Below are 72089 nucleotides of genomic sequence, written 5' to 3'. Positions count from 1 at the left end.
GTTATCGAATCGACTTAAAGCCAGATCGTCACATTGGCCCCTCTTCTCTCTGAAACGGTTGTACGTATCGTCTGCAAAGCTATGTAGCGTGCTGTAGTATGCGGAGACACTAAAAGCACCATAGTATAACACAGATTAAGCTTCTAAGTTGATGTAATAGCCAGTAAGAAGTAGTACAATTCAAGTTTTAGGTATCGATTATTGACTGTTTAGCTGGCTTTGGTGCCTTGGATATGAGCTAGGACCTTAAGATTCCGCATGAAAGGAGGACTAGCAGCCGCGTTGCACGGGAGTATGTGAAAAGTGTTCATATGTAGTAAAAACCTGAGAACTCCGTCCATTTTCGTCATTTTTTTTTGAATCGACTTAAAGCCAGATCGTCACATTGGCCGCTCTACTCTCTGAAACGGTTGTACTTATCGTCTGCACAGCTATGTCGCCTGCTGCGGTATGCGGAGACACTAAAAGCACCATAGTAGAACACAGATTAAGCTTCTAAGTTGATGTAATAGCAAGTAAGAAGTAGTACAATTCAAGTTTTAGGTATCGATTATTGACTTTTTCGCTGGCTTTGTTGCATTGGACATGAGCTAGGACCTTAAGATTCTGCATGAAAGGAGGACTAGCAGCCGAGTTGCACGGGAGGATGCGAAAAGTGTACATATGTAGTAAAAACGTGAGGAATCCGTCCGTTTTCGTAATTTATTATCGAATCGACTTCAAGCAGTGCGTCACATTTTCCGCTCTTCTCTCTGAAACGGTTGTACTTATCGTCTGCAAAGCTATGTCGCGTGCAGCAGTATGCGGAGACACTAAAAGCACCATAGTAGAACACAGATGAAGCTTCTAAGTTGATGTGATAGCCAGTAAGGAGTAGTACAATTCAAGTTTTAGGTGTCGAATATTGACTTTTTAGCTGGCTTTGGTGCCTTGGACATGAGCTAGGACCGTAAGATTCTGCATGAAAGGAGGACTAGCAGCTGAGTTGCACGGGAGGATGCGAAAAGTGTTCATATGTAGTAAGAACCTGAGAAATCCGTCCGTTTTCGTAATTTATTATCGAATCGACTTAAACCAGTGCGTCACATTGGCCGCTCTTCTCTCTGAAACGGTTGTACTTATTGTCTGCAAAGCTATGTCGCGTGCTGCGGTATGCGGAGACACTAAAAGCACCATAGTAGAACACAGATTAAGCTTCTAAGTTGATGTAATACCCAGTAAGAAGTAGTACAATTCAAGTTTTAGGTATCGATTATTGACTTTTTAGCTGGCTTTGGTGCCTTGGACATGAGCTAGGACCTAATGATTCTGCATGAAAGGAGGACTAGCAGCCGAGTTGCATGGGAGAATGTGAAAAGTGTTCATATGTAGTAATAACCTGAGAAATCCGTCCGTTTTCGTCATTTGTTATCAATCGACTTAAAGCCAGATCGTCACATTGGCCGCTCTTCTCTGTGAAACGGTTGTACTTATCGTTTGCAAAGCTATGACGCGTGCTGCGGGATGCGGAGACACTGAAAGCACCATAGTAGAACACAGATGAAGTTTCAAAGTTGATGTAATAGCCAGTAAGAAGTAGTACAATTCAAGATTTAGGTATCGATTATTGACTTTTTAGCTGGCTTTGGTGCCTTGGATATGAGCTAGGACCTTAAGATTCGGCATGAAAGGAGGACTAGCAGCCGAGTTGCACGGGAGGATGCGAAAAGTGTTCATATGTAGTAAAAACCTGAGAAATCCGTCCGTTTTCGTAATTAATTATCGAATCGACATAAAGCAGTGCGTCACATTGGCCGCTCTTCTCTCTGAAACGGTTGTACTTATCGTCTGCAAAGCTATGTCGCGTGCTGCGGTATGCGGAGACACTAAAAGCACCATAGTAGAACACAGATGAAGCTTCTAAGTTGATGTAATAGCCAGTAAGGAGTAGTACAATTCAAGTTTTAGGTATCGAATAAAGAATTTTTAGCTGGCTTTGGTGCCTTGGACATGAGCTAGGACCTTACGATTCTGCATGAAAGGAGGACTAGCAGCCGAGTTGCACGGGAGAATGCGAAAAGTTTTCATATGTAGTAAAAACCTGAGAAATCCGTCCGTTTTCGTAATTTATTATCGAATCGACTTAAAGCAGTGCGTCACATTGGCCGCTCTTCTCTCTGAAACGGTTGTACTTATCGTCTGCAAAGCTATGTCGCGTGCTGCGGTATGCGGAGACACTAAAAGCACCATAGTAGAACACAGATTAAGCTTCTAAGTTGTAATAGCCAGTAAGAAGTAGTACAATTCAAGTTTTAGGTATCGATTATTGACTTTTTAGCTGGCTTTGGTGAATTGGCTATGAGCTAGGACTTTACGATTCTGCATGAAAGGAGGACTAGCAGCCGGGTTGCATGGGAGAATGTGAAAAGTGTTCATATGTAGTAAAAACATGAGAAATCCGTCCGTTTTCGTCATTTGTTATCGAATCGACTTAAAGCCAGATCGTCACATTGGCCCCTCTTCTCTCTGAAACGGTTGTACGTATCGTCTGCAAAGCTATGTAGCGTGCTGTAGTATGCGGAGACACTAAAAGCACCATAGTATAACACAGATTAAGCTTCTAAGTTGATGTAATAGCCAGTAAGAAGTAGTACAATTCAAGTTTTAGGTATCGATTATTGACTGTTTAGCTGGCTTTGGTGCCTTGGATATGAGCTAGGACCTTAAGATTCCGCATGAAAGGAGGACTAGCAGCCGCGTTGCACGGGAGTATGTGAAAAGTGTTCATATGTAGTAAAAACCTGAGAACTCCGTCCATTTTCGTCATTTTTTTTTGAATCGACTTAAAGCCAGATCGTCACATTGGCCGCTCTACTCTCTGAAACGGTTGTACTTATCGTCTGCACAGCTATGTCGCCTGCTGCGGTATGCGGAGACACTAAAAGCACCATAGTAGAACACAGATTAAGCTTCTAAGTTGATGTAATAGCAAGTAAGAAGTAGTACAATTCAAGTTTTAGGTATCGATTATTGACTTTTTCGCTGGCTTTGTTGCATTGGACATGAGCTAGGACCTTAAGATTCTGCATGAAAGGAGGACTAGCAGCCGAGTTGCACGGGAGGATGCGAAAAGTGTACATATGTAGTAAAAACGTGAGGAATCCGTCCGTTTTCGTAATTTATTATCGAATCGACTTCAAGCAGTGCGTCACATTTTCCGCTCTTCTCTCTGAAACGGTTGTACTTATCGTCTGCAAAGCTATGTCGCGTGCAGCAGTATGCGGAGACACTAAAAGCACCATAGTAGAACACAGATGAAGCTTCTAAGTTGATGTGATAGCCAGTAAGGAGTAGTACAATTCAAGTTTTAGGTGTCGAATATTGACTTTTTAGCTGGCTTTGGTGCCTTGGACATGAGCTAGGACCGTAAGATTCTGCATGAAAGGAGGACTAGCAGCTGAGTTGCACGGGAGGATGCGAAAAGTGTTCATATGTAGTAAGAACCTGAGAAATCCGTCCGTTTTCGTAATTTATTATCGAATCGACTTAAACCAGTGCGTCACATTGGCCGCTCTTCTCTCTGAAACGGTTGTACTTATTGTCTGCAAAGCTATGTCGCGTGCTGCGGTATGCGGAGACACTAAAAGCACCATAGTAGAACACAGATTAAGCTTCTAAGTTGATGTAATACCCAGTAAGAAGTAGTACAATTCAAGTTTTAGGTATCGATTATTGACTTTTTAGCTGGCTTTGGTGCCTTGGACATGAGCTAGGACCTAATGATTCTGCATGAAAGGAGGACTAGCAGCCGAGTTGCATGGGAGAATGTGAAAAGTGTTCATATGTAGTAATAACCTGAGAAATCCGTCCGTTTTCGTCATTTGTTATCAATCGACTTAAAGCCAGATCGTCACATTGGCCGCTCTTCTCTGTGAAACGGTTGTACTTATCGTTTGCAAAGCTATGACGCGTGCTGCGGGATGCGGAGACACTGAAAGCACCATAGTAGAACACAGATGAAGCTTCAAAGTTGATGTAATAGCCAGTAAGAAGTAGTACAATTCAAGATTTAGGTATCGATTATTGACTTTTTAGCTGGCTTTGGTGCCTTGGATATGAGCTAGGACCTTAAGATTCGGCATGAAAGGAGGACTAGCAGCCGAGTTGCACGGGAGGATGCGAAAAGTGTTCATATGTAGTAAAAACCTGAGAAATCCGTCCGTTTTCGTAATTAATTATCGAATCGACATAAAGCAGTGCGTCACATTGGCCGCTCTTCTCTCTGAAACGGTTGTACTTATCGTCTGCAAAGCTATGTCGCGTGCTGCGGTATGCGGAGACACTAAAAGCACCATAGTAGAACAAAGATTAAGCTTCTACGTTGATGTAATAGCCAGTAAGAAGTAGTACAACTCAAGTTTTAGGTATCGATTATTGACTTTGTAGCTGGCTTTGGTGCCTTGGACATGAGCTAGGACCTTAAGATTCCGCATGAAAGGAGGACTAGCAGCCGCGTTGCACGGGAGTATGTGAAAAGTGTTCATATGTAGTAAAAACCTGAGAAATCCGTCCATTTTCGTCATTTGTTATCGAATCAACTTAAAGCCAGATCGTCACATTGGCCGCTCTTCTCTCTGAAACGGTTGTACTTATCGTCTGCACAGCTATGTCGCGTGCTGCGGTATGCGGAGACACTAAAAGCACCATAGTAGAACACAGATGAAGCTTCTATGTTGATGTAATAGCCAGTAAGAAGCAGTACAATTCAAGTTTTAGGTATCGATTGTTGACTTTTTAGCTGGCTTTGGTGCCTTTGGCATGAGCTAGGTCCTTATGATTCTGCATGAAAGGAGGACTAGCAGCCGAGTTGCATGGGAGAATGTGAAAAGTGTTCATATGTAGTAAAAACCTGAGAAATCCATCCGTTTTCGTCATTTGTTATCGAATCGACTTAAAGCCAGATCGTCACATTGGCCGCTCTTCTCTCTGAAACGGTTGTACTTATCGTCTGCAAAGCTATGTCGCGTGCTGCGGTATGCGGAGACACTAAAAGCACCATAGTGGAACACAGATTAAGCTTCTAAGTTGATGTAATAGCCAGTAAGAAGTAGTACAATTCAAGTTTTTGGTATCGATTATGGACTTTTTGCTGGCTTTGGTGCCTTGGACATGAGCTAGGACCTTAAGATTCTGCATGAAAGGAGGACTAGCAGCTGCGTTGGACGGGAGTATGTGAAAAGTGTTCATATGTAGTAAAAACCTGAGAAATCCGTCCATTTTAGTCATTTGTTATCGAATCGACTTAAAGCCAGATCGTCACATTGGCCCCTCTTCTCTCTGAAACGGTTGTACTTATCGTCTGCAAAGCTATGTCGCGTGCTGCGGTATGCGGAGACACTAAAATCACCATAAATGAACACAGATGAAGCTTCTAAATTGATGTAATAGCCAGTAAGAAGTAGTACAATTCAAGTTTTAGGTAACGATTATTGACTTTGTAGCTGGCTTTGGTGCCTTGGACATGAGCTAGGTCCTTAAGATTCTGCATGAAAGGAGGACTAGCAGCCGAGTTGAACGGGAGAATGCGAAAAGTGTTCATGTGTAGTAAAAACCTGAGAAATCATTCCGTTTTCGCAATTTATTATCGAATCGACTTAAAGCCAGATCGTCACATTGGCCGCTCTTCTCTCTGAAACGGTTGTACTTATCGTCTGCAAAGCTATGTCGCGTGCTGCGGTATGCGGAGACACTAAAATCACCATAGTGGAACACAGATGAAGCTTCTAAGTTGATGTAATAGCCAGTAAGAAGTAGTACAATTCAAGTTTTAGGTATCGATTATTGACTTTTTAGCTGGCCTTGGTGCCTTGGACATGAGCTAGGACCTTAAGATTCTGCATAAAAGGAGGACTAGCAGCTGCGCTGTACGGGAGTATGTGAAAAGTGTTCATATGTAGTAAAAACCTGAGAAATCCGTCCATTTTCGTCATTTGTTATCGAATCGACTTAAAGCCAGATCGTCACATTGGCCGCTCTTCTCTCTGAAACGGTTGTACTTATCGTCTGCAAAGCTATGTCGCGTGCTGCGGAATGCGGAGACACTAAAATCACCATAGTGGAACACAGATGAAGCTTCTAAGTTGATGTAATAGCCAGTAAGAAGTAGTACAATTCAAGTTTAAGTATCGATTATTTACTTTTTAGCTGGCTTTGGTGCCTTGGACATGAGCTATATCCTTAAGATTCTCCATGAAAGGAGGCCTAGCAGCCGAGTTGCATGGGAGAATGTGAAAAGTGTTCATATGTAGTAAAAACCTGAGAAATCCGTCCGTTTTCGTAATTTATTATCGAATCGCCTTAAAGCAGTGCGTCACATTGGCCGCTCATCTCTCTGAAACGGTTGTACTTATCGTCTGCAAAGCTATGTCGTGTGCTGCGGTATGCGGAGACACTAAAAGCACCATAGTAGAACACAGATAAAGCTTCTAAGTTGATGTAATAGCCAGTAAGGAGTAGTACAATTCAAGTTTTAGGTATCGATTATTGACTTTTTAGCTGGCTTTGGTGCCTTGGACATGAACTATGTCCTTAAGATTCTGCATGAAAGGAGGACTAGCAGCCGAGTTGCATGGGAGAATTTGAAAAGTGTTCATATGTAGTAAAAATCTGAGAAGTCCGTCCGTTATCGTCATTTGTTATCGAATCAACTTGAAACCAGATCGTCACATTGCACGCTCTTCTCTCTGAAACGGATGTACGTATCGTCTGCAAAGCTATGTCGCGTGCTGCGGTATGCGGACACACTAAAAGCACCATAGTAGAACACAGATGAAGCTTCTAAGTTGATGTAATAGCCAGTAAGGAGTAGTACAATTCAAGTTTTAGGTATCGATTGTTGACTTTGTAGCTGGCTTTTGTGCCTTGGACATGAGCTAGGACCTTAAGATTCCGCATGAAAGGAGGACTAGCAGCCGCGTTGCACGGGAGTATGTGAAAAGTGTTCATATGTAGTAAAAACCTGAGAAATCCGTCCATTTTCGTCATTTGTTATCGAATCGACTTAAAGCCAGATCGTCACATTGGCCGCTCTTCTCTCTGAAACGGTTGTACTTATCGTCTGCAAAGCTATGTCGTGTGCTGCGGTATGCGGAGACACTAAAAGCACCATAGTAGAACACAGATAAAGCTTCTAAGTTGATGTAATAGCCAGTAAGGTGTAGTACAATTCAAGTTTTAGGTATCGATTATTGACTTTTTAGCTGGCTTTGGTGCCTTGGACATGAACTATGTCCTTAAGATTCTGCATGAAAGGAGGACTAGCAGCCGAGTTGCATAGGAGAATTTGGAAAGTGTTCATATGTAGTAAAAATCTGAGAAGTCCGTCCGTTATCGTCATTTGTTATCGAATCAACTTGAAACCAGATCGTCACATTGCAAGCTCTTCTCTCTGAAACGGATGTACGTATCGTCTGCAAAGCTATGTCGCGTGCTGCGGTATGCGGAGACACTAAAAGCACCATAGTAGAACACAGATGAAGCTTCTAAGTTGATGTAATAGCCAGTAAGGAGTAGTACAATTCAAGTTTTAGGTATCGAATAAAGAATTTTTAGCTGGCTTTGGTGCCTTGGACATGAGCTAGGACCTTACGATTCTGCATGAAAGGAGGACTAGCAGCCGAGTTGCACGGGAGAATGCGAAAAGTTTTCATATGTAGTAAAAACCTGAGAAATCCGTCCGTTTTCGTAATTTATTATCGAATCGACTTAAAGCAGTGCGTCACATTGGCCGCTCTTCTCTCTGAAACGGTTGTACTTATCGTCTGCAAAGCTATGTCGCGTGCTGCGGTATGCGGAGACACTAAAAGCACCATAGTAGAACACAGATTAAGCTTCTAAGTTGTAATAGCCAGTAAGAAGTAGTACAATTCAAGTTTTAGGTATCGATTATTGACTTTTTAGCTGGCTTTTGTGCCTTGGACATGAGCTAGGACCTTATGATTCCGCATGGAAGGAGGACTAGCAGCCGAGTTGCATGGGAGAATGTGAAAAGAGTTCATATGTAGTAAAAACCTGAGAAATCCGTCCGTTTTCGTCATTTGTTATCGAATCGACTTAAAGCCAGGTCGTTACATTGGCCGCTCTTCTCTCTGAAACGGTTGTACTTATCGTCTGCAAAGCTATGTCGCGTGCTGCGGTATGCGGAGACACTAAAATCACCATAGTAGAACACAGATGAAGCTTCTATGTTGATGTAATAGCCAGTAAGAAGTAGTACAATTCAAGATTTAGGTATCGATTATTGACTTTTTTGCTGGCTTTGGTGCCTTGGACATGAGCTAGGACCTTACGATTCTGCATGAAAGAAGGACTAGCAGCCGAGTTGCACGGGAGAAAGTAAAAATTGTTCATATGTAGTAGAAAACTGAGAAATCCGTCCGTTTTCGTCATTTGTTATCGAATCGACTTAAAGCCAGATTGTTACATTGGCCGCTCTTCTCTCTGAAACGGTTGTACTTATCGTCTGCAAAGCTATGTCGTGTGCTGCGGTATGCGGAGATACATAAAGCACCATAGTAGAACACAGATGAAGCTTCTAAGTTGATGTAATAGCCAGTAAGAAGTAGTACAATTCAAGATTTAGGTATCGATTATTGACTTTTTACCCTTCTTTGGTGAATTGGACATGAGCTGGGGCCTTAAGATTCTGCATGAAACGAGGACTAGCAGCCGAGTTGCACGGGAGAATGTGAAAAGTGTTCATATGTATTAAAAACCTGAGAAATCCGTTCGTTTTCGTCATTTGTTATCGAATCGACTCAAAGCCAAATCGTCACATTGGTCGCTCTCCCCTCTGAAACGGTTGTACTTATCGTCTGCAAAGCTATGTCGCGTGCTGCGGTATGCGGAGACACTAAAATCACCATAGTGGAACACAGATGAAGCTTCTAAGTTGATGTAATAGCCAGTAAGAAGTAGTACAATTCAAGTTTTAGGTATCGATTATTGACTTTTTAGCTGGCTTTGGTGCCTTGGTCATGAGCTATGTCCTTAAGATTCAGCATGAAAGGAGGACTAGCAGCCGAGTTGCATGGGAGAATGTGAAAAGTGTTCACATGTAGTAAAAACCTGAGAAATCCGTCCGTTTTCGTCATTTGTTATCGAATCAACTTGAAGCCAGATCGTCACATTGGCCGCTCTTCTCTCTGAAACGGTTGTACTTATCGTCTGCAAAGCTATGTCGCGTGCTGCGGTATGCGGAGACACTAAAAGCACCATAGTAGAACACAGATGAAGCTTCAAAGTTAATGTAATAGCCAGTAAGAAGTAGTACAATTCAAGATTTAGGTATCGATTAATAACTTTTTTGCTAGCTTTGGTGCCTTGGACATGAGCTAGGACATTACGATTCTGCATAAAAGGAGGACTAGCAGCCGAGTTGCACGGGAGAATGTAAATAGTGTTCATATGTAGTAAAAACCTGAGAAATCCGTCCGTTTTCGTCATTTGTTATCGAATCGACTTAAAGCCAGATCATCACATTGGCCCCTCTCCTCTCTGAAACGGTTGTACTTATCGTCTGCAAAGCTATGTCGCGTGCTGCAGTATGCGGAGACACTAAAATCACCATAGTAGAACACAGATGAAGCTTCTATGTTGATGTGATAGCCAGTGAGAAGTAGTACAATTCAAGTTTTGGTATCGATTATTGACTTTGTAGCTGGCTTTGGTGCCTTGGACATGAGCTAGGACCTTTAGATTCTGCATGAAAGGAGGACTAGCAGCCGAGTTGCAGGGGAGAATGTGAAAAGTGTTCATATGTAGTAAAAACCTGAGAAATCCGTCCGTTTTCGTCATTTGTTATCGAATCGACTTAAAGCCAGATCGTTACATTGGCCGCTCTTCTCTCTGAAACGGTTGTACTTATCGTCTGCAAAGCTATGTCGTGTGCTGCGGTATGCGGAGATACATAAAGCACCATAGTAGAACACAGATGAAGCTTCTAAGTTGATGTAATAGCCAGTAAGAAGTAGTACAATTCAAGATTTAGGTATCGATTATTGACTTTTTACACTTCTTTGGTGCCTTGGACATGAGCTGGGGCCTTAAGATTCTGCATGAAACGAGGACTAGCAGCCGAGTTGCACGGGAGAATGTGAAAAGTGTTCATATGTATTAAAAACCTGAGAAATCCGTTCGTTTTCGTCATTTGTTATCGAATCGACTCAAAGCCAAATCGTCACATTGGTCGCTCTCCTCTCTGAAACGGTTGTACTTATCGTCTGCAAAGCTATGTCGCGTGCTGCGGTATGCGGAGACACTAAACGCACCATAGTAGAACACAGATGAAGCTTCTAAGTTGATGTAATAGCCAGTAAGGAGTAGTACAATTCAAGATTTAGGTATCGAATATTGACCTTTTAGCTGGCTTTCGTGCCCTGGACATGAGCTAGGACATTAAGATTCTGCATGAAAGGAGGACTAGCAGCCGAGTTGCACTGGAGGATGCGAAAAGTGTTCATATGTAGTAAAAACCTGAGAAATCCTTACGTTTTCTTAATTTCTTATCGAATCGACTTAAAGCAGTGCTCCACATTGGCAGCTCTTCTCTCTGAAACGGTTGTACTTATCGTCTGCAAAGCTATGTCGCGTGCTGCGGTATGCGGAGACACTAAAAGCACCGTAGTAGAACACAGATGAAGCTTCTAAGTTGATGTAATAGCCAGTAAGAAGTAGTACAATTCAAGTTTTAGGTATCGATTATTACTTTTCAGCTTGCATTTTTGCCTTGGACATGAGCTATCACCTAATGATTCTGCATGAAAGGAGGACTAGCTGCCGAGTTGCATGTGAGAATGTGAAAAGTGTTCATATATAGTAAAAACCTGAGAAATCCGTCCGTTTTAGTCATTTGTTATCGAATCGACTTAAAGCCAGATCGTCACATTGGCCGCTCTTCACTCTGAAACGGTTGTACTTATCGTCTGCAAAGCTATGTCGCGTGCTGCGGTATGCGGAGACACTAAAAGCACCATAGTAGAACACAGATGAAGCTTCAAAGTTGATGTAATAGCCAGTAAGAAGTAGTAAAATTCAAGATTTAGGTATCGATTATTGACTTTTTAGCTGGCTTTGGTGCCTTGGACATGAGCTAGGACCTTATGATTCTGCATGAAAGGAGGACTAGCAGCCGAGTTGCACTCGAGGATGCGAAAAGTGTTCATATGTAGTAAAAACCTGAGAAATCCGTCCGTTTTCGTAATTTATTATCGAATCGACTTAAAGCAGTGCGTCACATTGGCCGCTCTTCTCTCTGAAACGGTTGTACTTATCGTCTGCAAAGCTATGTCGCGTGCTGCGGTATGCGGAGACACTAAAAGCACCATAGTAGAAAACAGATGAAGCTTCAAAGTTGATGTAATAGCCAGTAAGAAGTAGTACAATTCAAGATTTAGGTATCGATTATTGACTTTTTTGCTGGATTTGGTGCCTTGGTCAAGAGCTAGGACCTTACGATTCTGCATGAAAGGACGACTAGCAGCCGAGTTGCACGGGAGAATGTAAAAAGTGTTCGTATGTAGTAAAAACCTGAGAAATCCGTCCGTTTTCGTCATTTGTTATCGAATCGACTTAAAGCCAGATCGTCACATTGGCCCCTCTCCTCGCTGAAACGGTTGTACTTATCGTCTGCAAAGCTATATAGCGTGCTGCAGTATGCGGAGACACTAAAAGCACCATAGTAGAACACAGATGAAGCTTCTAAGTTGATGTGATAGCCAGTGAGAAGTAGTACAACTCAAGTTTTAGGTATCGAATATTGACTTTTTATCTGGCTTTTGTGCCTTGGACATGAGCTAGGCCCTTAAGATTCCGCATGAAAGGAGGAGTAGCAGCCGCGTTGCACGGGAGTATGTGAAAAGTGTTCATATGTAGTAAAAACCTGAGAAATCTGTCCATTTTCGTCATTTGTTATCGAATCGACTTAAAGCAGTGCGTCACATTGGCCGCTCTTCTCTCTGAAACGGTTGTACTTATCGTCTGCAAAGCTATGTCGCGTGCTGCGGTATGCGGAGACACTAAAAGCACCATAGTAGAACACAGATGAAGCTTCTAAGTTGATGTAATAGCCAGTAAGAAGAAGTACAATTCAAGTTTTAGGTATCGATTATTGACTTTTTAGCTGGCTTTGGTGCCTTTGGCATGAGGTAGGTCCTTATGATTCTGCATGAAAGGAGGACTAGCAGCCGAGTTGCATGGGAGAATGTGAAAAGTGTTCATATGTAGTAAAAACCTGAGAAATCCATCCGTTTTCGTCATTTGTTATCGAATCGACTTAAAGCCAGATCGTCACATTGGCCGCTCTTCTCTCTGAAACGGTTGTACTTATCGTCTGCAAAGCTATGTCGCGTGCTGCGGTATGCGGAGACACTAAAAGCACCATAGTAGAACACAGATTAAGCTTCTAAGTTGATGTAATAGCCAGTAAGAAGTAGTACAATTCAAGTTTTCGGTATCGATTATGGACTTTTTGCTGGCTTTGGTGCCTTGGACATGAGCTAGGACCTCAAGATTCTGCATGAAAGGAGGACTAGCAGCTGCGTTGGACGGGAGTATGTGAAAAGTGTTCATATGTAGTAAAAACCTGAGAAATCCGTCCATTTTAGTCATTTGTTATCGAATCGACTTAAAGCCAGATCGTCACATTGGCCGCTCTTCTCTCTGAAACGGTTGTACTTATCGTCTGCAAAGCTATGTCGCGTGCTGCGGTATGCGCAGACACTAAAAGCACCATAGTAGAACACAGATTAAGCTTCTAAGTTGATGTAATAGCCAGTAAGAAGTAGTATAATTCAAGTTTTAGGTATCGATTATTGACTTTTTGCTGGCTTTGGTGCCTTGGACATGAGGTAGGACCTTAAGATTCTGCATGAAAGGAGGGCTAGCTGCCGAGTTGTAAGGGAGAATGTTAAAAGTGTTCATCTGTAGTAAAAACCTGAGAAATCCGTTCGTTTTCGTCATTTGTTATCGAATCGACTTAAAGCCAGATCGTCACATTGGACGCTCTTCTCTCTGAAACGGTTGTACTTATCGTCTGCAAAGCTATGTCGCGTGCTTCGGTATGCGGAGACACTAAAAGCACTATAGTAGAACACAGATGAAGCTTCTAAGTTGACGTAATGGCCAATAAGGAGTAGTACAATTCAAGTTTTAGGTATCGATTATTGACATTTTAGCTGGCATTGGTACATTGGACATGAGCTAGGACCTTAAGATTCTGCATGAAAGGAGGACTAGCAGCCGCGTTGCACGGGAGTATGTGATAAGTGTTTATATGTAGTAAAAACCTGAGAAATCCGTCCATTTTCGTCATTTGTTATCGAATCGACTTAGAGCCAGATCGTGACATTGGGCGCTCCTCTATCTGAAACGGTTGTACTTATCGTCTGCAAAGCTATGTCGCGTGATGCGGTATGCGGAGACACTAAAAGCACCATAGTAGATCACAGATGAAGCACCTAAGTTGATAGGATAGCCAGTAAGGAGTAGTACAATTCAAGTTTTAGTTATCGAATATTGACTTTTTAGCTGGCTTTGGAGCCTTGGACATGAGCTAGGACCTTAAGATTCTGCATGAAAGGAGGACTAGCAGCCGAGTTGAACGGGAGAATGCGAAAGTGTTCATGTGTAGTAAAATCCTGAGAAATCTGTCCGTTTACGTAATTTATTACCGAATCGACTTCAAGCCAGATCGTCACATTGGCCGCTCTTCTCTCTGAAACGGTTGTACTTATCGTCTGCAAAGCTATGTCGCGTGCTGCGGTATGCGGAGACACTAAAAGCACCATAGTAGAACACAGATGAAGCTTCTAAGTTGATGTAATAGCCAGTAAGAAGTAGTACAGTTCAAGTTTTAGGTATCGATTATTGACTATTTTGCTGGCTTTTGTGCCTTGGACATGAGCTAGGAGCTTAAGATTATGCATGAAAGGAGGACTAGCAGCCGAGTTGCACGGGAGGATGCGAAAAGTGTTCATATGTAGTAAAAACCTGAGAAATCCGTCCGTTTTCGTAATTTATTATCGAATCGACTTAAAGCAGTGCGTCACATTGGCCGCTCTTCTCTCTGAAACGGTTGTACTTATCGTCTGCAAAGCTATGTCGCTTGCTGTGGTATGCGTAGACACTAAAAGCACCATAGTAGAACACAGATTAAGCTTCTAAGTTGATGTAATAGCCAGTAAGAAGTAGTATAATTCAAGTTTTAGGTATCGATTATTGACTTTTTGCTGGCTTTGGTGTCTTGGACATGAGGTAGGACCTTAAGACTCTGCATGAAAGCAGGGCTAGCAGCCGAGGTGCAAGGGAGAATGTTAAAAGTGTTCATATGTAGTAAAAACCTGAGAAATCCGTTCGTTTTCGTCATTTGTTATCGAATCGACTTAAAGCCAGATCGTCACATTGGCCAGTCTTCTCTCTGAAACGGTTGTACTTATCGTCTGCAAAGCTATGTCGCGTGCTGCGGTATGCGGAGACACTAAAAGCACCATAGTAGAACATAGATGAAGCTTCTAAATTGATGTAATAGCCAGTCAGAAGTAGTACAATTCAAGTTTTAGGTATCGATTATTGACTTTTTAGCTGGCTTTGGTGCCCTGGACCTGAGCTAGGACCTTAAGATTCTGCATGAAAGGACTAGCAGCCGAGTTGATCGGGAGTATGTGAAAAGTGTTCATATGTAGTAAAAACCTGAGAAATCCGTCCGTTTTCGTAATTTATTATAGAATCGACTTAAAGCAGTGCGTCACATTGGCCGCTCTTCTCTCTGAAACGGTTGTACTTATCGTCTGCAAAGCTATGTCGCGTGCTGTGGTATGCGGAGACACTAAAGGCACCATAGTAGAACACAGATTAAGCTTCTAAGTTGATGTAATAGATAGTAAGAAGTAGTACAATTCAGGTTTTAGGTATCGATTATGGACTTTTTGCTGGCTTTGGTGCCTTGGACATGAGCTAGGACCTTAGGATTCAGTATGAAAGGAGGACTAGCAGCCGAGTTGCAAGGGACAATGTTAAAAGTGTTCATATGTAGTAAAAACCTGAGAAATCCGTTCGTTTTTGTCATTTGTTATCGAATCGACTTAAAGCCAGATCGTCACATTTGCCCCTCTTCTCTCTGAAACGGTTGTACTTATCGTCTGCAAAGCTATGTCGCGTGCTGGGTTATGCGGAGGCACTAAAATCACCATAGCGGAACACAGATGAAGCTTCTAAGTTGATGTAATAGCCAGTAAGAAGTAGTACAATTCAAGTTTTAGGTATCGATAATTGACTTTTTAGCTGGCTTTGGTGCCCTGGTCATGATCTATGTCTTTAAGATTCTGCATGAAAGGAGGACTAGCAGCCGAATTGCATGGGAAAATGTGAAAAGTGTTCATATGTAGTAAAAACCTGAGAAATCCGTCCGATTTCGTCATTTGTTATCGAATCAACTTGAAGCCAGATCGTCACATTGGCCGCTCTTCTCTCTGAAACGGTTGTACTTATCGTCTGCAAACCTATGTCGCGTGATGCGGTATGCGGAGACACTAAAAGCACCATAGTAGAACACAGATGAAGCTTCTAAGTTGATGGAATAGCCTGTAAGGAGTAGTACAATTCAAGTTTTATGTATCGAATATTGACTTTTTAGCTGGCTTTGGTGCCTTGGACATGAGCTAGGACCTTAAGATTCCGCATGAAAGGAGGACTAGCAGCCGAGTTGCACGGGAGGATGCGAAAAGTGTTCATATGTAGTAAAAACCTGAGAAATCCGTCCGTTTTCGTAATTTATTATCGAATCGACTTAAAGCAGTGCGTCACATTGGCCGCTTTTCTCTCTGAAACGGTTGTACTTATCGTCTGCAAAGCTATGTCGCGTGCTGCGGTATGCGGAGACACTAAAAGCACCATAGTAGAACACAGATGAAGCTTCTAAGTTGATGTAATACCCAGTAAGAAGTAGTACAATTCAAGTTTTAGGTATCAATTATTTACTTTTTAGCTGGCTTTTCTGCCTTGGATATGAGCTAGGACTTTATGATTCTGCATGAAAGGAGGACTAGCAGCCGAGTTGCATGGGAGAATGTGAAAAGTGTTCATATGTAGTAAAAACCTGAGAAATCCGTCCGTTTTCGTCATTTGTTATCGAATCGACTTAAAGCCAGATCGTCACATTGGCCGCTCTTATCTCTGAAACGGTTGTACTTATCGTCTGCAAAGCTATGTCGCATGCTGCGGTATGCGGAGACACTTAAAGCACCATAGTAGAACACAGATGAAGCTTCTAAGTTGATGTAATAGCCAGTCAGAAATAGTACAATTCAAGTTTTAGGTATCGATTATTGACTTTTTAGCTGGCTTTTGTGCCTTGGACCTGAGCTAGGACCTTAAGATTCTGCATGAAAGGAGGACTAGCAGCCGAGTTGATCGGGAGTTTGTGAAAAGTGTTCATATGTAGTAAAAACCTGAGAAATCCGTCCGTTTTCGTCATTTGTTATCGAATCAACTTGAAGCCAGATCGTCACATTGGCCGCTCTTCTCTCTGAAACGGTTGTACTTATCGTCTGCAAAGCTATGTCGCGTGCTGCGATATGCGGAGACATTAAAAGCACCATAGTAGAACACAGAAGAAGCTTCTAAGTTGATGTAATAGCCAGTAAGGAGTAGTACAATTCAAGTTTTAGGTATCGAATATTGACTTTTTAGCTGGCTTTGGTGCCTTGGACATGAGCTAGGACCTTAAGATTCTGCATGAAAGGAGGACTAGCAGCCGAGTTGCACGGGAGGATACGAAAAGTGTTCATATGTAGTAAAAACCTGAGAAATCGGTCCGTTTTCGTAATTTATTATCGAATCGACTTAAAGCAGTGCGTCACATTGGCCGCTCTTCTCACTGAAACGGTTGTACTTATCGTCTGCAAAGCTATGTCGCGTGCTGCGGTATGCGGAGACACTAAAAGCACCATAGTAGAACACAGATGAAGCTTCTAAGATGATGTGATAGCCAGTGAGAAGTAGTACAACTCAAGTTTTAGGTATCGATTATTGACTTTTTAGCTAGCTTTGGTGTCTTGGACATGAGCTAGGACCTTAAGATTTCGCATGAAAGGAGGACTAGCAGCCGCGTAGCACGGGAGTATGTGAAAAGTGTTCATATGTAGTAAAACCCTGAGAAATCCGTCCATTTTCGTCATTTGTTATCGAATCGACTGAAAGCCAGATCGTCACATTGGCCGCTCTTCTCTCTGAAACGGTTGTACTTATCGTCTGCAAAGCTATGTCGCGTGCTGCGGTATGCGGAGACACTAAAAGCACTATAGTAGAACACAGATTAAGCTTCTAAGTTGATGTAATAGCCAGTAAGAAGTAGTACAATTCAAGTTTTAGGTATCGATTATTGACTTTTTAGCTGGCTTTGGTGCCTTGGACATGAGCTAGGTCTTTAAGATTCTGCATGAAAGGAGGACTAGCAGCCGAGTTGCATGGGAGAATGTGAAAAGTGTTCATATGTAGTAAAAACCTGAGAAATCCGTTCGTTTTCGTCATTTGTTATCGAATCAACTTGAAGCCAGATCGTCACATTGGCCGCTCCTCTATATGAAACGGTTGTACTTATCGTCTGCAAAACTATGTCACGTGCTCCGGTATGCGGAGGCACTAAAATAACCATAGTGGAACACAGATGAAGCTTCTAAGTTGATGTAATAGCAAGTTTGAAGTAGTACAATTCAAGTTTTAGGTATCGATTATTGACTTTTTAGCTGGCTTTGGTGCCTTGGACACGAGCTATTTCCTTAAGATTCTGCATGAAAGGAGGACTAGCAGCCGAGTTGCACGGTAGGATGTGAAAAGTGTTCATATGTAGTAAAAACCTGAGAAATCCGACCGTTTTCGTAATTTATTATCGAATCGACTTAAAGCAGTGCGTCACATTGGAAGCTCTTCTCTCTGAAACGGTTGTACTTATCGTCTGCAAAGCTATGTCGCGTGCTGCGGTATGCGGAGACACTAAAAGCACTATAGTAGAACACAGATTAAGCTTTTAAGTTGATGAAATAGCCAGTAAGAAGTAGTACAATTCAAATTTTAGGTATCGATTATGGACTTTTTGCTGGCTTTGGTGCCTCTGACACAGGCTAGGACCTTAAGATTCTGCATGCATGGAGGACTAGCAGCCGAGTTGCAAGGGAGAATGTGAAAAGTGTTCATATGTAGTAAAAACGTGAGGAATCCGTCCGTTTTCGTAATTTATTATCGAATCGACTTCAAGCAGCGCGTCACATTGGCCGCTCTTCTCTCTGAAACGGTTGTACTTATCGTCTGCAAAGCTATGTCGCGTGCTGCGGTATGCGGAGACACTTAAAGCACCATAGTAGAACACAGATTAAGCTTCTAAGTTGATGTAATAGCCAGTCAGAAATAGTACAATTCAAGTTTTAGGTATCGATTATTGACTTTTTAGCTGGCTTTGGTGCCTTGGACCTGAGCTAGGACCTTAAGATTCTGCATGAAAGGAGGACTAGCAGCCGAGTTGATCGGGAGTATGTGAAAAGTGTTCATATGTAGTAAAAACCTGAGAAATCCGTCCGTTTTCGTCATTTGTTATCGAATCAACTTGAAGCCAGATCGTCACATTGGCCGCTCTTCTCTCTGAAACGGTTGTACTTATCGTCTGCAAAGCTATATCGCGTGCTGCGATATGCGGAGACACTAAAAGCACCATAGTAGAACACAGAAGAAGCTTCTAAGTTGATTTAATAGCCAGTAAGGAGTAGTACAATTCAAGTTTTAGGTATCGAATATTGACTTTTTAGCTGGCTTTGGTGCCTTGGACATGAGCTAGGACCTTAAGATTCTGCATGAAAGGAGGACTAGCAGCCGAGTTGCACGGGAGGATACGAAAAGTGTTCATATGTAGTAAAAACCTGAGAAATCCGTCCGTTTTCGTAATTTATTATAGAATCGACTTAAAGCAGTGCGTCACATTGGCCGCTCTTCTCTCTGAAACGGTTGTACTTATCGTCTGCAAAGCTAAGTCGCGTGCTGCAGTATTCAGAGACACTGAAAGCACCATAGTAGAACACAGATGAAGCTTCAGAGTTGATGTAATAGCCAGTAAGAAGTAGTACAATTCAAGTTTTAGATATCGATTATTGACTTTTTAGCTGGCTTTGGTGCCTTGGACATGAGCTATGTCCTTAAGATTCTGCATGAAAGGAGGACTAGCAGCCGAGTTGCATGGGAGAATGTGAAAAGTGTTCATATGTAGTAAAAACCTGAGAAATCCGTCCGTTTTCGTCATTTGTTATCGAATCAACTTGAAGCCAGATCGTCACATAGCCCGCTCTTCTCTCTGAAACGGTTGTACTTATCGTCTGCAAAGCTATGTCGCGTGCTGCGGTATGCGGAGACACTAAAAGCACCATAGTAGAACACAGATGAAGCTTCTAAGTTGATGTGATAGCCAGTGAGAAGTAGTACAACTCAAGTTTTAGGTATCGATTATTGACTTTTTAGCTGGCTTTGGTGCCTTGGACATGAGCTAGGACCTTAAGATTTCGCATGAAAGGAGGACTAGCAGCCGCGTTGCACGGGAGTATGTGAAAAGTGTTCATATGTAGTAAAAACCTGAGAAATCCGTCCGTTTTCGTCATTTGTTATCGAATCGACTTAAAGCCAGATCGTCACATTGGCCGCTCTTCTCTCTGAAACGGTTGTACTTATCGTCTGCAAAGCTATGTCGCGTGCTGCGGTATGCGGAGACACTAAAAGCACCATAGTAGAACGCAGATTAAGCTTCTAAGTTGATGTAATAGCAAGTAAGAAGTAGTACAATTCAAGTTTTAGGTATCGATTATGTACTTTTTGCTGGCTTTGGTGCCTTGGACATGAGCTAGGACCTTAAGATTCTGCATGAAAGGAGGACTAGCAGCCGAGTTGCACGGGAGGATGTGAAAAGTGTTCATATGTAGTAAAAACCTGAGAAATCCGACCATTTTCGTAATTTATTATCGAATCGACTTAAAGCAGTGCGTCACATTGGCCGCTCTTCTCTCTGAAACGGTTGTACTTATCGTCTGCAAAGCTATGTCGCGTGCTGCGGTATGCGGAGACACTAAAGGCACTATAGTAGAACACAGATTAAGCTTTTAAGTTGATGAAATAAACAGTAAGAAGTAGTACAATTCAAGTTTTAGGTATCGATTATGGACTTTTTGCTGGCTTTGGTGCCTTGGACACAGGCTAGGACCTTAAGATTCTGCATGAAAGGAGGACTAGCAGCCGAGTTGCAAGGGAGAATGTGAAAAGTGATCATATGTAGTAAAAACGTGAGGAATCCGTCCGTTTTCGTAATTTATTATCGAATCGACTTCAAGCAGCGCGTCACATTGGCCGCTCTTCTCTCTGAAACGGTTGTACTTATCGTCTGCAAAGCTATGTCGCGTGCTGCGGTTTGTGGAGACACTAAAAGCACCATAGTAGAACAAAGATGAAGCTTCTAAGATGATGTAATAGCCAGTAAGAAGAAGTACAATTCAAGTTTTAAGTGTCGATTATTGACTTTTTAGCTGGCTTTGGTGCCTTGGACATGAGCTAGGACCTTAAGATTCTGCATGAAAGGAGGACTAGCAGCCGAGTTGCACGGGAGGATGTGAAAAGTGTTCATATGTAGTAAAAACCTGAGAAATCCGTCCGTTTTCGTCATTTGTTATCGAATCGACTTAAAACCAGATCGTCACATTGGCCGCTCTTCGCTCTGAAACGGTTGTACTTATCGTCTGCAAAGCTATGTCGCGTGCTGCGGTATGCGGAGACACTAATAGCACCATAGTAGAACAGAGATGAAGCTTTTAAGTTGATGTAATAGCCAGTAAGAAGTAGTAGAATTCAAGTTTTAGGTATCGATTATTGACTTTTTAGCTGGCTTTGGTGCATTGGACGTGAGCTAGGACCTTAAGATTCTGCATGAAAGGAGGACTAGCAGCCGAGTAGTAAGGGAGAATGTGAAAGGTGTTCATATGTAGTAAAAACCTGAGAAATCCGTCCGTTTTCGTCATTTGTTATCGAATCGACTTAAAGCCAGATCGTCACATTGGCCGCTCTTCTCTCTGAAACGGTTGTACTTATCGTCTGCAAAGCTATGTCGCGTGCTGCGGTATGCGGAGACACTAAAAGCACCATAGTAGAACGCAGATTAAGCTTCTAAGTTGATGTAATAGCAAGTAAGAAGTAGTACAATTCAAGTTTTAGGTATCGATTATGTACTTTTTGCTGGCTTTGGTGCCTTGGACATGAGCTAGGACCTTAAGATTCTGCATGAAAGGAGGACTAGCAGCCGAGTTGCACGGGAGGATGTGAAAAGTGTTCATATGTAGTAAAAACCTGAGAAATCCGACCATTTTCGTAATTTATTATCGAATCGACTTAAAGCAGTGCGTCACATTGGCCGCTCTTCTCTCTGAAACGGTTGTACTTATCGTCTGCAAAGCTATGTCGCGTGCTGCGGTATGCGGAGACACTAAAAGCACTATAGTAGAACACAGATTAAGCTTTTAAGTTGATGAAATAGCCAGTAAGAAGTAGTACAATTCAAGTTTTAGGTATTGATTATGGACTTTTTGCTGGCTTTGGTGCCTTGGACACAGGCTAGGACCTTAAGATTCTGCATGAAAGGAGGACTAGCAGCCGAGTTGCAAGGGAGAATGTGAAAAGTGTTCATATGTAGTAAAAACGTGAGGAATCCGTCCGTTTTCGTAATTTATTATCGAATCGACTTAAAGCAGCGTGTCACATTGGCCGCTCTTCTCTCTGAAACGGTTGTACTTATCGTCTGCAAAGCTATGTCGCGTGCTGCGGTTTGTGGAGATACTAAAAGCACCATAGTAGAACACATATGAAGCTTCTAAGTTGATGTAATAGCCAGTAAGAAGAAGTACAATTCAAGTTTTAAGTGTCGATTATTGACTTTTTAGCTGGCTTTGGTGCCTTGGACATGAGCTAGGACCTTAAGATTCTGCATGAAAGGAGGACTAGCAGCCGAGTTGTATGTGAGAATGTGAAAAGTGTTCATATGTAGTAAAAACCTGAGAAATCCGTCCGTTTTCGTCATTTGTTATCGAATCGACTTAAAACCAGATCGTCACATTGGCCGCTCTTCGCTCTGAAACGGTTGTACTTATCGTCTGCAAAGCTATGTCGCGTGCTGCGGTATGCGGAGACAGTAATAGCACCATAGTAGAACAGAGATGAAGCTTTTAAGTTGATGTAATAGCCAGTAAGAAGTAGTACAATTCAAGTTTTAGGTATCGATTATTTACTTTTTAGCTGGCTTTGTTGCATTGGACGTGAGCTAGGACCTTAAGATTCTGCATGAAAGGAGGACTAGCAGCCGAGTAGTAAGGGAGAATGTGAAAAGTGTTCATATGTAGTAAAAACCTGAGAAATCCGTCCGTTTTCGTCAATTGTTATCGAATCGACTGAAAGCCAGATCGTCACATTAGCCGCTCTTCTCTCTGAAACGGTTGTACTTATCGTCTGAAAGCTATGTCGCGTGCTGCGGTATGCGGAGACACTAGAAGCACCATAGTAGAACACAGATGAAGCTTCTAAGATGATGTAATAGCCAGTAAGAATTAGTACAATACCAGTTTTAGGTATCGATTATTGACTTTTTAGCTGGCTTTGGTGCCTTGGAAATAGCTAGGACCATAAGATTCTGCATGAAAGGAGGACTAGCATCCGAGTTGCACGGGAGAATGTGAAAAGGGTTCATATGTAGTAAAAACCTGAGAAATCCGTCCGTTTCCGTCATTTGTTATCGAATCGACTTAAAGCCAGATCGTCACATTGGCCGCTCTCCTCTCTGAAACGGTTGTACTTATCGTCTGAAAGCTATGTCGCGTGCTGCGGTATGCGGAGACACTAAAAGCACCATAGTAGGACACAGATGAAGCTTCTAAGATGATGAAATAGCCAGTAAGATGTAGTACAATTCTAGTTTTAAGTATCGATTATTGACTTTTTAGTTGGCTTTGGTGCCTTGGACATGAGCTAGGACCTTAAGATTCTGCATGAAAGGAGGACTAGCAGCCGATTTGCAAGGGAGGATGTGAAAAGTGTTCATATGTAGTAAAAACCTAAGAAATCCGTCCATTTTCGTCATTTGTTACCGAATCGACTTAAAGCCGGATCGTCACGCTGACCGCTCTTCTCTCTGAAACGGTTGTACTTATCTTCTGCAAAGCTATGTCGCGTGCTGCGGTATGTGGAGACACTAAAAGCACCATAGTAGAACACAGATGAAGCTTCTAAGTTGATGTAATAGCCAGTAAGAAGTAGTACAACTCAAGTTTTAGGTATCGATTATTGACTTTTTAGCTGGCTTTGGTGCCTTGGACATAGCTAGGACCATAAGATTCTGCATGAAAGGAGGACTAGCAGCCGAGTTGCACGGGAGAATGTGAAAAGTGTTCATATGTAGTAAAAACCTGAGAAATCCGTCCGTTTTCGTCATTTGTTATCGAATCGACTTAAAGCCAGATCGTCACATTGGCCACTCTTCTCTCTGAAACGGTTGTACTTATCGTCTGAAAGCTATGTCGCGTGCTGCGGTATGCGGAGACACTAAAAGCACCATAGTAGGACACAGATGAAGCTTCTAAGATGATGAAATAGCCAGTAAGAATTAGTACAATACCAGTTTTAAGTATCGATTATTGACTTTTTAGCAGGCTTTGGTGCCTTGGACATGAGGTAGGACCTTAAGATTCTGCATGAAAGGAGGACTAGCAGCCGAGTTACACGGGAGGATGTGAAAAGTGTTCATATGTAGTAAAAACCTTCGAAATCCGTCCGTTTTCGTCGTTTGTTATCGAATCGACTTAAAGCCAGGTCGTCACATTGGCCGCTCTTCTCTCTGAAACGGTTGTACATATCGTCTGCAAAGCTATGTCGCGTGTTTGCGGTATGTGGAGACTCTAAAAGCACCATAGTAGAACACAGATGATGCTTGTAAGTTGATGTAATAGCCAGTAAGAAGTAGTACAACTCAAGTTCTAGGTATCGATTATTGACTTTTTAGCTGGCTTTGGTGCCATGGACATGAGCTAGGACCATAAGATTCTGCATGAAAGGAGGACTAGCAGCCGAGTTGATCGGGAGAATGAGAAAAGTGTTCATATGTAGTAAAAACCTGAGTAATCCGTCCGTTTTCGTCATTTGTTACGGAATCGACTTCAAGCCAGGACGTCACATTGGTCGCTCTTCTCTCTGAAACGGTTGTACTTATCGTCTGCAAAGCTATGTCGCGTGCTGCGGTATGCGGAGACACTAAAAGCACTATAGTAGAACACAGATGAAGATTCTAAGATGATGTAATAGCCAGTAAGATGTAGTACAATTCAAGTTTTAAGTATCGATTATTGACTTTTTAGCTGGCTTTGGTGCCTTGGACATGAGCTAGGACCTTAAGATACTGCATGAAAGGAGGACTAGCAGCCGAGTTGCCCGGGAGGATGTGAAAGGTGATCATATGTAGTAAAAACCTGAGAAATCCGCCCATTTTCGTCATTTGTTATCGAATCGACTTAAAGCCGGATCGTCACATTGGCAACTCAACTCTCTGAAACGGTTGTACTTATCGTCTGCAAAGCTATGTCGCGTGCTGCGGTATGTGGAGACACTAAAAGCACTATAGTAGAACACAGATGAAGCTTCCAAGTTGATGTAATAGCCAGTAAGAAGTAGTACAACTCAAGTTTTAGGTATCGATTATTGACTTTTTAGCTGGCTTTGGTGCCTTGGACATAGCTAGGACCATAAGATTCTGCATGAAAGGAGGACTAGCAGCCGAGTTGCATGGGAGAATGTGAAAAGTGTTCATATGTAGTAAAAACCTGAGAAATCCGTCCGTTTTCGTCATTTGTTATCGAATCGACTTAAAGCCAGATCGTCACGTTGGCCGCTCTCCTCTCTGAAACGGTTGTACTTATCGTCTGAAAGCTATGTCGCGTGCTGCGGTATGCGGAGACACTAAAAGCACCATAGTAGGACACAGATGAAGCTTCTAAGATGATGATATAGCCAGTAAAAATTAGTACAATACCAGTTTTAGGTATCGATTATTGACTTTTTAGCAGGCTTTGGTGCCTTGGACATGAGCTAGGACATTAAGATTCTGCATGAAAGGAGGACTAGCAGCCGAATTGCACGCGAGATTGTGAAAAGTGTTCATATGTAGTAAAAACCTGAGAAATCCGTCTGTATTCGTCATTTGGTATGGAATCGACTTAAAGCCAGATCGTCACATTGGCCGCTCTTCTCTCTGAAACGGTTGTACTTATCGTCTGCAAAGCTATGTCGCGTGCTGCGGTTTATGGAGACACTAAAAGCACCATAGTAGAACACAGATGAAGCTTCTAAGTTGATGTAATAGCCAGTAAGAAGTAGTACAATTCAAGTTTTAGGTATCGATTATTGACTTTTTAGCTGGCCTTGATGCATTGGACGTGAGCTAGGACCTTAAGATTCTGCATGAAAGGAGGACTAGCAGCCGAGTTGCATGGGAGAATGTGAAACGTGTTCATATGTATTAAAAACCTGAGAAATCCGTCCGTTTTCGTCATTTGTTATCGAATCGACTTAAAGCCAGATCGTCGCATTGGCCGCTCTTCTCTCTGAAACGGTTGTACTTATCGTCTGAAAGCTATGTCGCGTGCTGCGGTATGCGGAGACTCTAAAAGCACCATAGTAGAACACAGATGATGCTTGTAAGTTGATGTAATAGCCAGTAAGAAGTAGTACAACTCAAGTTCTAGGTATCGATTATTGACTTTTTAGCTGGCTTTGGTGCCATGGACATGAGCTAGGACCATAAGATTCTGCATGAAAGGAGGACTAGCAGCCGAGTTGATCGGGAGAATGAGAAAAGTGTTCATATGTAGTAAAAACCTGAGTAATCCGTCCGTTTTCGTCATTTGTTACGGAATCGACTTCAAGCCAGGTCGTCACATTGGCCACTCTTCTCTCTGAAACGGTTGTACTTATCGTCTGAAAGCTATGTCGCGTGCTGCGGTATGCGGAGACACTAAAAGCACCATAGTAGGACACAGATGAAGCTTCTAAGATGATGAAATAGCCAGTAAGAATTAGTACAATACCAGTTTTAAGTATCGATTATTGACTTTTTAGCAGGCTTTGGTGCCTTGGACATAGCTAGGACCATAAGATTCGGCATGAAAGGAGGACAAGAAGCCGAGTTGCACGGGAGAATGTGAAAAGTGTTCATATGTAGTAAAAACCTGAGTAATCCGTCCGTTTTCGTCATTTGTTATCGAATCGACTTAAAGCCAGATCGTCACATTGGCCACTCTTCTCTCTGAAACGGTTGTACTTATCGTCTGAAAGCTATGTCGCGTGCTGCGGTATGCGGAGACACTAAAAGCACCATAGTACGACACAGATGAAGCTTCTAAGATGATGAAATAGCCAGTAAGAATTAGTACAATACCAGTTTTAAGTATCGATTATTGACTTTTTAGCAGGCTTTGGTGCCTTGGACATGAGGTAGGACCTTAAGATTCTGTATGAAAGGAGGACTAGCAGCCGAGTTACACGGAAGGATGTGAAAAGTGTTCATATGTAGTAAAAACCTGCGAAATCCGTCCGTTTTCGTCATTTGTTATCGAATCGACTTAAAGCCAGGTCGTCACATTGGCCGCTCTTCTCTCTGAAACGGTTGTACATATCGTCTGCAAAGCTATGTCGCGTGTTTGCGGTATGTGGAGACTCTAAAAGCACCATAGTAGAACACAGATGATGCTTGTAAGTTGATGTAATAGCCAGTAAGAAGTAGTACAACTCAAGTTCTAGGTATCGATTATTGACTTTTTAGCTGGCTTTGGTGCCATGGGCATGAGCTAGGACCATAAGATTCTGCATGAAAGGAGGACTAGCAGCCGAGTTGATCGGGAGAATGAGAAAAGTGTTCATATGTAGTAAAAACCTGAGTAATCCGTCCGTTTTCGTCAATTGTTACAGAATCGACTTAAAGCCAGGTCGTCACATTGGTCGCTCTTCTCTCTGAAATGGTTGTACTTATCGTCTGCAAAGCTATGTTGCGTGCTACGGTATGCGGAGACACTAAAAGCACTATAGTAGAACACAGATGAAGATTCTAAGATGATGTAATAGCCAGTAAGAAGTAGTACAATTCAAGTTTTAAGTATCGATTATTGACTTTTTAGCTGGCTTTGGTGCCTTGGACATGAGCTAGGACCTTAAGATTCTGCATGAAAGGAGGACTAGCAGCCGAGTGGCCCGGGGGGATGTGAAAAGTGTTCATGTGTAGTAAAAACCTGAGAAATCCGCCCATTTTCGTCATTTGTTATCGAATCGACTTAAAGCCGGATCGTCACATTGGCAACTCAACTCTCCGAAACGGTTGTACTTATCGTCTGCAAAGCTATGTCGCGTGCTGCGGTTTGTGGAGACACTAAAAGCACCATAGTAGAACACAGATGAAGCTTCTAAGTTGATGTAATAGCCAGTAAGAAGTAGTACAACTCAAGTTTTAGGTATCGATTATTGACTTTTTAGCTGGCTTTGGTGCCTTGGACATAGCTAGGACCATAAGATTCTGCATGAAAGGAGGACTAGCAGCCGAGTTGCACGGGAGAATGTGAAAAGTGTTCATATGTAGTAAAAATCTGAGAAATCCGTCCGTTTTCGTCATTTGTTATCGAATCGACTTAAAGCCAGATCGTCACATTGGCCGCTCTCCTCTCTGAAACGGTTGTACTTATCGTCTGAAAGCTATGTCACGTGCTGCGGTATGCGGAGACACTAAAAGCACCATAGTAGGACACAGATGAAGCTTCTAAGATGATGAAATAGCCAGTAAGAATTAGTACAATACCAGTTTTAGGTATCGATTATTGACTTTTTAGCAGTCTTTGGTGCCTTGGAGATGAGCTAGCACCTTAAGATTCTGCATGAAAGGAGGACTAGCAGCCGAATTGCACGCGAGATTGTGAAAAGTGTTCATATGTAGTAAAAACCTGAGAAATCCGTCTGTATTCGTCATTTGGTATGGAATCGACTTAAAGCCAGATCGTCACATTGGCCGCTCTTCTCTCTGAAACGGTTGTACTTATCGTCTGCAAAGCTATGTCGCGTGCTGCGGTTTGTGGAGACACTAAAAGCACCATAGTAGAACACAGATGAAGCTTCTAAGTTGATGTAATAGCCAGTAAGAAGTAGTACAATTCAAGTTTTTGGTATCGATTATTGACTTTTTAGCTGGCCTTGGTGCATTGGACGTGAGCTAGGACCTTAAGATTCTGCATGAAAGGAGGACTAGCAGCCGAGTTGCATGGGAGAATGTGAAACGTGTTCATATGTATTAAAAACCTGAGAAATCCGTCCGTTTTCGTCATTTGTTATCGAATCGACTTAAAGCCAGATCGTCGCATTGGCCGCTCTTCTCTCTGAAACGGTTGTACTTATCGTCTGAAAGCTATGTCGCGTGCTGCGGTATGCGGAGACACTAAAAGCACCATAGTAGAACACATATGAAGCTTCTACGATAATGTAATAGCCAGTAAGAATTAGTACAATACCAGTTTTACGTATCGGCTATTGCCTTTTTAGCTGGCTTTGGTGCCTTGGACATGAGGTAGGACCTTAAGATTCTGCATGAAAGGAGGACTAGCAGCCGAATTGCACGGGAGAATGTGAAAAGTGTTCATATGTAGTAAAAACCTGAGAAATCCGTCCGTTTTCTTCATTTGTTACGGAATCGATTTAAAGCCAGGTCGTCACATTGTCCGCTCTTCTCTCTGAAACGGTTGTACATATCGTCTGCAAAGCTATGTCGCGTGCTGCGATATGCGGGGACACTAAAATCACCATAGTAGAACATTGATGAAGCTTCTAAGTTGATGTAATAGCTAGTAAGAATTAGTACAATACCAGATTTAGGCATCGATTATTGACTTTTTAGCTGGATTTGGTGCCTTGGACATGAGCTAGGACCTTAAGATTCTGCATGTAAGGAGGACTAGCAGCCGAATTGCACGCGAGATTGTGAAAAGTGTTCATATGTAGTAAAAACCTGAGAAATCCGTCTGTATTCGTCATTTGGTATGGAATCGACTTAAAGCCAGATCGTCACATTGGCCGCTCTTCTCTCAGAAACGGTTGTACTTATCGTCTGCAAAGCTATGTCGCATGCTGCGGTTTGTGGAGACACTAAAAGCACCATAGCAGAACACATATGTAGCTTCTAAGTTGATGTAATAGCCAGTAAGAAGTAGTACATCTCAAGTTCTAGGTATCGATTATTGACTTTTTAGCTGGCTTTGGTGCATTGGACGTGAGCTAGGACCTTAAGACTCTGCATGAAACGAGGACTAGCTGCCGAGTTGCACAGGTGAATGTGAAAAGTGTTCATATGTAGTAAAAACCTGAGACATCCGTCCGTTTTCGTCATTTGTTATCGAATCGCCTTAAAGACAGATCGTCATATTGGCCTCTTTTCGCTCTGAAACGGTTGTACTTATCGTCTGCAAAGCTATGTCGCGTGCTGCGGTATGCGGAGACACTAAAAGCACCATAGTAGAACACAGATGTAGCTTCTAAGTTGATGTAATAGCCAGTAAGAAGTAGTACATCTCAAGTTCTAGGTATCGATTATTGACTTTTTAGCTGGCTTTGGTGCCTTGGACATGAGCTAGGACCTTAAGATTCTGCATGAAAGGAGTACTAGCAGCCGAGTTTCACGGGAGGATGTGAAAAGTGTTCATATGTAGTAAAAACCTGAGAAATCCGTCCGTTTTCGTCATTTGTTATCGAATCGACTTAAAGCCAGATCGTCACATTGGCCGCTCTTCTCTCTGAAACGGTTGTACATATCGTCTGAAAGCTATGTCGCGTGCTGCGGTATGCGGAGACACTAAAAGCACCATAGTAGGACACAGATGAAGCTTCTAAGATGATGAAATAGCCAGTAAGAATTAGTACAATACCAGTTTTAGGTATCGATTATTGACTTTTTAGCAGGCTTTGGTGCCTTGGACATGAGCTAGGACCTTAAGATTCTGCATGAAAGGAGGACTAGCAGCCGAGTTGCACGGGAGAATGTGAAAAGTGTTCATATGTAGTAAAAACCTGAGAAATCCGTCCGTTTTCGTCATTTGTTATCGAATCGACTTAAAGCCAGGTCGTCACATTGGCCGCTTTTCTCTCTGAAACGGTTGTACATATCGTCTGCAAAGCTATGTCACGTGTTGCGGTATGTGGAGACTCTAAAAGCACCATAGTAGAACACAGATGATGCTTGTAAGTTGATGTAATAGCCAGTAAGAACTAGTACAACTCAAGTTCTAGGTATCGATTATTGACTTTTTAGCTGGCTTTGGTGCCTTGGACATGAGCTAGCACCATAAGATTCTGCATGAAAGGGGACTAGCAGCCGAGTTGCACGGGAGAATGTGAAAAGTGTTCATATGTAGTAAAAACCTGAGAAATCCGTCCGTTTTCGTCATTTGTTATCGAATCGACTTAAAGCCAGATCGTCACATTGGCCACTCTTCTCTCTGAAACGGTTGTACTTATCGTCTGAAAGCTATGTCGCGTGCTGCGGTCTGCGGAGACACTAAAAGCACCATAGTAGGACACAGATGAAACTTCTAAGATGATGAAATAGCCAGTAAGAATTAGTACAATACCAGTATTAAGTATCGATTATTGACTTTTTAGCAGGCTTTGGTGCCTTGGACATGAGGTAGGACCTTAAGATTCTGCATGAAAGGAGGACTAGCAGCCGAGTTACACGGGAGGATGTGAAAAGTGTTCATATGTAGTAAAAACCTGCGAAATCCGTCCGTTTTCGTCATTTGTTATCGAATCGACTGAAAGCCAGTTCGTCACATTGGCCGATCTTCTCTCTGAAACGGTTGTACATATCGTCTGCAAAGCTATGTCGCGTGTTTGCGGTATGTGGAGACTCTAAAAGCACCATAGTAGAACACAGATAATGCTTGTAAGTTGATGTAATAGCCAGTAAGAAGTAGTACAACTCAAGTTCTAGGTATCGATTATTGACTTTTTAGCTGGCTTTGGTGCCATGGACATGAGCTAGGACCATAAGACTCTGCATGAAAGGAGGACTAGCAGCCGAGTTACATGGGAGGATGTGAAAAGTGTTCATATGTAGTAAAAACCTGAGAAATCCCTCCGTTTTCGTCATTTGTTACGTAATCGACTTAAAGCCAGGTCGTCACATTGGTCGCTCTTCTCTCTGAAACGGTTGTACTTATCGTCTGCAAAGTTATGTCGCGTGCTGCGGTATGCGGAGACACTAAAAGCACTATAGTAGAACACAGATGAAGATTCTAAGATGATGTAATAGCCAGTAAGAAGTAGTACAATTCAAGTTTTAAGTATCGATTATTGACTTTTTAGCTGGCTTTGGTGCCTTGGACATGAGCTACGACCTTAAGATTCTGCATGAAAGGAGGACTAGCAGCCGAGTTGCCCGGGAGGATGTGAAAAGTGTTCATGTGTAGTAAAAACCTGAGAAATCCGCCCATTTTCGTCATTTGTTATCGAATCGACTTAAAGCCGGATCGTCACATTGGCAACTCAACTTTCTGAAACGGTTGTACTTATTGTCTGCAAAGCTATGTCGCGTGCTGCGGTATGTGGAGACACTAAAAGCACCATAGTAGAACACAGATGAAGCTTCTAAGTTGATGTAATAGCCAGTAAGAAGTAGTACAACTCAAGTTTTAGGTATCGATTATTGACTTTTTAGCTGGCTTTGGTGCTTTGGACATAGCTAGGACCATAAGATTCTGCAAGAAAGGAGGACTAGCAGCCGAGTTGCACGGGAGAATGTGAAAAGTGTTCATATGTAGTAAAATCCTGAGAAATCCGTCCGTTTTCGTCATTTGTTATCGAATCGACTTAAAGCCAGATCGTCACATTGGCCGCTCTCCTCTCTGAAACGGTTGTACTTATCGTCTGAAAGCTATGTCGCGTGCTGCGGTATGCGGAGACACTAAAAGCACCATAGTAGGACACAGATGAAGCTTCTAAGATGATGAAATAGCCAGTAAGAATTAGTACAATTCCAGTTTTAGGTATCGATTATTGACTTTTTAGCAGGCTTTGGTGCCTTGGACATGAGCTAGGACCTTAAGATTCTGCATGAAAGGAGGACTAGTAGCCGAGTTGCACGGGAGAATGTGAAAAGTGTTCATATGTAGTAAAAACCTGAGAAATCCGTCCGTTTTCGTCATTTGTTATCGAATCGACTTAAAGCCAGGTCGTCACATTGGCCGCTCTTCTCTCTGAAACGGTTGTACATATCGTCTGCAAAGCTATGTCACGTGTTGCGGTATGTGGAGACTCTAAAAGCACCATAGTAGAACACAGATGATGCTTGTAAGTTGATGTAATAGCCAGTAAGAACTAGTACAACTCAAGTTCTAGGTATCGATTATTGACTTTTTAGCTGGCTTTGGTGCCTTGGACATGAGCTAGCACCATAAGATTGTGCATGAAAGGAGGTCTAGCAGCCGAGTTGCACGGGAGAATGTGAAAAGTGTTCATATGTAGTAGAAACCGGAGAAATCCGTCCGTTTTCGTCATTTGTTATCGAATCGACTTAAAGCCAGATCGTCACATTGGCCACTCTTCTCTCTGAAACGGTTGTACTTTTCGTCTGCAAAGCTATGTCGCGTGCTGCGATATGCGGGGACACTAAAATCACCATAGTAGAACATTGATGAAGCTTCTAAGTTGATGTAATAGCTAGTAAGAATTAGTACAATACTAGATTTAGGCATCGATTATTGACTTTTTAGCTGGATTTGGTGCCTTGGACATGAGCTAGGACCTTCAGATTCTGCATGTAAGGAGGACTAGCAGCCGAATTGCACGCGAGATTGTGAAAAGTGTTCATATGTAGTAAAAACCTGAGAAATCCGTCTGTATTCGTCATTTGGTATGGAATCGACTTAAAGCCAGATCGTCACATTGGCCGCTCTTCTCTCTGAAACGGTTGTACTTATCGTCTGCAAAGCTATGTCGCATGCTGCGGTTTGTGGAGACACTAAAAGCACCATAGTAGAACACAGATGTAGCTTCTAAGTTGATGTAATAGCCAGTAAGAAGTAGTACAATTCAAGTTTCAGGTATCGATTATTGACTTTTTAGCTGGCCTTGGTGCATTGGACGTGAGCTAGGACCTTAAGACTCTGCATGAAACGAGGACTAGCTGCCGAGTTGCACAGGAGAATGTGAAAAGTGTTCATATGTAGTAAAAACCTGAGACATCCGTCCGTTTTCGTCATTTGTTATCGAATCGCCTTAAAGAAAGATCGTCATATTGGCCTCTCTTCGCTCTGAAACGGTTGTACTTATCGTCTGCAAAGCTATGTCGCGTGCTGCGGTATGCGGAGACACTAAAAGCACCATAGTAGAACACAGATGAAGCTTCTAAGTTGATGTAATAGCCAGTAAGAAGTAGTACATCTCAAGATCTAGGTATCGATTATTGACTTTTTAGCTGGCTTTGGTGCCTTGGACATGAGCTAGGACCTTAAGATTCTGCATGAAAGGAGGACTAGCAGCCGAGTTTCACGGGAGGATGTGAAAAGTGTTCATATGTAGTAAAAACCTGAGAAATCCGTCCGTTTTCGTCATTTGTTATCGAATCGACTTAAAGCCAGATCGTCACATTGGCCGCTCTTCTCTCTGAAACGGTTGTACATATCGTCTGAAAGCTATGTCGCGTGCTGCGGTATGCGGAGACACTAAAAGCACCATAGTAGGACACAGATGAAGCTTCTAAGATGATGAAATAGCCAGTAAGTATTAGTACAATACCAGTTTTAGGTATCGATTATTGACTTTTTAGCAGGCTTTGTTGCCTTGGACATGAGCTAGGACCTTAAGATTCTGCATGAAAGGAGGACTAGCAGCCGAGTTGCACGGGAGAATGTGAAAAGTGTTCATATGTAGTAAAAACCTGAGAAATCCGTCCGTTTTCGTCATTTGTTATCGAATCGACTTAAAGCCAGGTCGTCACATTGGCCGCTCTTCTCTCTGAAACGGTTGTACATATCGTCTGCAAAGCTATGTCACGTGTTGCGGTATGTGGAGACTCTAAAAGCACCATAGTAGAACACAGATGATGCTTGTAAGTTGATGTAATAGCCAGTAAGAACTAGTACAACTCAAGTTCTAGGTATCGATTATTGACTTTTTAGCTGGCTTTGGTGCCTTGGACATGAGCTAGCACCATAAGATTCTGCATGAAAGGAGGACTAGCAGCAGAGTTGCACGGGAGAATGTGAAAAGTGTTCATATGTAGTAAAAACCTGAGAAATCCGTCCGTTTTCGTCATTTGTTATCGAATCGACTTAAAGCCAGATCGTCACATTGGCCACTCTTCTCTCTGAAACGGTTGTACTTACCGTCTGAAAGCTATGTCGCGTGCTGCGGTATGCGGAGACACTAAAAGCACCATAGTAGGACACAGATGAAACTTCTAAGATGATGAAATAGCCAGTAAGAATTAGTACAATACCAGTTTTAAGTATCAATTATTGACTTTTTAGCAGGCTTTGGTGCCTTGGACATGAGGTAGGACCTTAAGATTCTGCATGAAAGGAGGACTAGCAGCCGAGTTACACGGGAGGATGTGAAAAGTGTTCATATGTAGTAAAAACCTGCGAAATCCGTCCGTTTTCGTCATTTGTTATCGAATCGACTGAAAGCCAGTTCGTCACATTGGCCGCTCTTCTCTCTGAAACGGTTGTACATATCGTCTGCAAAGCTATGTCGCGTGTTTGCGGTATGTGGAGACTCTAAAAGCACCATAGTAGAACACAGATAATGCTTGTAAGTTGATGTAATAGCCAGTAAGAAGTAGTACAACTCAAGTTCTAGGTATCGATTATTGACTTTTTAGCTGGCTTTGGTGCCATGGACATGAGCTAGGACCATAAGATTCTGCATGAAAGGAGGACTAGCAGCCGAGTTACATGGGAGGATGTGAATAGTGTTCATATGTAGTAAAAACCTGAGAAATCCCTCCGTTTTCGTCATTTGTTACGGAATCGACTTAAAGCCAGGTCGTCACATTGGTCGCTCTACTCTCTGAAACGGTTGTACTTATCGTCTGCAAAGCTATGTCGCGTGCTGCGGTATGCGGTGACACTAAAAGCACTATAGTAGAACACAGATGAAGATTCTAAGATGATGTAATAGCCAGTAAGAAGTAGTACAATTCAAGTTTTAAGTATCGATTATTGACTTTTTAGCTGGCTTTGTTGCCTTGGACATGAGCTACGACCTTAAGATTCTGCATGAAAGGAGGACTAGCAGCCGAGTTGCCCGGGAGGATGTGAAAAGTGTTCATGTGTAGTAAAAACCTGAGAAATCCGCCCATTTTCGTCATTTGTTATCGAATCGACTTAAAGCCGGATCGTCACATTGGCAACTCAACTCTCTGAAACGGTTGTACTTATTGTCTGCAAAGCTATGTCGCGTGCTGCGGTATGTGGAGACACTAAAAGCACCATAGTAGAACACAGATGAAGCTTCTAAGTTGATGTAATAGCCAGTAGGAAGTAGTACAACTCAAGTTTTAGGTATCGATTATTGACTTTTTAGCTGGCTTTGGTGCTTTGGACATAGCTAGGACCATAAGGTTCTGCAAGAAAGGAGGACTAGCAGCCGAGTTGCACGGGAGAATGTGAAAAGTGTTCATATGTAGTAAAATCCTGAGAAATCCGTCCGTTTTCGTCATTTGTTATCGAATCGACTTAAAGCCAGATCGTCACATTGGCCGCTCTCCTCTCTGAAACGGTTGTACTTATCGTCTGAAAGCTATGTCGCGTGCTGCGTTATGCGGAGACACTAAAAGCACCATAGTAGGACACAGATGAAGCTTCTAAGATGATGAAATAGCCAGTAAGAATTAGTACAATACCAGTTTTAGGTATCGATTATTGACTTTTTAGCAGGCTTTGGTGCCTTGGACATGAGCTAGGACCTTAAGATTCTGCATGAAAGGAGGACTAGCAGCCGAGTTGCACGGGAGAATGTGAAAAGTGTTCATATGTAGTAAAAACCTGAGAAATCCGTCCTTTTTCGTCATTTGTTATCGAATCGACTTAAAGCCAGGTCGTCACATTGGCCGCTCTTCTCTCTGAAACGGTTGTACATATCATCTGCAAAGCTATGTCACGTGTTGCGGTATGTGGAGACTCTAAAAGCACCATAGTAGAACACAGATGATGCTTGTAAGTTGATGTAATAGCCAGTAAGAACTAGTACAACTCAAGTTCTAGGTATCGATTATTGACTTTTTAGCTGGCTTTGGTGCCTTGGACATGAGCTAGCACCATAAGATTGTGCATGAAAGGAGGACTAGCAGCCGAGTTGCACGGGAGAATGTGAAAAGTGTTCATATGTAGTAAAAACCGGAGAAATCCGTCCGTTTTCGTCATTTGTTATCGAATCGACTTAAAGCCAGATCGTCACATTGGCCACTCTTCTCTCTGAAACGGTTGTACTTATCGTCTGAAAGCTATGTCGCGTGCTGCGGTATGCGGAGACACTAAAAGCACCGTAGTAGGACACAGATGAAGCTTCTAAGATGATGAAATAGCCAGTAAGAATTAGTACAATACCAGTTTTAAGTATCGATTTTTGACTTTTTAGCAGGCTTTGGTGCCTTGGACATGAGGTAGGACCTTAAGATTCTGCATGAAAGGAGGACTAGCAGCCGAGTTACATGGGAGGATGTGAAAAGTGTTCATATGTAGTAAAAACCTGCGAAATCCGTCCGTTTTCGTCATTTGTTATCGAATCGACTTAAAGCCAGATCGTCACATTGGCCGCTCTTCTCTCTGAAACGGTTGTACATATCGTCTGCAAAGCTATGTCGCGTGTTTGCGGTATGTGGAGACTCTAAACGCACCATAGTAGAACACAGATAATGCTTGTAAGTTGATGTAATAGCCAGTAAGAAGTAGTACAACTCAAGTTCTAGGTATCGATTATTGACTTTTTAGCTTGCTTTGGTGCCATGGACATGAGCTAGGACCATAAGATTCTGCATGAAAGGAGGACTAGCAGCCGAGTTACATGGGAGGATGTGAAAAGTGTTCATATGTAGTAAAAACCTGAGAAATCCCTCCGTTTTCGTCATTTGTTACGGAATCGACTTAAAGCAAGGTCGTCAAATTGGTCGCTCTTCTCTCTGAAACGGTTGTACTTATCGTCTGCAAAGCTATGTCGCGTGCTGCGGTATGTGGAGACACTAAAAGCACTATAGTAGAACACAGATGAAGATTCTAAGATGATGTAATAGCCAATAAGAAGTAGTACAATTCAAGTTTTAAGTATCGATTATTGACTTTTTAGCTGGCTTTGGTGCCTTGGACATGAGCTAGCACCATAAGATTCTGCATGAAAGGAGGACTAGCAGCCGAGTTGCCCGGGAGGATGTGAAAAGTGTTCATGTGTATTAAAATCCTGAGAAATCCGCCCATTTTCGTCATTTGTTATCGAATCGACTTAAAGCCGGATCGTCACATTGGCAACTCAACTCTCTGAAACGGTTGTACTTATTGTCTGCAAAGCTATGTCGCGTGCTGCGGTATGTGGAGACACTAAAAGCACCATAGTAGAACACAGATGAAGCTTCTAAGTTGATGTAATAGCCAGTAAGAAGTAGTACAACTCAAGTTTTAGGTATCGATTATTGACTTTTTAGCTGGCTTTGGTGCTTTGGACATAGCTAGGACCATAAGATTCTGCAAGAAAGGAGGACTAGCAGCCGAGTTGCATGGGAGAATGTGAAAAGTGTTCATATGTAGTAAAATCCTGAGAAATCCGTCCGTTTTCGTCATTTGTTGTCGAATCGACTTAAAGCCAGATCGTCACATTGGCCGCTCTCCTCTCTGAAACGGTTGTACTTATCGTCTGAAAGCTATGTCGCGTGCTGCGGTATGCGGAGACACTAAAAGCACCATAGTAGGACACAGATGAAGCTTCTAAGATGATGAAATAGCCAGTAAGAATTAGTACAATACCAGTTTTAGGTATCGATTATTGACTTTTTAGCAGGCTTTGGTGCCTTGGACATGAGCTAGGACCTTAAGATTCTGCATGAAAGGAGGACTAGCAGCCGAGTTGCACGGGAGGATGTGAAAAGTGTTCATATGTAGTAAAAACCTGAGAAATCCGTCCGTTTTCGTCATTTGTTATCGAATCGACTTAAAGCCAGATCGTCACATTGGCCGCTCTTCTCTCTGAAACGGTTGTACATATCGTCTGCAAAGCTATGTCACGTGTTGCGGTATGTGGAGACTCTAAAAGCACCATAGTAGAACACAGATGATGCTTGTAAGTTGATGTAATAGCCAGAAAGAAGTAGTACAACTCAAGTTCTAGTATCGATTATTGACTTTTTAGCTGGCTTTGGTGCCTTGGACATGAGCTAGCACCATAAGATTCTGCATGAAAGGAGGACTAGCAGCCGAGTTGCACGGGAGAATGTGAAAAGTGTTCATATGTAGTAAAAACCGGAGAAATCCGTCCGTTTTCGTCATTTGTTATCGAATCGACTTAAAGCCATATCGTCACATTGGCCGCTCTTCTCTCTGAAACGGTTGTACTTATCGTCTGAAAGCTATGTCGCGTGCTGCGGTATGCGGAGACACTAAAAGCACCATAGTAGAACACAGATGAAGATTCTAAGATGATGTAATAGCCAGTAAGAATTAGTACAATACCAGATTTAGGTATCGATTATTGAATTTTCAGCTGGATTTGGTGCCTTGGACATGAGCTAGCACCATAAGATTCTGCATGAAAGGAGGACTAGCAGCCGAATTGCACGGGAGAATGTGAAAAGTGTTCATATGTAGTAAAAACCTGAGAAATCCGTCCGTTTTCTTCATTTGTTACTGAATCGATTTAAAGCCAGGTCGTCACATTGTCCGCTCTTCTCTCTGAAACGGTTGTACATATCGTCTGAAAGCTATGTCGAGTGCTGCGGTATGCGGAGACACTAAAAGCACCATAGTAGGACACAGATGAAGCTTCTAAGATGATGAAATAGCCAGTAAGAATTAGTACAATACCAGTTTTAGGTATCGATTATTGACTTTTTAGCAGGCTTTGGTGCCTTGGACATGAGCTAGGACCTTAAGATTCTGCTTGAAAGGAGGACTAGCAGAAGAGTTGCACGGGAGGATGTGAAAAGTGTTAATATGTAGTAAAAACCTGAGAAATCCGTCCGTTTTCGTCATTTGTTATCGAATCGACTTAAAGCCAGGTCGTCACATTGGCCGCTCTTCTCTCTGAAACGGTTGTACATATCGTCTGCAAAGCTATGTCACGTGTTGCGGTATGTGGAGACTCTAAAAGCACCATAGTAGAACACAGATGATGCTTGTATGTTGATATAATAGCCAGTAAGAAGTAGTACAACTCAAGTTCTAGGTATCGATTATTGACATTTTAGCTGGCTTTGGTGCCTTGGACATGAGCTAGCACCATAAGATTCTGCATGAAAGGAGGACTAGCAGCCGAGTTGCACGGGAGAATGTGAAAAGTGTTCATATGTAGTAAAAACCTGAGAAATCCGTCCGTTTTCGTCATTTGTTATCGAATCGACTTAAAGCCAGATCGTCACATTGGCCGCTCTTCTCGCTGAAACGGTTGTACTTATCGTCTGAAAGCTATGTCGCGTGCTCCAGTATGCGGAGACACTAAAAGCACCTTAGTAGAACATAGATGATGCTTCCAAGATGATGTAATAGCCAGTAAGTATTAGTACAATACCAGTTTTAGGTATCGATTATTGACATTTTAGCTGGATTTGGTGCCTTGGACATGAGCTAGGACCTTAAGATTCTGCATGAAAGGAGGACTAGCAGCCGAATTGCAAGCAAGATTGTGAAAAGTGTTCATATGTAGTAAAAACCAGAGAAATCCGTCTGTATTCGTCATTTGGTATGGAATCGACTTAAAGCCAGATCGTCACATTGGCCGCTCTCCTCTCTGAAACGGTTGTACTTATCGTCTGCAAAGCTATGTCGCGTGCTGCGGTTTGTGGAGACACTAAAAGCACCATAGTAGAACACAGATGAAGCGTCTAAGATGGTGTAATAGCCAGTAAGAATTAGTACAATACCAGATTTAGGTATCGATTATTTAATTTTCAGCTGGATTTGGTGCCTTGGACATGAGCTAGGACCTTAAGATTCTGCATGAAAGGAGGACTAGCAGCCGAATTGCACGCGAGATTGTGAAAAGTGTTCATATGTTGTAAAAACCTGAGAAATCCGTCTGTATTCGTCATTTGGTATGGAATCGACTTAAAGCCAGATTGTCACATTCGCCGCTCTTCTCTCTGAAACGGTTGTACTTATCGTCTGCAAAGCTATGTCACGTGTTGCGGTATGTGGAGACTCTAAAAGCACCATAGTAGAACACAGATGATGCTTGTATGTTGATATAATAGCCAGTAAGAAGTAGTACAACTCAAGTTCTAGGTATCGATTATTGACATTTCAGCTGGATTTGGTGCCTTGGACATGAGCTAGGACCTTAAGATTCTGCATGAAAGGAGGACTAGCAGCCGAATTGCACGCGAGATTGTGAAAAGTGTTCATATGTTGTAAAAACCTGAGAAATCCGTCTGTATTCGTCATTTGGTATGGAATCGACTTAAAGCCAGATCGTCACATTGGCCGCTCTTCTCTCTGAAACGGTTGTACTTATCGTCTGCAAAGCTATGTCGCGTGCTGCGGTTTGTGGAGACACTAAAAGCACCATAGTAGAACACAGATGAAGCTTCTAAGTTGATGTAATAGCCAGTAAGAAGTAGTACAATCCAAGTTTCAGGTATCGATTATTGAATTTTTAGCTGGTCTTGGTGCATTGGACGTGAGCTAGGACCTTAAGACTCTGCATGAAAGGAGGACTAGCAGCCGAGTAGCAAGGGAGAATGTGAAAAGTGTTCATATGTATTAAAAAACTGAGAAATCCGTCCGTTTTCGTCATTTGTTATCGAATCGACTTAAAGCCAGATCGTCACATTGGCCGCTCTTCTCTCTGAAACGGTTGTACTTATCGTCTGCAAAGCTATGTCGCGTGCTGCGGTATGTGGAGACGCTAAAAGCACCATTGTCGAACACAGATGAAGCTTCTAAGTTGATGTAATAGTCAGTAAGAAGTAGTACAACTCGAGTTTTAGGTATCGATTATTGACTTTTTAGCTATATTTGGTGCCTTGGACATGAGCTAGGACCATAAGATTCTGCATGAAAGGAGGACTAGCAGCCGAGTGGCATGGGAGAATGTGAAACGTGTTCATATGTAGTAAAAACCTGAGAAATTCGTCCGTTTTCGTCATTTGTTAACGAATCGACTTAAAGCCAGATCGTCGCATTGGTCGCTCTTCTCTCTGAAACGGTTGTACTTATAGACTGAAAGCTATGTCGCGTGCTGCGGTATGCGGAGACACTAAAAGCACCATAGTAGAACACAGATGAAGCTTCTAAGATGATGTAATAGCCAGTAAGAATTAGTACAATACCAGATTTAGGTATCGATTATTGAATTTTCAGCTGGATTTGGTGCCTTGGACATGAGCTAGGACCTTAAGATTCTGCATGAAAGGAGGACTAGCAGCCGAATTGCACGGGAGAAGGTGAAAAGTGTTCATATGTAGCAAAAACCTGAGAAATCCGTCCGTTTTCGTCATTTGTTATCGAATCGACTTAAAGCCAGATCGTCACATTGGCCGCTCTTCTCTCTGAAACGGTTGTACTTATCGTCTGCAAAGCTATGTCGCGTGCTGCGGTTTGTGGAGACACTAAAAGCACCATAGTAGAACACAGATGAAGCTTCTAAGATGATGTAATAGCCAGTAAGATGTAGTACAATTCAAGTGTTAGGTATCGATTATTGACTTTTTAGCTGGCTTTGGTGCCTTGGACATGAGCTAGGACCTTAAGATTCTGCATGAAAGGAGGACTAGCTGCCGAGTTGCACGGGAGAATATGAAAAGTGTTCATATGTAGTAAAAACCTGAGAAATACGTCCGTTTTCGTCATTTGTTATCGAATCGACTTAAAGCCAGATCGTCACATTGGCCGCTCTTCGCTCTGAAACGGTTGTACTTATCGTCTGCAAAGCTATGTCGCGTGCTGCAGTAAGCGGAGACACTAATAGCACCATAGTAGACCACAGATGAAGCTTCTAAGTTGATGTAATAGCCAGTAAGAAGTAGTACAATTCAAGTTTTAGGTATCGATTATTGACTTTTTAGCTGGCCTTGGTGCATTGGACGTGAGCTAGGACCTTAAGATTCTGCATGAAAGGAGGACTAGCAGCCGAGTAGCAAGGGAGAATGTGAAAAGTGTTCATATGTAGTGAAAACCTGAGAAATCCGTCCGTTTTCTTCATTTGTTATGGAATCGATTTTAAGCCAGGACGTCACATTGTCCGCTCTTCTCTCTGAAACGGTTGTACATATCGTCTGCAGAGCTATTTCGCGTGTTGCGATATGTGGGGACACTAAAATCACCATAGTAGAACAATGATGAAGCTTCTAAGTTGATGTAATAGCTAGTAAGAATTAGTACAATACCAGATTTAGGTATCGATTATTGACTTTTTAGCTGGATTTGGTGCCTTCGACATGAGCTAGGACCTTAATATTCTGCATGAAAGGAGGACTAGCAGCCGAATTGCACGCGAGATTGTGAAAAGTGTTCATATGTAGTAAAAACCTGAGAATTCCGTCCGTATACGTCATTTGTTATGGAATCGACTTAAAGCCAGATCATCACATTGGCCGCTCTTCTCTCTGAAACGGTTGTACTTATTGTCTGCAAAGCTATGTTGCGTGCTGCTGTTTGTGGAGACACTAAAAGCACCATAGTAGAACACAGATGAAGCTTCTAAGATGATGTAATATCCAGTAAGAAGTAGTAGAATTCAAGTTTTAAGTATCGATTATTGACTTTTTAGCTGGCTTTGGTGCCTTGGACATGGGCTAGGACCTTAAGACTCTGCATGAAAGGAGGACTAGCAGCCAAGTTGCATGGGAGGATGTGAAAAGTGTACATATGTAGTAAAAACCTGAGAAATCCGTCCGTTTTCGTCAATTGTTATCGAATCGCCTTAAAGCCAGATCGTCATATTGGCCTTTCTTCGCTCTGAAACGGTTGTACTTATCGTCTGCAAAGCAATGTCGCGTGCTGCGGTATGCGGAGACACTAAAAGCACCATTGTAGAACACAGATGAAGCTTCTAAGTTGATGTAATAACCAGTAAGAAGTAGTACAATTCAAGTTTTAAGTTTAGATTTTTGAATTTTTAGCTGGCTTTGGTGCCTTGGACATGAGCTAGGACCTTAAGATTTTGCATGAAAGGAGCACTAGCAGGTGAGTTGCACGGGAGAATGTGAAAAGTGTTCATATGTAGTAAAAACCTGAGAAATTCGTCCGTTTTCGTCATTTGTTATCGAATCGACTTAAAGCCAGGTCGTCACATTGGCCGATCTTCTGTCTGAAACGGTTGTACATATCGTCTGCAAAGCTATGTCGCGTGTTGCGGTATGTGGAGACTCTAAAAGCACCATAGTAGAACACAGCTGAAGCTTGTAAGTTGATGTAATAGCCAGTAAGAAGTAGTACATCTGAAGTTCTAGGTATCGATTATTGACTTTTTAGCTGGCTTTGGTGCCTTGGACATGAGCTAGGACCATAAGATTCTGCATGAAACGCGGACTAGCAGCCGAGTTGCACGCGAGAATGTGAAAAGTGTTCATATATAGTAAAAACCTGAGAAATCCGTCCGTTTTCGTCATTTGTTATCGAATCGACTTAAAGCCAGATCGTCACATTGGCCGCTCTTCTCCCTGAAACGGTTGTACTTTTCGTCTGAAAGCTATGTCGCGTGCTGCGGAATGCGGAGACACTAAAAGCACCATAGTAGAACAAAGATGAAGCTTCTAAGATGATGTAATAGCCAGTAAGAAGTAGTACGACACTAGTTCTAGGTATCGATTATTGACTTTTTAGCTTGCTTTGGTGCCTTGGACATGCGCTAGGACCATAAGATTCTGCATGAAAGGAGGACTAGGAGCCGAGTTGCATGGGAGAATGTGAAAAGTGTTCATATATAGTAAAAACCTGAGAAATTCGTCCGTTTTCGTCATTTGTTACCGAATCGACTTAAAGCCAGGTCGTCACATTGGCCGATCTTCTGTCTGAAACGGTTGTACATATCGTCTGCAAAGCTATGTCGCGTGTTGCGGTATGTGGAGACTCTAAAAGCACCATAGTAGAACACAGCTGAAGCTTCTAAGTTGATGTAATAGCCAGTAAGAAGTAGTACCTCTGAAGTTCTAGGTATCGATTATTGACTTTTTAGCTGGCTTTGGTGCCTTGGACATGAGCTAGGACCATAAGATACTGCATGAAACGCGGACTAGCAGCCGAGTTGCACGCGAGAATGTGAAAAGTGTTCATATGTAGTAAAAACCTGAGAAATCCGTCCGTTTTCGTCATTTGTTATCGAATCGACTTAAAGCCAGATCGTCACATTGGCCGCTCTTCTCTCTGAAACGGTTGTACTTATCGTCTGAAAGCTATGTCGCGTGCTGCGGAATGCGGAGACACTAAAAGCACCATAGCAGAACACAGCTGAAGCTTCTAAGTTGATGTAATAGCCAGTAAGAAGTAGTACATCTGAAGTTCTAGGTATCGATTATTGACTTTTTAGCTGGCTTTGGTGCCTTAGACATGAGCTAGGACCATAAGATTCTGCATGAAACGCGGTCTAGCAGCCGAGTTGCACGCGAGAATGTGAAAAGTGTTCATATGTAGTAAAAACCTGAGAAATCCGTCCGTTTTCGTCATTTGTTATCGAATGGACTTAAAGCCAGATCGTCACATTGGCCACTCTTCTCTCTGAAACGGTTGTACTTATCGTCTGAAAGCTATGTCGCGTGCTGCAGTATGCGGAGACACTAAAAGCACCATAGTAGAACACAGATGAAGCTTCTAAGTTGATGTAATAGCCAGTAAGAAGTAGTACATCTCAAGTTCTAGGTATCGATTATTGACTTTTTAGCTGGCTTTGGTGCCTTGGACATGAGCTAGGACCATAAGATTCTGCATAAAAGGAGGACTAGCAGCCGAGTTGCACGGGAGAATGTGAAAAGTGTTCATATGTAGTAAAATCCTGAGAGATCCGTCCGTTTTCGTCATTTGTTATCGAATCGACTTAAAGCCAGATCGTCACATTGGCCGCTCTCCTCTCTGAAACGGTTGTACTTATCGTCTGAAAGCTATGTCGCGTGCTGCGGTATGCGGAGACACTAAAAGCACCATAGTAGGACACAGATGAAGCTTCTAAGATGATGAAATAGCCAGTAAGAATTAGTACAATACCAGTTTTAGGTATCGATTATTGACTTTTTAGCAGGCTTTGGTGCCTTGGACATGAGCTAGGACCTTAAGATTCTGCATGAAAGGAGGACTAGCAGCCGAATTGCACGCGAGATTGTGAAAAGTGTTCATATGTAGTAAAAACCTGAGAAATCCGTCTGTTTCGTCATTTGGTATGGAATCGACTTAAAGCCAGATCGTCACATTGGCCACTCTTCTCTCTGAAACGGTTGTACTTATCGTCTGCAAAGCTATGTCGCGTGCTGCGGTTTGTGGAGACACTAAAAGCACCATAGTAGAACACAGATGAAGCTTCTAAGTTGATGTAATAGCCAGTAAGAAGTAGTACAATTCGAGTTTTAGGTATCGATTATTGACTTTTTCGCTGGCCTTGGTGCATTGGACGTGAGCTAGGACCTTAAGATTCTGCATGAAAGGAGGACTAGCAGCCGAGTTGCATGAGAGAATGTGAAACGTGTTCATGTGTATCAAAAACCTGAGAAATCCGTCCGTTTTCGTCATTTGTTATCGAATCGACTTAAAGCCAGATCGTCGCATTGGCCGCTCTTCTCTCTGAAACGGTTGTACTTATCGTCTGAAAGCTATGTCGCGTGCTGCGGTATGCGGAGACACTAAAAGCACCATAGTAGAACACAGATGAAGCTTCTACGATGATGTAATAGCCAGTAAGAATTAGTACAATACCAGTTTTACGTATCGGTTATTGACTTTTTAGCTGGCTTTGGTGCCTTGGACATGAGCTAGGACCTTAAGATTCTGCATGAAAGGAGTACTAGCAGCCGAATTGCACGGGAGAATGTGAAAAGTGTTCATATGTAGTAAAACCCTGAGAAATCCGTCCGTTTTATTCATTTGTTACGGAATCGATTTAAAGCCAGGTCGTCACATTGTCCGCTCTTCTCTCTGAAACGGTTGTACATATCGTCTGCAAAGCTATGTCGCGTGCTGCGATATGCGGGGACACTAAAATCACCATAGTAGAACATTGATGAAGCTTCTAAGTTGATGTAATAGCTAGTAAGAATTAGTACAATACCAGATTTAGGTATCGATTATTGACTTTTTAGCTGGCTTTGGTGCCTTGGACATGAGCTAGGACCTTAAGGTTCTGCATGAATGGAGGACTAGCAGCCGAGTTGCACGGGAGGATGTGAAAAGTGTTCATGTGTAGTAAAAACCTGAGAAATCCGTCCGTTTTCGTCATTTGTTATCGAATCGACTGAAAGCCAGGTCGTCACATTGGCCGCTCTTCTCTCTGAAACGGTTGTACTTATCGTCTGCAAAGGTATGTCGCGTGTTGCGGTATGTGGAGACTCGAAAAGCACCATAGTAGAACATAGATGAAACTTCCAAGATGATGTAATAGCCAGTAAGAATTAGTACAATACCAGATTTAGGTATCGATTATTGACTTTTTAGCTGGATTTGGTGCCTTGGACATGAGCTAGGACCTTAAGATTCTGCATGAAAGGAGGACTAGCAGCCGAGTTGCACAGGAGGATGTGAAAAGTGTTCATATGTAGTAAAAACCTGGACATCCGTCCGTTTTCGTCATTTGTTATCGAATCGACTTAAAGCCAGATCGTCACATTGGCCGCTCTTCGCTCTGAAACGGTTGTACTTATCGCCTGCAAAGCTATGTCGCGTGCTACGTTATGCGGAGACACTAATAGCACCATAGTAGAACACAGATGAAGCTTCTAAGTTGATGTGATAGCCAGTAAGAAGTAGTACAATCCAAGTCTTAGGTATCGATTTTTGACTTTTTAGCTGGCTTTGGTGCATTGGACGTGAGCTAAGACCTTAAGATTCTGCATGAAAGGAGGACTAGCAGCCAAGTTGCACGGGAGAAGGTGAAAAGTGTTCATATGTAGTAAAAACCTGAGAAATCCGTCCGTTTTCGTCATTTGTTATCGAATCGACTTAAAGCCAGATCGTCACATTGGCCGCTCTTCTCTCTGAAACGGTTGTACTTATCGTCTGCAAAGCTATGTCGCGTGCTGCGGTATGTGGAGGCACTAAGAGCACCATAGTAGAACACAGATGAAGCTTCTAAGTTGATGTAATAGCCAGTAAGAAGTAGTACATCTCAAGTACTAGGTATCGATTATTGACTTTTTAGCTGGCTTTGGTGCCTTGGACATGAGCTAGGACCATAAGATTCTGCATGAAAGGAGGACTAGCAGCCGAGTTGCAAGGGAGAATGTGAAAAGTGTTCATATGTAGTAAAAACCTGAGAAATCCGTCCGTTTTCGTCATTTGTTATCGAATCGACTTAAAGCCAGATCGTCACATTGGCCGCTCTTCTCTCTGAAACGGTTGTACTTATCGTCTGCAAAGCTATGTCGCGTGCTGCGGTATGTGGAGGCACTAAAAGCACCATAGTAAAACACAGATGAAGCTTCTAAGTTGATGTAATAACCAGTAAGAAGTAGTACAATTCAAGTTTTAAGTGTCGATTATTGACTTTTTAGCTGGCTTTGGTGCCTTGGACATGAGCTAGGACCTTAAGATTCTGCATGAAAGGAGGAAAAGCAGCCGAGTTGCACGGGAGAATGTGAAAAGTGTTCATATGTACTAAAAACCTGAGAAATCCGTCCGCTTCCGTCATTTGTTATCGAATCGACTTAAAGCCAGGTCGTCACATTGGCCGCTCTTCTGTCTGAAACGGTTGTACATATCGTCTGCAAAGCTATGTCGCGTGTTGCGGTGTGTGGAGACTCTAAAAGCACCATAGTAGAACACAGATGAAGCTTCTAAGATGATGTAATAGCCAGTAAGAAGTAGTACAATTCAAGTTTTAAGTGTCGATTACTGACTTTTTAGCTGGCTTTGGTGCCTTGGACATGAGCTAGGACCATAAGATTCTGCATGAAAGGAGGACTAGCAGCCGAATTGCAAGGGAGAATGTGAAAAGTGTTCATATGTAGTAAAAACCTGAGAAATCCGTCCGTTTTCGTCATTTGTTATAGAATCGACTTAAAGCCAGATCGTCACATTGGCCGCTCTTCTCTCTGAAACGGTTGTACTTATCGTCTGCAAAGCTATGTCGCGTGCTGCGGTATGTGGAGGCACTAAAAGCACCATAGTAAAACACAGATGAAGCTTCTAAGTTGATGTAATAACCAGTAAGAAGTAGTACAATTCAAGTTTTAAGTGTCGATTATTGACTTTTTAGCTGGCTTTGGTGCCTTGGACATGAGCTAGGACCATAAGATTCTGCATGAAAGGAGGACTAGCAGCCGAGTTGCAAGGGAGAATGTGAAAAGTGTTCATATGTAGTAAAAACCTGAGAAATCCGTCCGTTTTCGTCATTTGTTATCGAATCGACTTAAAGCCAGATCGTCACATTGGCCGCTCTTCTCTCTGAAACGGTTGTACTTATCGTCTGAAAGCTATGTCGCGTGCTGCAGTATGCGGAGACACTAAAAGCACCATAGTAGAACACAGATGAAACTTCTAAGATGATGTAATAGCCAGTAAGAATTAGTACAATACCAGATTTAGGTATCGATTATTGACTTTTTAGCTTGCTTTGGTGCCTTGGACATGAGCTAGGACCTAAAGATTCTGCATTAAAGGAGGTCTAGCAGCCGAATTGCACGCGAGATTGTGAAAAGTGTTCATATGTAGTAAAAACCTGAGAAATCCGTCCGTTTTCGTCATTTGTTATCGAATCGAATTAAAGCCAGATCGTCACATTGGCCGCTCTTCTCTCTGAAACGGTTGTACTTATCGTCTGCAAAGCTATGTCGCGTGCTGCGGTATGCGGAGACACTAAAAGCACCATAGTAGAACACAGATGAAGCTTCTAAGATGATGTAATAGCCAGTAAGAAGTAGTACAATTCAAGTTTTAAGTATCGATTATTGACTTTTTAGCTGGCTTTGGTGCCTTGGACATGAGCTAGGACCTTAAGATTCTGCATGAAAGGAGGACTAGCAGCCGAGTTGCACGGGAGGATGTGAAAAGTGTTCATATGTAGTAATAACCTGAGACATCCGTCCGTTTTCGTCATTTGTTATCGTATCGACTTAAAGCCAGATCGTCACATTGGCCGCTCTTCGCTCTGAAACGGTTGTACTTATTGCCTGCAAAGCTATGTCGCGAGCTGCGTTATGCGGAGACACTAATAGCACCATAGTAGAACACAGATGAAGCTTCTAAGTTGATGTAATAGCCAGTAAGAAGTAGTACAATCCAAGTTTTAGGTATCGATTATTGACTTTTTAGCTGGCTTTGGTGCATTGGACGTGAGCTAAGACCTTAAGATTATGCATGAAAGGAGGACTAGCAGCCAAGTTGCACGGGAGAAGGCGAAAAGTATTCATATGTAGTAACAACCTGAGAAATCCGTCCGTTTTCGTCATTTGTTATCGAATCGACTTAATGCCAGATCGTCACATAGGCCGCTCTTCTCTCTGAAACGGTTGTACTTATCGTCTGCAAAGCTATGTCGCGTGCTGCGGTATGTGGAGGCACTAAAAGCACCATAGTAAAACACAGATGAAGCTTCTAAGTTGATGTAATAGCCAGTAAGAAGTAGTGCAAGTGAAATTTTAGATATCGATTATTGACTTTTTACCATTCTTTGGTGCCTTGGACATGAGCTAGGACCTTAAGATTCTGCATGAAAGGAGGACTAGCAGCCGAGTAGCAAGGGAGAATGTGAAAAGTGTTCATATGTAGTAAAAACCTGAGAAATCCGTCCGTTTTCGTCATTTGTTATCGAATCGACTGAAAGCCAGATCGTCACATTAGCCGCTCTTCTCTCTGAAACGGTTGTACTTATCGTCTGCAAAGCTATGTCGCGTGCTGCGGTATGTGGAGACACTAAAAGCACCATTGTAGAACACAGACGAAACTTCTAAGTAGATGTAATAGCTAGTAAGAAGTAGTACAACTCAAGTTTTAGGTATCGATTATTGACTTTTTAGCCGGCTTTGGTGCCTTGGACATGAGCTAGGACCATAAGATTCTGCATGAAAGGAGGACTAGCAGCCGAGTTGCATGGGAAAATGTGAAAAGTGTTCACATGTAGTAAAAACCTGAGAAATCCGTCCGTTTTCGTCATTTGTTGTCGAATCGACTTAAAGCCAGATCGTCACATTGGCCGCTCTTCTCTCTGAAACGGTTGTACTTATTTTCTGAAAGCTATGTCGCGTGCTGCGGTATGCGGAGACACTAAAAGCACCATAGTAAAACACAGATGAAGCTTATAAGATGATGTTATAGCCAGTAAGAATTAGTACAATACCAGTTTTAGGTATCGATTATTGACCTTTTAGCTGGCTTTGGTGCCTTGGACATGAGCTAGGACACTAAGATTCTGCATGAACGGAGGACTAGCAGCCGAGTTGCACAGGAGGATGTGAAAAGTGTTCATATGTAGTAAAAACCTGAGAAATCCGTACGTTTTCGTCATTTGTTATTGAATCGACTTAAAGCCAGATCGTCACATTGGCCGCTCCTCTCTCTGAAACGGTTGTACTTATCGTCTGAAAGCTACGTCGCGTGCTTGGGTATGCGAAGACACTAAAAGCACCATAGTAGAACACAGATGAAGCTTCAAAGATGATGTAATAGCCAGTAAGGTTAGTACATGACCAGTTTTAGGTATCGATTATTGACTTTTTAGCTGGCTTTGGTGCCTTGGACATGAGCTAGGACCTTAAGATTCTGCATGAAAGGAGGACTAGCAGCCGAGTTGGATGGGAGAATGTGAAAAGTGTTCATATGTAGTAAAAACCTGAGAAATCCGTCCGCTTCCATCATTTGTTATCGAATCGACCTAAAGCCAGATCGTCACATTGGCCGCTCTTCTCTCTGAAACGGTTGTACTTATCGTCTGAAAGCTATGTCCCGTGCTGCGGTATTCGGAGAGACTAAAAGCACCATAGTAGAACACAGATGAAGCTTCTAAGATGATGTAATTGCCAGTAAGAAATAGTACCAGTTTTAGGTATCGATTATTGACTTTTTAGCTGGCTTTGGAGCCTTGGACATGATCTAGGACCTTAAGATTCTGCATGAAAGGAGGACTAGCAGCCGAATTGCACGGAAGATTGTGAAAAGTGTTCATATGTAGTAAAAACCTGAGAAATCCGTCCGTTTCGTCATTTGTTATCGAATCGACTTAAAGCCAGATCGTCTCATTGGCCGCTCATCTCTCAGAAACGGTTGTACTTATCGTCTGCAAATCTATGTCGCGTGCTGCGGTTTGTGGACACACTAAAAGCACCATAGTACAACACAGATGAAGCTTCTAAGATGATGTAATAGCCAGTAAGAAGCAGTACAATTCAAGTTTTAGGTATCGATTATTGACTTTTTAGCTGGCTTTGGTGCCTTGGACATGAGCTAGGACCTTAAGATTCTGCATGAAAGGAGGACTAGCAGCCGAGTTGCACGGGAGAATGTGAAAAGTGTTCATATGTAGTAAAAACCTGTGAAATCCGTCCGTTTTCGTCATTTGTTATCGAATCGACTTAAAGCCAGATCGTCACATTGGCCGCTCTTCTCTCTGAAACGGTTGTACTTATCGTCTGCAAAGCTATGTCGCGTGCTGCGGTATGTGGAGACTCTAAAAGCACCATAGCAGAACACAGATGAAGCTTCTAAGTTGATGTAATAGCCAGTAAGAAGTAGTACAATTGAAATTTTAGATATCGATTATTGACTTTTTAGCTGGCTTTGGTGCCTTGGACTTGAGCTAGGACCTTAAGATTCTGCATGAAAGGAGGACCACCAGCCGAATTGCACGGGAAAATGTGAAAAGTGTTCATACGTAGTAAAAAACTGAGAAATCCGTCCGTTTTCGTCATTTGTTATGGAATCGACTTAAAGCCAGATCGTCACATTGGCCGCTCTTCTCTCTGAAACGGTTGTACTTATCGTCTGCAAAGCTATGTCGCGTGCTGCGGTTTGTGGACACACTAAAAGCACCATAGTACAAAACAGATGAAGCTTCTAAGTTGATGTAATAGCCAGTAAGAAGTAGTACAATTCAAGTTTTAGGTATCGATTATTGACTTTTTAGCTGGCTTTGGTGCGTTGGACATGAGCTAGGACATTAAGATTCTGCATGAAAGGAGGACTAGCAGCCGAATTGCACGGGAGATTGTGAAAAGTGTTCATATGTAGTAAAAACCTGAGAAATCCGTTCGTTTTCGTCATTTGCTATCGAATCGACTTAAAACCAGATCGTCACATTGGCGCTCTTCTCTCTGAAACGGTTGTACTTATCGTCTGCAAAGCTATGTCGCGTGCTGCGGTATGCGGAGACACTAAAAGCACCATAGTAGAACACAGATGAAGCTTCTAAGTTGATGTAATAGCCAGTAAGATGTAGTACACTTCAAGTTTTAGGTATCGATTATTGACTTTTTAGCAGGCTTTGGTGCCTTGGACATGAGCTAGGACCTTAAGATTCTACATAAAAGGAGGACTAGCAGCCGAGTTGCATGGGAGAATGTGAAAAGTGTTCATATGTAGTAAAAACCTGTGAAATCCGTCCGTTTTCGTCATTTGTTATCGAATCGACTTAAAGCCAGATCGTCACATTGGCCGCTCTTCTCTCTGAAACGGTTGTACTTATCGTCCGCAAAGCTATGTCGCAGTGCTGCGGTATGTGGAGACTCTAAAAGCACCATAGCAGAACACAGATGAAGCTTCTAAGTTGATGTAATAGCCAGTAAGAAGTAGTACAACTCAACTTTTAGGTATCGATTATTGACTTTTTAGCTGGCTTTGGTGCCTTGGACATGAGCTAGGACCATTAGATTCTGCATGAAAGGAGGACTAGCAGCCGAGTTGCACGGGACAATGTGAAAAGTGTTCATACGTAGTAAAAAACTGAGAAATCCGTCCGTTTTCGTCATTTGTTATGGAATCGACTTAAAGCCAGATCGTCACATTGGCCGCTCTGCTCTCTGAAACGGTTGTACTTATCGTCTGCAAAGCTATGTCGCGTGCTGCGGTTTGTGGACACACTAAAAGCACCATAGTACAACACAGATGAAGCTTCTAAGATGATGTAATAGCCAGTAAGAAGTACTACAATTCAAGTTTTAGGTATCGATTATTGACTTTTCAGCTGGCTTTGGTGCCTTGGACATGAGCTAGGACCTTAAGATTCTGCATGAAAGGAGGACTAGCAGCCGAATTGCAAGGGAGAATGTGAAAAGTGTTCATATGTGGTAAAAACCTGAGAAATCCGTTCGTTTTCGTCATTTGCTATCGAATAGACGTAAAACCAGATCGTCACATTGGCGCTCTTCTCTCTGAAACGGTTGTACTTATCGTCTGCAAAGCTATGTCGCGTGCTGCGGTATGCGGAGACACTAAAAGCACCATAGTAGAACACAGATGAAGCTTCTAAGTTGATGTAATAGCCAGTAAGAAGTAGTAGAACTCAAGTTTTAGGTATCGATTATTGACTTTTTAGCTGGCTTTGGTGCCTTGTACATGAGCTAGGACCATAAGATTCTGCATGAAATTAGGACTAGCAGCCGAGTTGCACGGGACAATGTGAAAAGTGTTCATACGTAGTAAAAACCTGAGAAATCCGTTCGTTATCGTCATTTGTTATCGAATGGACTTTAAGCCAGATCGTCACATTGGCCGCTCTGCTCTCTGAAACGGTTGTACTTATCGTCTGCAAAGCTATGTCGCGTTCTGCGGTATGCGGAGACACTAAAATCACCATAGTTAAACACAGATGAGGCTTCTGTGTTGATTTAATAGCCAGTAAGAAGTAGTACAATTCAAGTTTTAGGTATCGATTATTGACTTTTTAGCTGGCTTTGGTGCCTTGGACATGAACTAATACCCTAAGAATCTGCATGAGAGGAGGACTAGCAGCCAAGTTGCACGAGAGAATGTGAAAAGTGCTCATATGTAGTAAAAACCTGAGAGATCCGTTCGCCATCGTCATTTGTTATCGAATCGACTTAAAGCCAGATCGTCACATTTTCCGCTCTACTCTCTGAAACGGTTGTACTTATCGTCTGCAAAGCTATGTCGCATTGCTGCGGTATGCGGAGACACTAAAGGCACCATAGTAGACCACAGATCAAGCTTCTAATTTGATGTAATAGCCAGTAAGAAGTAGTACAATTCAAGTTTTACTTATCGATTATTGACTTTTCAGCTGGCTTTGGTGCCTTGGACATGAGCTAGGACCTTAAGATTCTGCATGAAAGGAGGGCTAGCAGCTGAGTTGCACGGGAGAATGTGAAAAGTGTTCATATGTAGTAAAAACCTGAGAAATCCGTCCGTTTTCGTCATTTGTTATGGAATCGACTTAAAGCCAGATCGTCACATTGGCCGCTCTCCTCTCTGAAACGGTTGTACTTATCGTCTGCAAAGCTATGTCGCGTGCTGCGGTATGCAGAGACACTAAATGCACCATAGTAGAACACAGATGAAGCTTCTAATTTGATGTAATAGCCAGTAAGAGGTAGTACAATTCAAGTTTAAAGTACCGATTATTAACTTTTTAGCTGGCTTTGGTGAATTGGACATCAGCTAGGACCTTAAGATTCTGCATGAAAGGAGGACTAGCAGCCGAGTTGCACGGGAGAATGTGAAAAGTTTTCATATGTAGTAAAAACCTGAGAAATCGGTCCATTTTCGTCATTTGTTATCGAATCGACTTAAAACCGGATCGTGACATTGGCCGCTCTTCTCTCTGAAACGGTTGTACTTATCGTCTGCAAAGCTATGTCGCGTGCTGCGGTATGCGGAGACACTAAAAGCACCATAGTAGAACACAGATGAAGCTTCTACGTTGATGTAATAGCTAGTAAGAAGTAGTACAACTCAAGTTTTAGGTATCGATTATTGACTTTTTAGCCGGCTTTGGTGCCTTGGACATGAGCTAGGACCATAAGATTCTGCATGAAAGGAGGACTAGCAGCCGAGTTGCATGGGAAAATGTGAAAAGTGTTCACATGTAGTAAAAACCTGAGAAATCCGTCCGTTTTCGTCATTTGTTGTCGAATCGACTTAAAGCCAGATCGTCACATTGGCCGCTCTTCTCTCTGAAACGGTTGTACTTATCGTCTGAAAGCTATGTCGCGTGCTGCGGTATGCGGAGACACTAAAAGCACCATAGTAGAACACAGATGAAGCTTCTAAGTTGATGTAATAGCCAGTAAGATGTAGTACACTTCAAGTTTTAGGTATCGATTATTGACTTTTTAGCAGGCTTTGGTGCCTTGGACATGAGCTAGGACCTTAAGATTCTACATAAAAGGAGGACTAGCAGCCGAGTTGCATGGGAGAATGTGAAAAGTGTTCATATGTAGTAAAAACCTGTGAAATCCGTCCGTTTTCGTCATTTGTTATCGAATCGACTTAAAGCCAGATCGTCACATTGGCCGCTCTTCTCTCTGAAACGGTTGTACTTATCGTCCGCAAAGCTATGTCGCAGTGCTGCGGTATGTGGAGACTCTAAAAGCACCATAGCAGAACACAGATGAAGCTTCTAAGTTGATGTAATAGCCAGTAAGAAGTAGTACAACTCAACTTTTAGGTATCGATTATTGACTTTTTAGCTGGCTTTGGTGCCTTGGACATGAGCTAGGACCATTAGATTCTGCATGAAAGGAGGACTAGCAGCCGAGTTGCACGGGACAATGTGAAAAGTGTTCATACGTAGTAAAAAACTGAGAAATCCGTCCGTTTTCGTCATTTGTTATGGAATCGACTTAAAGCCAGATCGTCACATTGGCCGCTCTGCTCTCTGAAACGGTTGTACTTATCGTCTGCAAAGCTATGTCGCGTGCTGCGGTTTGTGGACACACTAAAAGCACCATAGTACAACACAGATGAAGCTTCTAAGATGATGTAATAGCCAGTAAGAAGTACTACAATTCAAGTTTTAGGTATCGATTATTGACTTTTCAGCTGGCTTTGGTGCCTTGGACATGAGCTAGGACCTTAAGATTCTGCATGAAAGGAGGACTAGCAGCCGAATTGCAAGGGAGAATGTGAAAAGTGTTCATATGTGGTAAAAACCTGAGAAATCCGTTCGTTTTCGTCATTTGCTATCGAATAGACGTAAAACCAGATCGTCACATTGGCGCTCTTCTCTCTGAAACGGTTGTACTTATCGTCTGCAAAGCTATGTCGCGTGCTGCGGTATGCGGAGACACTAAAAGCACCATAGTAGAACACAGATGAAGCTTCTAAGTTGATGTAATAGCCAGTAAGAAGTAGTAGAACTCAAGTTTTAGGTATCGATTATTGACTTTTTAGCTGGCTTTGGTGCCTTGTACATGAGCTAGGACCATAAGATTCTGCATGAAATTAGGACTAGCAGCCGAGTTGCACGGGACAATGTGAAAAGTGTTCATACGTAGTAAAAACCTGAGAAATCCGTTCGTTATCGTCATTTGTTATCGAATGGACTTTAAGCCAGATCGTCACATTGGCCGCTCTGCTCTCTGAAACGGTTGTACTTATCGTCTGCAAAGCTATGTCGCGTTCTGCGGTATGCGGAGACACTAAAATCACCATAGTTAAACACAGATGAGGCTTCTGTGTTGATTTAATAGCCAGTAAGAAGTAGTACAATTCAAGTTTTAGGTATCGATTATTGACTTTTTAGCTGGCTTTGGTGCCTTGGACATGAACTAATACCCTAAGAATCTGCATGAGAGGAGGACTAGCAGCCAAGTTGCACGAGAGAATGTGAAAAGTGCTCATATGTAGTAAAAACCTGAGAGATCCGTTCGCCATCGTCATTTGTTATCGAATCGACTTAAAGCCAGATCGTCACATTTTCCGCTCTACTCTCTGAAACGGTTGTACTTATCGTCTGCAAAGCTATGTCGCATTGCTGCGGTATGCGGAGACACTAAAGGCACCATAGTAGACCACAGATCAAGCTTCTAATTTGATGTAATAGCCAGTAAGAAGTAGTACAATTCAAGTTTTACTTATCGATTATTGACTTTTCAGCTGGCTTTGGTGCCTTGGACATGAGCTAGGACCTTAAGATTCTGCATGAAAGGAGGGCTAGCAGCTGAGTTGCACGGGAGAATGTGAAAAGTGTTCATATGTAGTAAAAACCTGAGAAATCCGTCCGTTTTCGTCATTTGTTATGGAATCGACTTAAAGCCAGATCGTCACATTGGCCGCTCTCCTCTCTGAAACGGTTGTACTTATCGTCTGCAAAGCTATGTCGCGTGCTGCGGTATGCAGAGACACTAAATGCACCATAGTAGAACACAGATGAAGCTTCTAATTTGATGTAATAGCCAGTAAGAGGTAGTACAATTCAAGTTTAAAGTACCGATTATTAACTTTTTAGCTGGCTTTGGTGAATTGGACATGAGCTAGGACCTTAAGATTCTGCATGAAAGGAGGACTAGCAGCCGAGTTGCACGGGAGAATGTGAAAAGTTTTCATATGTAGTAAAAACCTGAGAAATCGGTCCATTTTCGTCATTTGTTATCGAATCGACTTAAAACCGGATCGTGACATTGGCCGCTCTTCTCTCTGAAACGGTTGTACTTATCGTCTGCAAAGCTATGTCGCGTGCTGCGGTATGCGGAGACACTAAAAGCACCATAGTAGAACACAGATGAAGCTTCTACGTTGATGTAATAGCTAGTAAGAAGTAGTACAACTCAAGTTTTAGGTATCGATTATTGACTTTTTAGCCGGCTTTGGTGCCTTGGACATGAGCTAGGACCATAAGATTCTGCATGAAAGGAGGACTAGCAGCCGAGTTGCATGGGAAAATGTGAAAAGTGTTCACATGTAGTAAAAACCTGAGAAATCCGTCCGTTTTCGTCATTTGTTGTCGAATCGACTTAAAGCCAGATCGTCACATTGGCCGCTCTTCTCTCTGAAACGGTTGTACTTATCGTCTGAAAGCTATGTCGCGTGCTGCGGTATGCGGAGACACTAAAAGCACCATAGTAAAACACAGATGAAGCTTATAAGATGATGTAAAGGCCAGTAAGAATTAGTACAATACCAGTTTTAGGTATCGATTATTGACTTTTTAGCTGGCTTTGGTGCCTTGGATATGAGCTAGGACCCTAAGATTCTGCATGAACGGAGGACTAGCAGCCGAGTTGCACAGGAGGATGTGAAAAGTGTTCATATGTAGTAAAAACCTGAGAAATCCGTACGTTTTCGTCATTTGTTATTGAATCGACTTAAAGCCAGATCGTCACATTGGCCGCTCCTCTCTCTGAAACGGTTGTACTTATCGTCTGAAAGCTACGTCGCGTGCTGGGGTATGCGATGACACTAAAAGCACCATAGTAGAACACAGATGAAACTTCAAAGATGATGTAATAGCCAGTAAGGTTAGTACATGACCAGTTTTAGGTATCGATTATTGACTTTTTAGCTGGCTTTGGTGCCTTGGACATGAGCTAGGACCTTAAGATTCTGCATGAAAGGAGGACTAGCAGCCGAGTTGGATGGGAGAATGTGAAAAGTGTTCATATGTAGTAAAAACCTGAGAAATCCGTCCGCTTCCATCATTTGTTATCGAATCGACCTAAAGCCAGATCGTCACATTGGCCGCTCTTCGCTCTGAAACGGTTGTACTTATTGCCTGCAAAGCTATGTCGCGAGCTGCGTTATGCGGAGACACTAATAGCACCATAGTAGAACACAGATGAAGCTTCTAAGTTGATGTAATAGCTAGTAAGAAGTAGTACAACTCAAGTTTTAGGTATCGATTATTGACTTTTTAGCCGGCTTTAGTGCCTTGGACATGAGCTAGGACCATAAGATTCTGCATGAAAGGAGGACTAGCAGCCGAGTTGCATGGGAAAATGTGAAAAGTGTTCACATGTAGTAAAAACCTGAGAAATCCGTCCGTTTTCGTCATTTGTTATCGAATCGACTTAATGCCAGATCGTCACATTGGCCGCTCTTCTCTCTGAAACGGTTGTACTTATCGTCTGCAAAGCTATGTCGCGTGCTGCGGTATGTGGAGGCACTAAAAGCACCATAGTAAAACACAGATGAAGCTTCTAAGTTGATGTAATAGCCAGTAAGAAGTAGTGCAAGTGAAATTTTAGATATCGATTATTGACTTTTTACCATTCTTTGGTGCCTTGGACATGAGCTAGGACCTTAAGATTCTGCATGAAAGGAGGACTAGCAGCCGAGTAGCAAGGGAGAATGTGAAAAGTGTTCATATGTAGTAAAAACCTGAGAAATCCGTCCGTTTTCGTCATTTGTTATCGAATCGACTGAAAGCCAGATCGTCACATTAGCCGCTCTTCTCTCTGAAACGTTTGTACTTATCGTCTGCAAAGCTATGTCGCGTGCTGCGGTATGTGGAGACACTAAAAGCACCATTGTAGAACACAGACGAAACTTCTAAGTAGATGTAATAGCTAGTAAGAAGTAGTACAACTCAAGTTTTAGGTATCGATTATTGACTTTTTAGCCGGCTTTAGTGCCTTGGACATGAGCTAGGACCATAAGATTCTGCATGAAAGGAGGACTAGCAGCCGAGTTGCATGGGAAAATGTGAAAAGTGTTCACATGTAGTAAAAACCTGAGAAATCCGTCCGTTTTCGTCATTTGTTGTCGAATCGACTTAAAGCCAGATCGTCACATTGGCCGCTCTTCTCTCTGAAACGGTTGTACTTATCGTCTGAAAGCTATGTCGCGTGCTGCGGTATGCGGAGACACTAAAAGCACCATAGTAAAACACAGATGAAGCTTATAAGATGATGTAATAGCCAGTAAGAATTAGTACAATACCAGTTTTAGGTATCGATTATTGACTTTTTAGCTGGCTTTGGTGCCTTGGACATGAGCTAGGACCCTAAGATTCTGCATGAACGGAGGACTAGCAGCCGAGTTGCACAGGAGGATGTGAAAAGTGTTCATATGTAGTAAAAACCTGAGAAATCCGTACGTTTTCGTCATTTGTTATTGAATCGACTTAAAGCCAGATCGTCACATTGGCCGCTCCTCTCTCTGAAACGGTTGTACTTATCGTCTGAAAGCTACGTCGCATGCTGGGGTATGCGAAGACACTAAAAGCAAAATAGTAGAACACAGATGAAGCTTCAAAGATGATGTAATAGCCAGTAAGGTTAGTACATGACCAGTTTTAGGTATCGATTATTGACTTTTTAGCTGGCTTTGGTGCCTTGGACATGAGCTAGGACCTTAAGATTCTGCATGAAAGGAGGACTAGCAGCCGAGTTGGATGGGAGAATGTGAAAAGTGTTCATATGTAGTAAAGACCTGAGAAATCCGTCCGCTTCCATCATTTGTTATCGAATCGACCTAAAGCCAGATCGTCACAATGGCCGCTCTTCTCTCTGAAACGGTTGTACTTATCGTCTGAAAGCTATGTCGCGTGCTGCGGTATTCGGAGAGACTAAAAGCACCATAGTAGAACACAGATGAAGCTTCTAAGATGATGTAATTGCCAGTAAGAAATAGTACAAGTTTTAGGTATCGATTATTGACTTTTTAGCTGGCTTTGGAGCCTTGGACATGATCTAGGACCTTAAGATTCTGCATGAAAGGAGGACTAGCAGCCGAATTGCACGGAAGATTGTGAAAAGTGTTCATATGTAGTAAAAACCTGAGAAATCCGTCCGTTTCGTCATTTGTTATCGAATCGACTTAAAGCCAGATCGTCACATTGGCCGCTCATCTCTCAGAAACGGTTGTACTTATCGTCTGCAAAGCTATGTCGCGTGCTGCGGTTTGTGGACACACTAAAAGCACCATAGTACAACACAGATGAAGCTTCTAAGATGATGTAATAGCCAGTAAGAAGCAGTACAATTCAAGTTTTAGGTATCGATTATTGACTTTTTAGCTGGCTTTGGTGCCTTGGACATGAGCTAGGACCTTAAGATTCTACATGAAAGGAGGACTAGCAGCCGAGTTGCACGGGAGAATGTGAAAAGTGTTCATATGTAGTAAAAACCTGTGAAATCCGTCCGTTTTCGTCATTTGTTATCGAATCGACTTAAAGCCAGATCGTCACATTGGCCGCTCTTCTCTCTGAAACGGTTGTACTTATCGTCTGCAAAGCTATGTCGCGTGCTGCGGTATGTGGAGACTGTAAAAGCACCATAGCAGAACACAGATGAAGCTTCTAAGTTGATGTAATAGCCAGTAAGAAGTAGTACAATTGAAATTTTAGATATCGATTATTGACTTTTTAGCTGGCTTTGGTGCCTTGGACATGAGCTAGGACCTTAACATTCTGCATGAAAGGAGGACCACCAGCCGAATTGCACGGGACATTGTGAAAAGTGTTCATATGGAGTAAAAACCTGAGAAATCCGTCCGTTTTCGTCATTTCTTATCGAATCGACTTAAAGCCAGATCGACACATTGGCCACTCTTCTCTCTGAAACGGTTGTACTTATCGTCTGCAAAGATATGTCGCGTGCTGCGGTATGCGGAGACACTAAAATCACCATAGTAGAACACAGATGAAGCTTCTAAGTTGATGTAATAGCCAGTAAGGATTAGTACAATACCAGTTTTAGGTATCGATTATTGACTTTTTAGCTGGCTTTGGTGCCTTGGACATGAGCTAGGACATTAAGATTCTGCATGAAAGGAGGACTAGCAGCCGAATTGCATGGGAGATTGTGAAACGTGTTCATATGTATTAAAAAACTGAGAAATCCGTCCGTTTTCGTCATTTGTTATGGAATCGACTTAAAGCCAGATCGTCACATTGGCCGCTCTTCTCTCTGAAACGGTTGTACTTATCGTCTGCAAAGCTATGTCGCGTGCTGCGGTTTGTGGACACACTAAAAGCACCATAGTAGAACACAGATGAAGCTTCTAAGATGATGTAATAGCCAGTAAGAAGTAGTACAATTCAAGTTTTAGGTATCGATTATTGACTTTTTAGCTGGCTTTGGTGCGTTGGACATGAGCTAGGACATTAAGATTCTGCATGAAAGGAGGACTAGCAGCCGAATTGCACGGGAGATTGTGAAAAGTGTTCATATGTAGTAAAAACCTGAGAAATCCGTTCGTTTTCGTCATTTGCTATCGAATAGACGTAAAACCAGATCGTCACATTGGCGCTCTTCTCTCTGAAACGGTTGTACTTATAGTCTGCAAAGCTATGTCGCAGTGCTGCGGTATGTGGAGACTCTAAAAGCACCATAGCAGAACACAGATGAAGCTTCTAAGTTGATGTAATAGCCAGTAAGAAGTAGTACAACTCAAGTTTTAGGTATCGATTATTGACTTTTTAGCTGGCTTTGGTGCCTTGGACATGAGTTAGGACCATTAGATTCTGCATGAAAGGAGGACTAGCAGCCGAGTTGCACGGGACAATGTGAAAAGTGTTCATACGTAGTAAAAAACTGAGAAATCCGTCCGTTTTCGTCATTTGTTATGGAATCGACTTAAAGCCAGATCGTCACATTGGCCGCTCTGCTCTCTGAAACGGTTGTACTTATCGTCTGCAAAGCTATGTCGCGTGCTGCGGTTTGTGGACACACTAAAAGCACCATAGTACAACACAGATGAAGCTTCTAAGATGATGTAATAGCCAGTAAGAAGTAGTGCAATTCAAGTTTTAGGTATCGATTATTGACTTTTCAGCTGGCTTTGGTGCCTTGGACATGAGCTAGGACCTTAAGATTCTGCATGAAAGGAGGACTAGCAGCCGAATTGCAAGGGAGAATGTGAAAAGAGTTCATATGTAGTAAAAACCTGAGAAATCCGTTCGTTTTCGTCATTTGCTATCGAATAGACGTAAAACCAGATCGTCACATTGGCGCTCTTCTCTCTGAAACGGTTGTACTTATCGTCTGCAAAGCTATGTCGCGTGCTGCGGTATGCGGAGACACTAAAAGCACCATAGTAGAACACAGATGAAGCTTCTAAGTTGATGTAATAGCCAGTAAGATGTAGTACACTTCAAGTTTTAGGTATCGATTATTGACTTTTTAGCTGGCTTTGGTGCCTTGGACATGAGCTAGGACCTTAAGATTCTACATAAAAGGAGGACTAGCAGCCGAGTTGCATGGGAGAATGTGAAAAGTGTTCATATGTAGTAAAAACCTGTGAAATCCGTCCGTGTTCGTCATTTGTTATCGAATCGACTTAAAGCCAGATCGTCACATTGGCCGCTCTTCTCTCTGAAACGGTTGTACTTATCGTCCGCAAAGCTATGTCGCAGTGCTGCGGTATGTGGAGACTCTAAAAGCACCATAGCAGAACACAGATGAAGCTTCTAAGTTGATGTAATAGCCAGTAAGAAGTAGTAGAACTCAAGTTTTAGGTATCGATTATTGACTTTTTAGCTGGCTTTGGTGCCTTGGACATGAGCTAGGACCATAAGATTCTGCATGAAAGGAGGACTAGCAGCCGAGTTGCTCGGGACAATGTGAAAAGTGTTCATACGTAGTAAAAACCTGGGAAATCCGTTCGTTATCGTCATTTGTTATCGAATGGACTTTAAGCCAGATCGTCACATTGGCCGCTCTGCTCTCTGAAACGGTTGTACTTATCGTCTGCAAAGCTATGTCGCGTTCTGCGGTATGCGGAGACACTAAAATCACCATAGTAGATCACAGATGAAGCTTCTGTGTTGATTTAATAGCCAGTAAGAAGTAGTACAATTCAAGTTTTAGGTATCGATTATTGACTTTTTAGCTGGCTTTGGTGCCTTGGACATGAACTAGGACCCTAAGAATCTGCATGAGAGGAGGACTAGCAGCCAAGTTGCACGAGAGAATGTGAAAAGTGCTCATATGTAGTAAAAACCTGAGAGATCCGTTCGCCATCGTCATTTGTTATCGAATCGACTTAAAGCCAGATCGTCACATTTTCCGCTCTACTCTCTGAAACGGTTGTACTTATCGTCTGCAAAGCTATGTCGCATTGCTGCGGTATGTGGAGACACTAAAGGCACCATAGTAGACCACAGATCAAGCTTCTAATTTGATGTAATAGCCAGTAAGAAGTAGTACAATTCAAGTTTTACTTATCGATTATTGACTTTTAGCTGGCTTTGGTGCCTTGGACATGAGCTAGGACCTTAAGATTCTGCATGAAAGGAGGGCTAGCAGCTGAGTTGCACGGGAGAATGTGAAAAGTGTTCATATGTAGTAAAAACCTGAGAAATCCGTCAGTTTTCGTCATTTGTTGTGGAATCGACTTAAAGCCAGATCGTCACATTGGCCGCTCTCCTCTCTGAAACGGTTGTACTTATCGTCTGCAAAGCTATGTCGCGTGCTGCGGTATGCAGAGACACTAAATGCACCATAGTAGAACACAGATGAAGCTTCTAAGTTGATGTAATAGCCAGTAAGAGGTAGTACAATTCAAGTTTTAAGTACCGATTATTGACTTTTTAGCTGGCTTTGGTGAATTGGACATGAGCTAGGACCTTAAGATTCTGCATGAAAGGAGGACTTGCAGCCGAGTTGCACGGGAGAATGTGAAAAGTTTTCATATGTAGTAAAAACCTGAGAAATCGGTCCATTTTCGTCATTTGTTATCGAATCGACTTAAAACCGGATCGTGACATTGGCCGCTCTTCTCTCTGAAACGGTTGTACTTATCGTCTGCAAAGCTATGTCGCGTGCTGCGGTATGCGGAGACACTAAAAGCACCATAGTAGAACACAGATGAAGCTTCTACGTTGATGTAATAGCTAGCAAGAAGTAGTACAATTGGAATTTTAGATATCGATTATTGACTTTTTAGCTGGCTTTGGTGCCTTGGACATGAGCTAGGACCTTAAGATTCTGCATGAAAGGAGGACTAGCAGCCGAGTTGCACGGGAGAATGTGAAAAGTGTTCATATGTAGTAAAAACGTGAGAAGTCCGTCCGTTTTGTCATTTGTTATCGAATCGACTTAAAGCCAGATCGTCACATTGGCCGCTCTTCTCTCCGAAACGGTTGTACTTATCGTCTGAAAGCTATGTCGCGTGCTGCGGTATGCGGGGACACTAAAAGCACCATAGTAGAACACAGATGCAGCTTCTAAGATGATGTAATAGCCAGTAAGAATTAGTACAATACCAGTTTTAGGTATCGATTATTGACTTTTAGCTGGCTTTGGTGCGTTGGACATGAGCTAGGACCTTAAGATTCAGCATGAAAGGAGGACTAGCAGCCGAGTTGCACGGGAGAATGTGAAAAGTTTTCATATGTAGTAAAAACCTGAGAAATCGGTCCATTTTCGTCATTTGTTATCGAATCGACTTAAAACCGGATCGTGACATTGGCCGCTCTTCTCTCTGAAACGGTTGTACTTATCGTCTGCAAAGCTATGTCGCGTGCTGCGGTATGCGGAGACACTAAAAGCACCATAGTAGAACACAGATGAAGCTTCTAAGTTGATGTAATAGCTAGTAAGAAGTAGTACAATTGGAATTTTAGATATCGATTATTGACTTTTTAGCTGGCTTTGGTGCCTTGGACATGAGCTAGGACCTTAAGATTCTGCATGAAAGGAGGACTAGCAGCCGAGTTGCACGGGAGAATGTGAAAAGTGTTCATATGTGGTAAAAACCTGAGAAATCCGTCGGTTTTCGTTATTTGTTATCGAATCGACTTAAAGCCAGATCGTCACATTGCCCGCTCGTCTCTCCGAAACGGTTGTATTTATCGTCTGAAAGCTATGTTGCGTGCTGCGGTATGCGGAGACACTAAAAGCACCATAGTAGAACACAGATGAAGCTTGTAAGATGATGTAATAGCCAGTAAGAATTAGTACAATACCAGTTTTAGGTATCGATTATTGACTTTTAGCTGGCTTTGGTGCCTTGGACATGAGCTAGGACCTTAAGATTCTGCATGAAAGGAGGGCTAGCAGCTGAGTTGCACGGGAGAATGTGAAAAGTGTTCATATGTAGTAAAAACCTGAGAAATCCGTCCGTTTTCGTCATTTGTTATGGAATCGACTTAAAGCCAGATCGTCGCATTGGCCGCTCTCCTCTCTGAAACGGTTGTACTTATCGTCTGCAAAGCTATGTCGCGTGCTGCGGTATGCAGAGACACTAAATGCACCATAGTAGAACACAGATGAAGCTTCTAAGTTGATGTAATAGCCAGTAAGAAGTAGTACAATTCAAGTTTTAGGTATCGATTATTGACTTTGTAGCTGGCTTTGGTGCCTTGGACATGAGCTAGGACCTTAAGATTCTGCATGAAAGAAGGACTAGCAGCCGAGTTGTACGGGAGAATGTGAAAAGTGTTCATATGTAGTAAAAACATGAGAAATCCATACGTTTTCGTCATTGGTTATCGATTCGTCTTAAAGCCAGATCGTCACATTGGCTGCTCTTTTCTCTGAAACGGTTGTACTTATCGTCTGCAAAGCTATGTCGCGTGCTGCGGTATGTGGAGACACTAAAAGCACCATAGTAGAACACAGATGAAGCTTCTAAGTTGACGTAATAGCTAGTAAGAGGTAGTACAATTCAAGTTTTAAGTATCGATTATTGACTTTTTACCTGGCTTTGGTGCCTTGGACATGAGCTAGGACCTTAAGATTCTGCATGAAAGGAGGACTAGCAGCCGAGTTGCACGGGAGAATGTGAAAAGTGTTCATATGTAGTAAAAACCTGAGAAGTCCGTCCGTTTTGTCATTTGTTATCGAATCGACGTAAAACCGGATCGTCACATTTGCCGCTCTTCTCTCTGAAACGGTTGTACTTATCGTCTGCAAAACTATGTCGCGTGCTGCGATATGCGGAGACACTAAAAGCACCATAGTAGAACACAGATGAAGCTTCTGAGTTGATGTAATAGCTAGTAAGAAGTAGTACAATTGGAATTTTAGATATCGATTATTGACTTTTTGCTGGTTTTGGTGCCTTGGACATGAGCTAGGACCTTAAGATTCTGCATGAAAGGAGGACTAGCAGCCGAGTTGCACGGGAGAATGTGAAAAGTGTTCATATGTAGTAAAAACCTGAGAAGTCCGTCCGTTTTGTCATTTGTTATCGAATCGACTTAAAGCCAGATCTTCACATTGCCCGCTCTTCTCTCCGAAACGGTTGTATTTATCGTCTGCAAAGCTATGTCGCGTGCGGCAGTATGCGGAGACACTAAAAGCACCATAGTAGAACACAGATGAAGCTTCTAAGATGATGTAATAGCCAGTAAGAATTAGTACAATACCAGTTTTAGGTATAGATTATTGACTTTTAGCTGGCTTTGGTGCCTTGGACATGAGCTAGGACCTTAAGATTCTGCATGAAAGGAGGGCTAGCAGCTGAGTTGCACGGGAGAATGTGAAAAGTGTTCATATGTAGTAAAAACCTGAGAAATCTGTCCGTTTTCGTCATTTGTTATGGAATCGACTTAAAGCCAGATCGTCACATTGGCCGCTCTCCTCTCTGAAACGGTTGTACTTATCGTCTGCAAAGCTATGTCGCGTGCTGCGGTATGCAGAGACACTAAATGCACCATAGTAGAACACAGATGAAGCTTCTAAGTTGATGTAATAGCCAGTAAGAGGTAGTACAATTCAAGTTTTAAGTACCGATTATTGACTTTTTAGCTGGCTTTGGTGAATTGGACATGAGCTAGGACCTTAAGATTCTGCATGAAAGGAGGACTTGCAGCCGAGTTGCACGGGAGAATGTGAAAAGTTTTCATATGTAGTAAAAACCTGAGAAATCGGTCCATTTTCGTCATTTGTTATCGAATCGACTTAAAACCGGATCGTGACATTGGCCGCTCTTCTCTCTGAAACGGTTGTACTTATCGTCTGCAAAGCTATGTCGCGTGCTGCGGTATGCGGAGACACTAAAAGCACCATAGTAGAACACAGATGAAGCTTCTACGTTGATGTAATAGCTAGCAAGAAGTAGTACAATTGGAATTTTAGATATCGATTATTGACTTTTTAGCTGGCTTTGGTGCCTTGGACATGAGCTAGGACCTTAAGATTCTGCATGAAAGGAGGACTAGCAGCCGAGTTGCACGGGAGAATGTGAAAAGTGTTCATATGTAGTAAAAACGTGAGAAGTCCGTCCGTTTTGTCATTTGTTATCGAATCGACTTAAAGCCAGATCGTCACATTGGCCGCTCTTCTCTCCGAAACGGTTGTACTTATCGTCTGAAAGCTATGTCGCGTGCTGCGGTATGCGGGGACACTAAAAGCACCATAGTAGAACACAGATGCAGCTTCTAAGATGATGTAATAGCCAGTAAGAATTAGTACAATACCAGTTTTAGGTATCGATTATTGACTTTTAGCTGGCTTTGGTGCGTTGGACATGAGCTAGGACCTTAAGATTCAGCATGAAAGGAGGACTAGCAGCCGAGTTGCACGGGAGAATGTGAAAAGTTTTCATATGTAGTAAAAACCTGAGAAATCGGTCCATTTTCGTCATTTGTTATCGAATCGACTTAAAACCGGATCGTGACATTGGCCGCTCTTCTCTCTGAAACGGTTGTACTTATCGTCTGCAAAGCTATGTCGCGTGCTGCGGTATGCGGAGACACTAAAAGCACCATAGTAGAACACAGATGAAGCTTCTAAGTTGATGTAATAGCTAGTAAGAAGTAGTACAATTGGAATTTTAGATATCGATTATTGACTTTTTAGCTGGCTTTGGTGCCTTGGACATGAGCTAGGACCTTAAGATTCTGCATGAAAGGAGGACTAGCAGCCGAGTTGCACGGGAGAATGTGAAAAGTGTTCATATGTGGTAAAAACCTGAGAAATCCGTCGGTTTTCGTTATTTGTTATCGAATCGACTTAAAGCCAGATCGTCACATTGCCCGCTCGTCTCTCCGAAACGGTTGTATTTATCGTCTGAAAGCTATGTTGCGTGCTGCGGTATGCGGAGACACTAAAAGCACCATAGTAGAACACAGATGAAGCTTGTAAGATGATGTAATAGCCAGTAAGAATTAGTACAATACCAGTTTTAGGTATCGATTATTGACTTTTAGCTGGCTTTGGTGCCTTGGACATGAGCTAGGACCTTAAGATTCTGCATGAAAGGAGGGCTAGCAGCTGAGTTGCACGGGAGAATGTGAAAAGTGTTCATATGTAGTAAAAACCTGAGAAATCCGTCCGTTTTCGTCATTTGTTATGGAATCGACTTAAAGCCAGATCGTCGCATTGGCCGCTCTCCTCTCTGAAACGGTTGTACTTATCGTCTGCAAAGCTATGTCGCGTGCTGCGGTATGCAGAGACACTAAATGCACCATAGTAGAACACAGATGAAGCTTCTAAGTTGATGTAATAGCCAGTAAGAAGTAGTACAATTCAAGTTTTAGGTATCGATTATTGACTTTGTAGCTGGCTTTGGTGCCTTGGACATGAGCTAGGACCTTAAGATTCTGCATGAAAGAAGGACTAGCAGCCGAGTTGTACGGGAGAATGTGAAAAGTGTTCATATGTAGTAAAAACATGAGAAATCCATACGTTTTCGTCATTGGTTATCGATTCGTCTTAAAGCCAGATCGTCACATTGGCTGCTCTTTTCTCTGAAACGGTTGTACTTATCGTCTGCAAAGCTATGTCGCGTGCTGCGGTATGTGGAGACACTAAAAGCACCATAGTAGAACACAGATGAAGCTTCTAAGTTGACGTAATAGCTAGTAAGAGGTAGTACAATTCAAGTTTTAAGTATCGATTATTGACTTTTTACCTGGCTTTGGTGCCTTGGACATGAGCTAGGACCTTAAGATTCTGCATGAAAGGAGGACTAGCAGCCGAGTTGCACGGGAGAATGTGAAAAGTGTTCATATGTAGTAAAAACCTGAGAAGTCCGTCCGTTTTGTCATTTGTTATCGAATCGACGTAAAACCGGATCGTCACATTTGCCGCTCTTCTCTCTGAAACGGTTGTACTTATCGTCTGCAAAACTATGTCGCGTGCTGCGATATGCGGAGACACTAAAAGCACCATAGTAGAACACAGATGAAGCTTCTGAGTTGATGTAATAGCTAGTAAGAAGTAGTACAATTGGAATTTTAGATATCGATTATTGACTTTTTGCTGGTTTTGGTGCCTTGGACATGAGCTAGGACCTTAAGATTCTGCATGAAAGGAGGACTAGCAGCCGAGTTGCACGGGAGAATGTGAAAAGTGTTCATATGTAGTAAAAACCTGAGAAGTCCGTCCGTTTTGTCATTTGTTATCGAATCGACTTAAAGCCAGATCTTCACATTGCCCGCTCTTCTCTCCGAAACGGTTGTATTTATCGTCTGCAAAGCTATGTCGCGTGCGGCAGTATGCGGAGACACTAAAAGCACCATAGTAGAACACAGATGAAGCTTCTAAGATGATGTAATAGCCAGTAAGAATTAGTACAATACCAGTTTTAGGTATAGATTATTGACTTTTAGCTGGCTTTGGTGCCTTGGACATGAGCTAGGACCTTAAGATTCTGCATGAAAGGAGGGCTAGCAGCTGAGTTGCACGGGAGAATGTGAAAAGTGTTCATATGTAGTAAAAACCTGAGAAATCTGTCCGTTTTCGTCATTTGTTATGGAATCGACTTAAAGCCAGATCGTCACATTGGCCGCTCTCCTCTCTGAAACGGTTGTACTTATCGTCTGCAAAGCTATGTCGCGTGCTGCGGTATGCAGAGACACTAAATGCACCATAGTAGAACACAGATGAAGCTTCTAAGTTGATGTAATAGCCAGTAAGAAGTAGTACAATTCAAGTTTTAGGTATCGATTATTGACTTTTTAGCTGGCTTTGGTGCCTTGGACATGAGCTAGGACCTTAAGATTCTGCATGAAAGAAGGACTAGCAGCCGAGTTGTACGGGAGAATGTGAAAAGTGTTCATATGTAGTAAAAACCTGAGAAATCCATACGTTTTCGTCATTGGTTATCGATTCGTCTTCAAGCCAATCGTCACATTGGCTGCTCTTCTCTCTGAAACGGTTGTACTTATCGTCTGCAAAGCTATGTCGCGTGCTGCGGCATGTGGAGACACTAAAAGCACCATAGTAGAACACAGATGAAGCTTCTAAGATGATGTAATAGCCAGTAAGAATTAGTACAATACCAGTTTTGGGTATGGATTATTGACTTTTAGCTGGCTTTGGTGACTTGGACATGAGCTAGGACCTTAAGATTCTGCATGAAAGGAGGGCTAGCAGCCGAGTTGCACGGGAGAATGTGAAAAGTGTTCATATGTAGTAAAAACCTGAGAAATCCGTCCGTTTTCGTCATTTGTTATGGAATCGACTTAAAGCCAGATCGTCACATTGGCCGCTCTCCTCTCTGAAACGGTTGTACTTATCGTCTGCAAAGCTATGTCGCGTGCTGCGGTATGCAGAGACACTAAATGCACCATAGTAGAACACAGATGAAGCTTCTAAGTTGATGTAATAGCCTGTAAGAAGTAGTACAATTCAAGTTTTAGGTATCGATTTTTGACTTTGTAGATGGCTTTGGTGCCTTGGACATGAGCTAGGACCTTAAGATTCTGCATGAAAGAAGGACTAGCAGCCGAGTTTAAGGGAGAATGTGAAAAGTGTTCATATGTAGTAAACACCTGAGAAATCCATACGTTTTCGTCATTGGTTATCGATTCGTCTTAAAGCAAGATCGTCACATTGGCTGCTCTTTTCTCTGAAA

Source organism: Schistocerca gregaria, chromosome 9, assembly GCF_023897955.1.
Source record: "Schistocerca gregaria isolate iqSchGreg1 chromosome 9, iqSchGreg1.2, whole genome shotgun sequence".
Taxonomy (NCBI): Eukaryota; Metazoa; Arthropoda; class Insecta; order Orthoptera; family Acrididae; genus Schistocerca; species Schistocerca gregaria.
The sequence above is the reverse complement of the archived record's forward strand: the minus strand, read 5'-3'. Positions refer to the sequence as shown.